The sequence below is a fragment of the Sarcophilus harrisii genome, chromosome X, assembly GCF_902635505.1.
Source record: "Sarcophilus harrisii chromosome X, mSarHar1.11, whole genome shotgun sequence".
NCBI lineage: Eukaryota > Metazoa > Chordata > Mammalia > Dasyuromorphia > Dasyuridae > Sarcophilus > Sarcophilus harrisii.
The window spans coordinates 38,854,684-38,926,772 of record NC_045432.1 but is presented as its reverse complement, the minus strand read 5'-3'; the positions used below and the strand labels follow the sequence as shown (position 1 = coordinate 38,926,772).

At 38.7% G+C, this 72,089-nt stretch overlaps 2 protein-coding genes across 8 annotated transcripts in view; one reads left to right on the top strand and one right to left on the bottom strand.

Moving 5' to 3' along the window:
* The window catches only part of LOC100928328 (protein FAM122A), a 37,051-nt gene extending 13,892 nt beyond the window's left edge, over window positions 1-23,159 (bottom strand). Inside the window, exons 1-10 of one of the 4 annotated variants that reach the window (XM_012553264.2) lie at window positions 23,016-23,159; window positions 18,159-18,237; window positions 14,671-14,727; window positions 10,119-10,162; window positions 9,926-9,980; window positions 7,839-7,931; window positions 7,496-7,584; window positions 6,376-6,440; window positions 3,615-3,708; window positions 2,782-3,122 (exon numbers count right to left, since the gene is read on the bottom strand). In XM_012553264.2, the coding sequence (XP_012408718.1) occupies window positions 2,972-3,122; window positions 3,615-3,708; window positions 6,376-6,440; window positions 7,496-7,584; window positions 7,839-7,931; window positions 9,926-9,980; window positions 10,119-10,162; window positions 14,671-14,727; window positions 18,159-18,237; window positions 23,016-23,026 (738 nt within the window). In that variant the 5' untranslated portion in view covers window positions 23,027-23,159 and the 3' untranslated portion in view covers window positions 2,782-2,971. Of the gene's footprint in view, window positions 1-2,781; window positions 3,123-3,614; window positions 3,709-6,375; window positions 6,441-7,495; window positions 7,585-7,838; window positions 7,932-9,925; window positions 9,981-10,118; window positions 10,163-14,670; window positions 14,728-18,158; window positions 18,238-18,557; window positions 18,666-21,566; window positions 22,369-23,015 lie in introns of those variants that run through there. The other 3 variants (XM_031944319.1, XM_031944321.1, XM_031944322.1) reach the window with 3 other exon arrangements.
* Window positions 23,160-25,674: 2,515 nt separating this feature from the next.
* Window positions 25,675-68,496, top strand: FAM122B (family with sequence similarity 122B). 4 transcript variants are annotated; one of them, XM_012553268.3, is made up of 11 exons: window positions 25,675-25,762; window positions 26,147-26,334; window positions 27,844-27,922; window positions 49,788-49,844; window positions 50,284-50,327; window positions 50,407-50,461; window positions 50,795-50,896; window positions 51,181-51,269; window positions 52,686-52,750; window positions 54,382-54,478; window positions 65,735-68,496. In XM_012553268.3, the coding sequence occupies exons 2-11, from the start codon at window positions 26,225-26,227 to the stop codon at window positions 65,883-65,885; spliced, it is 849 nt and encodes a 282-aa protein (XP_012408722.1). In that variant the 5' UTR covers window positions 25,675-25,762; window positions 26,147-26,224; the 3' UTR covers window positions 65,886-68,496. The 4 variants fall into 4 exon arrangements, with proteins under 4 accessions (XP_012408722.1, XP_023362719.1, XP_003774855.1 ...); XM_023506951.2 differs by having other exon boundaries at window positions 25,746-25,762; window positions 26,094-26,334; XM_003774807.4 differs by lacking the exon at window positions 25,675-25,762 and having other exon boundaries at window positions 25,771-26,334.
* Window positions 68,497-72,089: the final 3,593 nt, after the last annotated feature.

Genomic DNA, 72,089 nt, shown 5'->3' with positions numbered 1-72,089 from the left:
TATGTATGTATATATATTTTATTTTTTTGAGTGACGGAATTCCGGTGTCATTTTTGAGGATGGCATATTTGGGAGAAACAGCTCACAGCCTCAGACTCAGGATACCAGGGTTCAAGTCTCCCCTCTGATATTGGTGATACTACTTAACCTCTCAATGTCCCAATCAACTCTTTAGATTACAAGTGGCACTCAAACAGTAGCTGATCTGCATTAAGAGAAGGCATTTCCTCATCAGGAGTTCCTTATACCAGCGAAATTACAGGTCCAAACAAAATAAAAACACATTTTTGGATGATATGGCAATTTAAGGGTCATAGAGCTGTTTTCCTCTTTTCCGAATTTCACATATGAAACCTTTCATGAAATGGGGCAAATTTATGTGAAAATTCAGATAAGAAGAGTTTGGAGATCTTGATTCTTTGGTAGATTACATGGGTGAGTATAAATTTAATCCAAACATTTTAGCAACCAACCATTTCTCTGCTTTGATATGAAAGAAAGACATAAAACAAACAGCTCAGTTACAATAATGGCAAAAGTGAATTTCTCAAGCTGGCTTATAAGATTTCTCCGAGAGAAGTCGGGTAGCAAAGATGAACAGATTTTTTTTTAAGCCAAGAAGTATCACACCAAGAAAGAACTTTTGGGAGGCACGTTTCTCTTTCATTTTAATCTTTATTAGCATTTTGAAAACTAGCATAAATACAACAGAAAGAGGACACAGCGACACATACACAGCACAACTAGCTCTTGTTCTTGCATCTTTTAAGACGAGTTCTAGATTAGACAATAAGAGACTCATTCAGGAAAAAATGAGACAAGCAAAGTCAAACCCCCCAGAATCAGTCTTCCCTACAGAAGAATGATGTGACAGGTCTTTGGCATGTTTAAGATAAACTACAGCCTTACCACACGCAAAAGGAACCAACCACAAAAACAGCATGGAAAAGTTAAGCAATTCTTTGGGGTTGAATACCAAGAGAGGGAAAGAAAGTCTTTTATAGAGAGAAAAACAAGCTCCTTCCATTACACAAGCTCAAAAGGCAACAGTTGCAATGATTAATCAAGAATGAAAAGCCAATAACAGTATTCACAAATGCCACACCAAGCATACTGTAGTGAGTTACGTTATTCTAGTACATGATATAGAAGTCTAAACTAACTTGAAGAGAGTGAACAGTTGTCTGAGTTAAGCAGGGCTATGATTACCAAAGCAAACCCTTTCCTAGAGGGGTCCAATTATCGGTACCCCCTACATATATAAGTACGTACTAATGTATTACTTAGCTATGAATTTATACAAGATTTCTGATAGCAGTGTTTTCCCCCTGAAAGTTCACTTCATTCTATCTTCAGTGGTTTTTCTTTTGGAACATTCTATCCTCACCCAAAGTCTGTGCAAATGCATCATTGCTGTAGAACCTTTTCTGTCTTTGTTGATGGACAACTTTTGGGGGGAGGGAGCTGAGGGTAAGGTACGGAATTGCTACCACATCCAGTTGCGGTAAAATCCTTCTAACCTCTTTCTCTTTCTCTAATAAGCCTAAGATCTAGGGAACAAGGAAGCTAAAGCATAACTACGATTATACCACCAGTCCCATTAACTCATAGCTGTTCATCAGGAGAATTCTATTCCCTTCTCAGAAGTCGATCACGATGAATGGTGCATACTTGGGAGTATGTGGTGATATTTATCCATAGACCAAGACAATCTCTTATGGAGAAGGCCTTCAAGGCTTTTGCAACGCAGTCCTCTGTACCTGTGTCTTTTCCCATTTGAGAATACAGCTAAATCACTGCTCTAGTATCTCCTTTGAAAAGGAAATGTGTTTTATAAGGACTGTCCTTAACTGATTAACTAAGTCCATTTCAATCTACTCTCTACTTAAAATTGGAAAATTCCCTTTCTAAATTTACACAGTATGCTAACTATCCCCTATTGTTTAAAGCACTTATTTCAGGTTTTAAAATTTAACACTCTGCTAGGGCTATTCTATTTCTAAATTTTTTTTAATCCCTTAAAAGATTTTTAGATAGCAAAACAGTTGGAGTTAAAAAAAAATATATATTTACAGTCATTTAGGGAGTAAAAGGAAGTAGGTAAGTCTGACAGAAAATCTATTACATATAGGAACCATATTTAATCAAATCAGCAGTCATAATTAGAAATAAAAAGGAATTTACAAAAATGCATAAGGCTACAACTAAGCAACACTGACTTTTCCTTCACATCTAAATATAAAATTGATCAAGATAAAACACAAGTTGAATACTGGCCCAAAGCCCCAATTAAGCATTTTGCTTTTGCTATTCATTTAGGATTTTTTCCTCCTTCTACTATCCCTTTCTCTTCCCAAAACAAAGCAAATATCTCTAGATTCCTGTGTAAAACAGACAATCGTAAGATTAGTATGTTATAATAAGCATACTTCAAAAAATAGCTGTTGATAGCTTGGTTATTTTTCTTTTTTAAGTGAAGGCTAGCAATTACTGAAACTATTAAGAACTAGTGTGGGCGCAAAGTGTCATTTTCAAACATCAGTTTGTGATACTCTTTTAACAATTATACTTTATCAGAACTTACTATTCCCATAAATAAACAGCACTTTCAATTACTGACAAAAATTAATCAAGGGGCAACATAGATATATATTGATTAGTTTGTATAGTTAATTGATGTTATTTTTCAGGCATGTGTACATGAAAGATATATTAGCAGCTTAAAAGATGTATGTTTATAGCTTCAACATACTACTCTTTTAGGAGATATTTTTTGAAAGATTACTATGTTGAATTTAAGCTTATCCTCAGGAACTGGATGTGGAAGTTCTCTAGAATAACAATACTTCTGGATACTCCTAAGGGGAAAAATATAAGAGAGGAAATAGCCCAAATCACGTGATACAATTCTACATTATTGCTCCAACTGGATTTTTCTCTCCATCAGAAAAACAAATCTTGGAGTGGTGAATCACTTAGATGAAAGCTCAGCTACAGAGATAAATGGAGAGCCCGAGTCAGAGGGTGACACAGGAGAGTCGGTGGTAGTGCTGACTTTAGCTGGTGAGTTACAAGAAGATCCAGCACTGCTGTGGTTTCCATCAAGAGCATCTGAAGACAGACTAGGAGAAGAAAAGGCCACCCATCGTAAACAGAAATCAAGAGATTTGAATGTGCATTTCGCAGGGGGAAAAGTGCAAATGATCACAGACCAATTACAGCAAAAAAGTGATGATAGTTACAGTTTCAGGACACCAGTTGGATAATAAAGTCAAGAGTAAGAAAGAACAGTTCTCTTTTTCCCACTGAAGTAGGTTTACTGGGGTTCAAATGGGAGAGAAGTATGTTTTTTTTTTCCTCAGGTGTGCATAATCATATGTCTTCCATGTACCATATAGTAATCTATTCCTATGGTCACATTTTCAAAAAACACACCCATTACATAAACAGTGTGACATGTACACATGCCTGAGAACTAACATCAATTAACTATACAAACTAATCAATAAATCTATTTGAGAATAGCTTGCTGACATCTAAAAAGAAATGTGCCAAATAAAACCATGCAATACACACCTTAATGAATATTGGAAACTCAAAGTTAAATTGCTTACCATGTATCAGGAGCCGATGGCACATCAGGTGAAAGCAGATTACTACTGGTACCTTGAAAAAATCGCTTTGGTTGATCTTCATTTTCTATTTCACCTATGAAAAAAACACAGTGGCAAAGCCAGCTTTAAAGAGCTTAAGGCTGAGGGGATGGAGGTGGGGAGTATGTGTGTATTTTCACCCCAAAGAGTGTATTAAAACAACTTTATGGTCACTTTTGAATAAATGTTAAGCTATCTAATGCTTACAGAATTCCATTGCTGGAAGAACCCTTTGTGCAAAGGCAGGATTATACAATCCTCCAGAACCAAAGGCCACATCTTTTTTGTTTCTTTAAGCATTCACATGGATAGATTCTCTTAACTCTTCCTTGGAAAGATTACTATGTATCTTGGAGGGCTTGAAGGTTATTTAACGCATCTCTCCACCCATGCCTCCAGACATGACTTTTGCCATTTAAGGAAAGCCAGTCTTCTATGCATTAAACACCTTGGAAAAAAATCTAAGTTCAGAAAAGGTCTCACAGTTTTCTTTTTTCTTTTTTTAATCTAATTTTTGTCTCAATTACATGTAAACAAAAATTATAATTAAAAAAAAAATTTGAGTTCCAAATTCTCTCCCTTCCTCTTTCAAACAATTTGATATAATTATACATGTACAGTCATGCAAAACATTTTCACATTAGCCATGTTGAAAAAAAATATCGACCAAAAAAACTTAACCAAGAAGAATAAAGCAAAAATAAAAAAAGTATGTTTCATTTTGAATTCATGTCATGAGTTCTTTTTCTGGAAGTGGATAACATTTTCGTCCTAAGTCTTTCAGAATTATTTTAGATCACTGTATTGCTGAGAATAACTAAGTAATTCACAGTTGATCATCATACAATGTTGCTGTTACTGTGTACAATGTTCTCCTGGCTTTTCTCATTTCACTCTGCATCAGTTCATATAAGTCTTCCCAGGTTTTTCTTAAAGTATCCTGGCTCATCATTTTGTATAACACAAAAAAGTGTTCCATCCAATTCTTTGCCATCACAAAAAGTTGCCGTAAATATTTTGTGGCTATAAGTACATTCCTTTTTGTTTTTTCTTTCTTTGGGATACCAATACTGGTATTGCTAAGTCAAAGTCTGACATTTGATAGCCCTTTGGGCATAGTTCCAAATTGTTCTCCAGAATGGTTGAATCAGTTCACAACTCCACCAACAGTGCATTAATGTTCCTCTTTTTCCACGTCCTCTCCAAATTTATCATTTATGATAGGTGGGAGGTGGTAACCATTTTTTTTTTTTTGGTAACATAGTCATTTCCCCCAAAAGTATTTTATTTTTCCAAATACATGTAAAGATAGTTTATAGCATTCATTTTTGTAAAACTCCCTCCCTTCCTTACCTCTCCCCTCCCCAAGACAGCAAGCCATCTGATATCACAGTTTTCTTTAGCAAGACAACCTTTCTAAACCAACCAGCCAAACTGCTCGTTATTGTCTCTTTAAGTCCAGACTCTTTTGCCTCATTCTGAGAGAAAATGGCCCATTGCCATTTATCTGTAAACTTTGTTATGCTTTGGATCGTCTTCCTAAGAGTTACTCTTCACCCTGTAAGGTTCTCTTGTCTAGCTTAAGAGCACTAACTTCTTTAGCCTTGCCTGCCATCACCCAGTTTGTTCTTGGTAGCCTCTTTTTCTACTTTTTTGGGGGTGTTGCAGGGTCCATGCTCTTAAGTGATTGAGTTAAAAGAGAACGGTCACTTCTATAACAGGTAAAAGCAGCTTTTATGTTTTGCCAATTATGCTAAAATATAAGCTAATTATGTTTTGTCCAAAGTGACAAAACCTCAATCTCCTAAAAGGGCAAAAGATTCCAGTTAAGCTAGTGCACAAAATTTTGAACTTGAGCATATCTTTAATATATTAAAAAGATTCCAAGTGCTCTACTACCCCCTGGACTTACTGCTTTTGCATGACACTGGCTCAAATATCTTAAGTTATGGGCAGTCTTATTTTAAAATTTTTTTTTAAAAGACCTTGCTCCACAGCTCAGTCTTCAATAATTGAAGAGCAATTACAAAGAAATACATATGTTTTGGTTTAATTAAATATGCTATGCTGGAAGCCTGTCATAATAATTAGTCCAAAATGTATTATGTTTGTGAGAAGAAAGCATGCTGTGGTTCTGTTCTCTCCTTCTTGACCCCTTCTATTCTTCCATTTTCACCATCCTACTCCAAGCAAATTAAATTTCTTTCGAAATATGCAATTTATTTTAATTACTAATCAAGTAGAAAAGAAGAACAAAGTTAAATGGAGATGGGATGAGTTGTGGCAAGACTGGCTCAAAAATCACCCACTTGCTTAAGTCATCATCCCAAAACCTACCATGCTCCTTCCTTTCATCCCACCTTTTTTAAAACTAAGAATAAAAACAAACACTACAACCTCAACTATTTAAAAATTTTTGCTACATTTTAATATTATCCATATCAATCACTGGAAGAAAAATCAATAAAATACTCATTGAACTAAGTTGTCTAAATTGAAAAGCATTTTTATCATGATACTTCCAGTAACTGTCAAATGTTACATGGTCAGTGAAAAACCAATCTTAACAAAACCACTACTTGATAATGATTTAGTGAGAATATATGTGAAATTACTTGTAATGGGAAAGTATTATATAAGTCCAAGTTACTACTTAGAGTACATATTAAGAAAGTACAATTTTATAAGTTCTCTTTCCCAAACTCCCAGGGAACCACAGTACCTTTTCTCTTTATGGGTCCAAGCACACTCGGTCTGATACAGTTGATAGGACTCTGACTCCTCCTGCTGATGTGATATGAATCATATTTGTCATTACCATGCCTCTATGTATACATCAACAGTTGTAATCATAAGTCTACAACATTAGCAGAGCAAAGCCATTACTACTCCCAGAAAAGGATTTGAACAACTAGGTCCAGCTGGCACAACTTATTAAACCAGAAAATGTGGACATTCTGAAATGTAGATTTCAGAAGTCAGACCCAACTTTTCTCCAGTCCCAAGTGTACAGCAGAAGAAGCTTCTAATTGTTCTGTCCTAATTCTGAGTGAGAATAGGAACAACGCAGTAGCAAACATATTTCTAATTCTGCTCGCCAGCCAGGAAAATCTTCCTAAATTTGGACAAATTAATGGAAAGCTATGCAGTCTTAGTTATGACTCTGCCTTAATTCACAGGGCTATTACAGACCAAGAGTTACATAGAGGCAGTATGTATAATGGCGGCAGAGGGCTGGACTTGGAATCATGAAGACTTAGGGGCTCAAATCTCATCTTTGACAGTTATAAGCTATAAGACCCTGGGCAATCACTTATAAAGTGACTTTATGAAATTTGCAAATACTTATCTACAAAATAAAATGCCAGCAGTCTGGATGGGGGGGAAGTACTGGCCCATTCAGTTTTGTATCAAACACTGACTTCTTCACATATCTGTTAGCAGCTACAGGAGAAGCTCATATAGTTTTCAAAGCCTTAGGACTTTAATTTTCAGTTTTGGTTTGTAGAAGGAGGTCCTATATCAGAAGTTAGATGTTCATGAAATCATAGATTCTTTGCATATTTGCATGTTTACAGGTAGATGAATGGGTACATTTGTATCTGGAAAATTATATTTGTGAATCAATATGTACCAAAGGGGAGATTTCATGTGTACAAATATGGCTAAATTCAGCTGGCTATTTCATTGTATGTGAAATGTTGACTTAAAAAGAGTTTTAACTCAGTTATGAAAAGACACAACCTATGTTTACTAGGTCCAGAAAAAAAAAAAACTCAGAAAGAAAAATATAACTATTTCAGTTAGAATCAACTTGGTATTCTCATATAATGTGAACTTACGTGGTAAAACGTCTAGTCGGACTGGGAATAGGACTAGGAGGCATCCCATTGCTGGCAACAAAAGTTTGTAATGAAGGCGAATAGCATTGCTAAAAAAAACAAAAACAAAACAAAATGCAACAGAGTTAAAAAGAAGAAGAAATGCCATTTTCCAAATCACATATACCACAGTAAGAGAAACTGTTCAGAATTGGGAGCATAAGTTTTCCTAAGTGTCACCTTAGCCTTTGTTTTCCCCCAGTAACTCACACAGTGTGTTGGATAGAGCAGATGCTTAAAAGGCACATTTTATTGGCTCATTGGATGACTATTAGGTGCACATGGTCGAGCTTCATTCTCTTACCTTTCCAATTCCCCTAGTAGGTGAAGGGGCAGGAGAAACTGGAATAAAATCAACACGCCTTGGGGATGATGACTTCTCTCCATCGTTATCATTCTAGGTAAATGGAACAGTAGGTAATTATATCACTAATAGTTGAACCTAGGTGACAGCAATGAGGAAATATTGGATTGTAGATGCTGCTGCTAGGAAGAAGCAACTATCACTTTCACTGTTTGGGAAGAGCTCAGAATTTCTACCAAGTCTACACCATGGCAAGGAACCCCAAAAGCAGTTCCATTGACAGGTGATATACCTTATGTTTTGGGAGAACCAGTTACGTGGAGTTAAATGGATTCCCCAAAATTTCCAGTAGCTATATTGTAGCTCCAAATGAGCTGGTACTACAAAATGTCAAGGTACTGGAGAAAAGGGGAATATTACCTTTCCCTAAATGTGAGTGGAGATGATACTGAAAATAATACTGCTTAAAAAATGATCATAGAAGAAATAGTTGAAACTGGGTACTAGTGGGAAAACAGGAACAATGGCATCTCCTTACATTAAAAATAAATACCAAAATGACAAGTATCAGCTCTAAAAGATGTTCTCAGAAAGACTTACATGAACTGATATGAAGTGATATGAGCAGAACCAGGAGAGCATTGTATACAGTAATAATAACACTGCATGATGATCTACTGTGAATGACTTAGCTATTCTCAGCAATACAATGATCTAAGAATTCTGAAGGCCTTATGATGAAAAGTGCTCTCCATCTCCAGAGAAAAAACTGATGGAGTCTGAATGTAATTCGAAGCATATCTTTTCTTTGTTTTATTTTTTTGTTGTTGGTGTTTTCTTTTATAACATGAAAAACATGGAAATAGGTTTTACATGACTGGACATGTGTAACCTATTTTCAGTTTTCAAACCCATGTTGCTTGCCTTCTCAATGAGGCAGAGGAAAAAATGTGAAACTCAAAAAAAAATTTTAAAAAACAAATGTTAATCACCTTTTGATCTGATTTTTCTTGTGCAGCATGATGAATATGGAAATACATTTAGAAGAATTGCACATGGTTAACCTATATTGGATTACTTGTTGTCTAATGGGAGGGAGGGAGGGAGAAAAATTTAGAACACAGGGTTTTACAAAGGTGAATGTTGAAAACTATCTTTGCATGTATTTGGAAAAATAAAAAGCTATTAAAAATGTTAAAAATTCTTTTATATGTAATTGGGGGAAAATAGATTTTAAAATTAAAAATAAAATATGAGCTCTAAGTTCCAATAGCACCAAATCAAGCTGGCAAAGGGTCCCCAAAGCCCATCTGTATTTTCCTGCTGGAATCAATAGAGATAACCTGTCAACTGTGGTATTCCAGTACATTTAGGAAAAGAAATTACCTTCACTAGTAAAACTTTTCTAGTTACTAGGTTTATTTAAGGCTCTGAAAGAGATATCAAACAAGAATCTGAGAATTCAGCTCAATCTTTACTTCATCAATCAAGCTCACTAAGAATGAAAATGGGTGATCATTCAACTACCACAATTAAGCTACCATAATCTGTACACAGGAGTCATAACATTTTTTAGTAAGTTTCTAAGTTCTCTAAATCTTTTTCAATTGAAGAGTATAGGCTAAAATAATGGTGGGGATATATGTATTATGGATATAACATAAAATAAAATTTTCACGAAATCCACCATCTGTGGCTTTAAAATTCAATAGTTAGTAAATTAGGGAGAGAAAATAAGAATTTATATTGTTTTATCACCTAAGAATTCCGACTAGACTTTTTTGAAGCCTATCATCGAGACCAAGGAGTGAGTGTTCCATAACTAAAGTGATGGCTTGTTTTAGACAGTTATTTATTGAGAACCCAACTCTTAAAAAGTAGAGAATAACCTCATAAGCTAAGCCATACAACATTTCTTCTTGAAAGCCTTTTAAGTTACAGTAAATGGGAAGCACATCTCATCCTAATTTTTCATCAAAGGGGATTTAAGGTTTTGAAATAAGGAAGCAGAAAATAGGGAAGAATAACATCTTGGTAAGTACAAAGTTTTAAAAAATTTATGCAAAAATGAAATATAAATACTTTACCAAAGTTAGACTTTCTTCCCATGTCTGGCTTATCTGCATTGCAGTTTGAACTTCTCTAAAAAAAAAAAGAAGGAAAAGACAAAAAAAATCACCCCTGGCCATTTTTAAAAATAAAATAAAGATGGGATACAAATGTACCTGGAAATAAGATACTAAATCCTAAGACACTTTAAATTAAATGTAATATACTCACCGTTCATGCACAGTTTCTCTGTTTAGCATGTCCATCCCTTCTTCCTGAAGGACAAGAAAAATGACCACACTAAATGCATTGAATCTTTACCTGATTTTATTTAATATTTGATAAAATCTCATCTTTTTTTTTTCCCACTCTGCTACAGAGAAAGAGACCTTGAACAAGTACGATTGTTATTGCTTAACATTCAGACTTGTACCAAAATACCCACTTAAAAAGTATCACGGAAAGCTTTGTGAAAGGGTAAAACAGGGAGAACATGATCAAAAGTTGAGAGATAGGAATAAACTTTATCTGTTCAAGAACAGAAGAGACTGTTCTGCTAGGACTTTAAGGTCTATACTATCATGTAGTGATAGTGATAGTGATAGTGATAGTAAATAGACAAGGCGGAGTCAGATTATGAAGGACTCCGAATGTCAGAAGAGGAGTTTGGATCTTACTCAGTAGGTAATAACAGGCAGCCACTGGTATTTTTTGAGCAGGATAGTTATGTTTGCAGAATGGCTAGAGTGCCAGGCTTGGACTCATCTTTGTGAGTTCAAATCTGGTCTCAGACATTTATTAGCTGTGTGACTCTAGGCAAGTCACTTCCTTCAGGTTCTCACCAGTAAAATGAGCTGGAGAAGGAAATGACAAACCATTCCAGTCTCTTCACCAAGAAAACCTCAAAGTGGGGTCACAAAGAATCTGACATAACAGAAAATAAGTGAACAGCAATAATAAGTTACATTAGCAATGAGGCTATTTTAGAAAGATTTCTCTAGTGCTAGAATGCAGGAGGACCTGGATTCAAATCTGGCCTTAGACACTTAACACTTCCTAGCTGTGTGACCCTAGGCAAGTCACTTAACCCCAATTGCCCCAGCTCTCCCCACCCAAAAAAAAAATCCTTAAAATGTTCCTATCAAAAAGTGTGAAATTTTCAGTCATTCACAATGAGCATTTAAAATACTTGATGGTATGATACTTATACAATCTTACCTTATAAAGCACTTTACAAATTTCCTAGTTATATATTCCAACCAATTCTCCTAAGAGCCCTGAGCTAAACAGGTCAGATGTTATCTCTATTACACAGATAAGAAAAGTGAGGTTCAGAAAAGGTTAAGTGACTTGCTAAAGTATAGATTAGAAGCCAGTTCTTTTGACTGTCAGTTCAGAGCTTTTACCACCATGTTACAATTTTCTGTGCAATTTAAAATACACCCCAAAGGTAAAATCCAAATAAAGGAGTAAAAGATGCAACTTCAGGGCTAATATAGAAAGAAAGAAACACTCACAAAACACATCTTAGCCAAGGCTTAAGAACGGCTCCTTACAATATAATTTCTGGATGTCTGTCTGCAATTAGCACAATTTATCTCAGACAGATTCAGTTCACAAAGTCACTTTGTCACTGACTCAAAAGCATGAAAATTTCAAGAGTCTGAAGGGACGCTAGAGGCAATCGAATCCAAATGGTACCTTACTAAGCATCTCCATGATCAAGAACATGCTTAAGAAGACCTCTAGAAAGAATGAACCCAAGACCTCTGGCAGCTCCTCTTACTTCGGGGCAATTCTAACTGTGATGTAAGTTTTTTCTTTACAGAAAAAATCTAAATTTGTCTCTTGATAGCATCTACCTATTACCTCTTGGCCTCAGTGGAATAAGTCTAAACCTAAAGAATGACAACCTCAAGACTATGATCATGTTTGTGACTGATTCAATCCTTAAAGAGTCAAATCACTGTATTATGTAGGTAAGGTGGGAAGGTCAGTAAACTGTTGGGACAGCAGAGTTCTCTCTCTCTGACTCCATTCTCTCATACCATCATCACTAATGGATTTGAATGAAGAAATTGATGGCATGGCTTATCAAATTTTCAGATGACAGAATGACAGAGCTGAGATCTGAACACATCTGAACTGATCTTAGTGGGATGGAACAAAAGGCCAATTACAATAAAATAAAATCTAGCTGGCACAAATGTAAAGTCTAGCACTTAAAATGTTGAAAAAACAACCGTATAAGTACAAGACTCAGGAAAATATGGGGAAGAAAAAAGATCTGGAGGATTTAACTGATTATAAACTCAATAGAGAGTAATGTCCTTTTAGTCTATATTAGTAGAAGCACAATGTCCAGAATAAAGGATACCCTTGTGGTATTCCATCCTAGCCAGATGGCATATGAATTACTGCCTATAGTACAGAGCATTATATTTTAAGAAGGGATATAGCTGCAAAGCATAGCCCAAAATGGGTAACTGAGAACAAAGGGATTTGCAATCATGTTATATATGACTGAAGGAGCAGGGAATCTTTAGTCTGGAAAGAGATGACTTAGGGGAGAATAGGAATAACTATCTTCAAATATTTGAAGGGTTCTACTGCATTAGAGGGCTTAGGTTTATTCTGCTTTTCTTCAGAGTTTAGAGCTAGAGTACAAGTTAGAGGCAGATTTAAGCTGCTTCTTTAAAAAACATTTTTTTTAGTTCCCCATTTTTATTTTTCAGTTAAAAAAGTATTCTTCTATTAATCTATCCCTCCCATTCCCTCCACATCTCCTCATAGCAAATTAAAAGGAAAAACCAAAAACGAATAAAGCCCTCATAAGCTGGCCAAACAAATTCCCACATTAGCCATGTCCCAAAAGGAAGGTCTCTTTCTGTATTTTAAGTTCATCACCTCTCTGTCAGGAGTTGAGTACTCATGTTTCATCTTTACTCTTTTGGTCTCATGACTTATTATTTTCAGCTAAATTTAAAGAAAGCCTTTCTGGTAATTACTGCTGCCTCAAGAGGTAGTGAATCACTCATGAGCTGAGATGTTCAAATAGAGTCTAAATGACCACCTATGGAGAATGTCGAAATAGATAAATAACTTCAGGGGTCTCTTCTAACTTTAAGATTTCATTTTTTTTAAAAAAGGGAAATAATTTGTAATATCAATTTTAATTTCAGAAGGCATAAATAACAGGGATACAGGAGACATAGAGGGGATATTATGTGGTATATAATATGGAGGGAAACGACTGTGTTCCATTTCCACTTGAGATGGCCTACCTATGGAATAGAGATGTACTTTACCCCTGTAATATTGCTACTAGCACCGAGAGGAAAGAAGAGGTAGTAGAAGATCCAGCTTCCCATACACATGAGCTTAAATGTAGATATAGGCAAAAATGTCCTTTTGGAGGAATATTTTACAAAAGAAATTATTTTCACTCTTCTAAAAATGAATATGTTGAGTGATGTTTCTCTACTTAAGACGCTTAGGAAGCCCATGTAACAAGACACAAACAACCTAATGCCAGTTAAGTTTCATTTTCAGAATACAAAGGGGCAATATTATTAAACAACATATGTGACACTATCTTGAATTTAAAATGTTAACTTCTATGGCCAAAGAGAAATCACAATAAAAGACCAGATATAAAGAAATAAGAAATGGGCAACTGGGGAAAAAAATAGAGCAGAAAATTAAATTGCTGAAAATAAATCTAAATTTTTCCATTAAATCCATAGCCAGACTGGAGGCTAACCCATTTCTGCTTTTCTCCGTCAACTTATCTCTTTTTCTGTATATTGAATATAGATAATAAGCTGCTGTACTATCTCTATTACTAGCTACAGTTAAAATATTCTTTACTTAGAACTTTGATAACTAACAACATGTAACCAAGGCTCAAATACCTAGAATAATTGAGGGGACAGCCCATACAAGTTTCAGAGATAAAAGCTTACTTGGACAATGGCTGGAAGCTGTTTTTATCACTTTAAAAATGTGAAGGCTTCAATACACACATCTATCCACACAGAGGCCTCAATGTGAGTATCATGTTATCATCATGCTCTTTTGGGAGAGGAGAGAGGAAGAGAAAACGCTCATGGGGGAAAAGGGTGGCTATCAGGACTATGCCAGAGTGGAAACTGAGGAAAGTGTATTGAGGCAGTCTGGTAACCAGCCTGAAAACCTAAATTACTTCTCACAATGAAGTCATGAGTAGATTCTTTGCAAATGATATACTGCAAAATAAAGACTCATACCATTTACATTTTTTGCTTATTTTGACCAAAACGCCCCCCAAAAAAACACAACAACAAAAAAACCCCCTCATACCATGTCTCTGAAATTAGGGTGATAACAAAAGAAATAAAACACAAAAGCAGCCCTATGAACAGTCAAGTAACAATTTGTGAAATTTTTTTTAAAGCAACAATGGAATTAAAATGGCATAATCATGGTGAATATGACTATATCTATTTTGTAAGTGAAAATGTTTTCCTAAGTAACAATTCTCTGATTTCCCTGAGAGAAAAGGGCATTATGTAACATATAGTTATATTATTTTCAAAAACTATTACTATCTAAAAAGTAATAAAAACTTCATTTAAAATGTAAAAAAAAAAAAAAAAAAGTATTTTCCAAACTAATACCACCCCTAAACTGAAAATCTAAATTATCAACAATATTTTATAGCACTACCACACACACACCATGGTATCTATAAAGCTATCTTTGCTTTTGCTTTTCAAAGTTTTTTCTCCCCAAATTTTCTTACCTGTTTGAGCTGATGAATCCGGCTACTAGGTATTCGAAGAGGGGAAGATGGTAGCAGCTGCAAAACAATACAGAAAAATTTGAAAAATTTTGTTTTACTGTTGCTACTTAATTCACACTAAAACTTGCAAAAATTAAATTGAAATGTTAATGAAAGGTTTAGAGTTTCTGATATAGATCAAGAGAACTGCTCGCCTGGGTAACAGGGGACAGAAAAGAATACTATATTAATAAAAAAGTATGATGAAGTGAAAAGAATGGGGGCTCTGAAGCCAAAGAACCTGAGTTTAAATTCAGACTTTGATGGATTTGTGATCTCAATGTGGACACTCTTTTCAAAGTGCAAAACACAGCTTAGTACTTCTCATCCAAAATGACTCTCATAAGAAATATGATTCAATAGTTTTAGAGAAGCTAATGAATATAAAGAAAAATCTAAGACGAGATAATTTGTGCTTTATAACAGGGTATCTTGGGTATCTCTGGTCCTTTCAGGGTTAACTTAGAAAGATCGCCAAATATGTCCCATAGTTATATTTATAGCAACTTGTTAAAATCAGGCTCAACTATTTCAGATTTTGTAACAATCAAGGGGAAGTGGTGATAAACTTAAGCTTATCTTTGCTAAGCAAATTCTTTCTGATAGTGAAAGTGACATTGAACCAAGATTTTAAGAAATATATTTAAACCTTTTTCTTAAGAGGCAAAACTGTTTAAGTGTCCTTAAGCATTGTATGAAGAATATAATTTACATACAAATGATGGATTATAAATCATTCACGTCTTTCATTCAGTAACCAAAAGATTTTCTACTAGGCCAACATTTAGTCAAGTTAGATTTCATATATTTGAAAGCATCAAAACTATATTTCTTTAAAAACAAATAGTAACTCGGTTTTTTTTTTTAATTGAATTCAAATTAGCTGAAGCACACCAACATAACAAAGAATGACTGGATACCAAACAGATAATAAATCTTATACTGACATTAGTGTGTTACTTTATGCTAAAAAAAATAAACATGCACCATTATTATTTCAACATAGTGAGAGGACTCGTACTTGTCCAGGCCCTTGTCCAAAAGCTGGATTAGAGGCAGGGGTATAAAGCAAGAAACAGTCTCTAGACTATTATTCTAATTAGTGAATACTAATTAATAACTGAAAATGGATCACAGAACTGAATTCAAATCCAAAATGTGTTTGTGTACAGAATGCAAAGCAATATACTAGATGCTGAAGGATGCATCTTCTCTAAGTCAGTAAGACTTAGGTTGTACCCTCAAGAAATAGATCTGCTGGGAGCCATTATTCAAATATAAGTTCTCTAAACTCCAAATTCAGAACTCTCTTCCCACTGCATCACACTGCTTTCTAGCTAGCAACAGGAGAATTCCATTAATAAATATTCCCATTGTGGTGTCCAGTACTGTTAGGCATCGATATAATTAAGTTTAGAAAAGATACAGTCCTCCTTATCAGTGCAGAGCTCAGGATTTAGTAGAAGGATAGGCTAGATACCCAAAGAACTAAAATACAAAGTAATATAAGATAAGGAAAGCATAAGGCAAGGCATTATGAGAGATCAGAGGGGGAAATAGGTAATACATTCACAGATTTCATGGATGTGTTATTTAATTAATCTGGGTTTTAAGGAATTTGATCCAGCTCAACAAACATTTATTCAGAACCTACTAGGTACAGAGAAGGCACTATGCTAGGTGCTGAGGATATGAAGCAGACCTTGCTCTCTAGAAGCCTACAATTTAATAGGACGAATAACAAATAACTAAGATACTTGAGAGAATGGGATATGCAAAGAGATTCCAGAAAAGTATTAGGAATTTACCAGGGTGGAGAGAGAGGGAAAGGAGAGACGACTGGACTGGGGGGCTGGAATACCAGGCACAAAATGGTGGTTTGGTAGGAAGACGGACGGATAGAGTTAGAGATGACATGTAGTACAGTTTGGCTGGAGAGAATGATGGCAATAAAAGCACTTTGTAAAATATAAAGTGCTATAATAGTATTCTACAGGCTGACTCAAAAGTCTTCAATGCAAGACTGTGGGCCATTGAATGACTTAGAAAACCACTAATCAACATTATCTATGTTGTACTCTCTTTGTATTTACTTTGTTAACATTTCCTAAATACAATTTAAGCTGGTTCACAGGGAGTTTTACAAATTTGATACCTCTGCTGTAAAGGATTTATAATTTGTAATTTCTATACAAGGAGTAGCCAAACTGAAAAAATCAAGATCCTTGAAGTGTTACATTAACCTAAGCCTTGAAATTGTTATTATCAACATATTAAAAATCTCAAGCCTGCTACACCAATGAAACATTGTATGAGATGGCTATGTTACATTAAATCGGATCACTGAGAAACAAGTTGGTATCAACAGAGCACGAATGCCAGGAAAATCTGGCTTCAAATTGTCCCAGACATTTAATAGCTGTGCAACTCTGGGAAAAACACTTAATCTCCCTGTGCCTCATTTTTCTTATCTGTAAAATGAGGAGAGTTGGGCTCAATGATCTCTTCTCTTTCAGTTCTAAATTCTACAACCTACATACAAACTGAGAGCCTAGAATCCCTAAGGCATGCAATATACAAGAATTATTTCTGACATTCCCATCAGTAATGCCATTAATGCAACATATATATATATATATTTAAATTTAAATTCCAAGAGGATCATTTCCATGATTCCATTAGGCTTAGGCTCAGTAAAGAAATATTCAAAAATTATTTCCAAGTTACATATTCAACAAAATTTGTACCAGAGATGATATTAATAAAATGTGTTCAGTTAGAATACATGCTTTTATTCATTTTTGCTTACTGATTTAAAACAATAAATGCCACATTGAAAGATGATTGTTGTAAAAAGGCTATTTTTGGTTAGATATTATGTGATATTAATACACTCAAAAGCTCAAAATCACAATGAAATCCTATATTTTCTAAATCATTCAGCTTCTCAAATATAAACATATCACAAGGCTCTCTTGTTGGGGTAGCTCTCCATCTCCTACCTGTCTATTTAGATAAAATACTTTCATAGGATTATGGACTTTTAGAGCTGAAAGTGACCTTAGAGTAGGGACTCCACCTGGGGTCTGTAGGGAGTGGTCCATAAACCTGGGGCCCATGGGGTTTGTGGAGAGTCCATAAACCTGAACCTTATTTTCACTAACCTCCTTTGAAACTTCATGTTTAAGACCAAAGGAAAATGAACACTAGATTCCTCTAAGTAAACTGTGAAAATTCCCTTTTCAAGCAAAAAAAAAAAAAAATTGAAATTTAATGGTCTCCTATATTGAAAAAAAAAAAAATCATTGTTAAAGCCATAAGGGCTTTAGAAAGAAATTCTACCACAAATGCAGAAAATTATTAATAGTATATGCATTGATCTTTCCCTAAATATTGTTAAAATGGTACAAGTGTAGGTAATAATGAATAAGCTATCAACATTTTCTTACCAGGTTGTGCCGGTTTAAAAATGTAGTACTGTTTCTTCTGGTTCTTAACATATCAGCCTGGAATATCTGTGAATTATCACTGAAACCAAAATACAAACATTTGTCAAATATAAGCCATCATGGGTGATTAAAAAAAAAAAAAAAAGAACCATGTCCCTAAAGTAAACAGCTAGAAAGTACAGTTAGCATCACAATTAATCAATCAAATTTAGATGTGAATCCAAGAATTTGGGTATCCTATCCTTAATGACATTCCTAATACGAATAGCTTAATGTTGTTGGAAAATTAGCATTAAATTTGCTTTCAGATGAAGTTCAGAGTATGACTTTATACCTGTCATTCAAAGTTAGGAGGGGGCCTCCAAAAATGTAAACCTCAGATCACCTTTAAGCAATTACCTTTTAACTTGAATGAAGAGGAAATCCAACATGGTAGACTCCAGAAATATCCCTCATTTTCTACTTCCCAGCCTAATCAATCCATTCCCATAAAGGGTAATAGGAAGGAATCGTTGTCTAACTCCTCAGAATTAGTAGTTCCTTAGTAGTTCGCTAATGGAAACAGGTGACAAGGACAAAAGTGAATCGCTTAGAGCATAAACTCATCTCCTAAGTTTCTAAGCCATCTAAAACTGAATTTTCTCCTCACTCAAGTCTGAGGTCAGTCTTCAGCCTACCAAAGAAAAAAATTCAAATACAGGAATGGACAACTCAAAGATTCAGAGAAATATTTAGTTTAATGACAGGCCTAAGAAAATAGTTAACTATGTTAATTTCTATATTCTTTTCTAATAGCTGAGGGGTAGGGGAGAAGAGAGGGAAATTTCTACCAATAATTTTATTTTGTTGCTCATTCCAGTAATAAAACTAGTCAAATGGAAAAAAACAAAAAAGGATTATAAAGAACTAAGAACCTGAAAAAAAAAATCGGTCCCTGACTTTTAGGCTTATAATCACATATACAAAAGCCTGGAAACTCTATAACCAGATTAATACTTGCCCTAAAGAACTTGTTAAGAAGCACAAACTATCAAATGCTGGTGCAAAGACGACAGTGGGATTTCTTAAAGAGGCATCATTAAATGAGTCCAGGAAGTTATTTGAAAGAAGTGAAAGGATGTTTAACAAGTACTGAATAAAAAGCTGTCTTGGCCTGGAATGGTATTGAGGAAGGAATGGCAATGAAAAGGAAAAAAAGTGATCGGCATACATAGTAGAGCTGAAAGGAGCCTAGGTAAAAATCCAAATTTCCCAGTTGGAAGTCAAAGCTTACAATACCTTCCGGAACTTTGTGGATTAACCTCTGACCAAATCCTGTGTCTCCTAAAATAGCATTGTTAGTGTTACTTCATGGACCCTGGACAGGACCTCTAATAGAGGTCCAGCCCTCCTTGTATTCAGGCAGATAATAGTACATTATAATAAGCTTCCATTTGCATAATGCTTTGTGAGCAAAGTCCTCTAAATCACCCAGGGAGGTAGCTGAAGCTCTAATTTTTTTTTTTTTTTTTTTTTTGGCAACTTGGTCCCTTCAGTTTCCAACCCTCAGCTTCTCCTGAATGGAATGTTTTACCCTCATTTAAAGTTGGACCCTGCAAATATCTTGAAGCTGAAAATCTGACAGATGCAACATTCAGTCACTTTACTTCAATATCTACTTTGTGTCCTAGTTTTCTGCTAGTCTTTCCTATTTTTCTATGCCATCTTTGAGCCTGTGACCATCATTGAAAGTTCTTGTCAAGCAAATGGCTTTCTTCATTCCCTTGGGATCTGTTACTTTTTTCCTTCATGAAACCTTCCATCACTGACCAACCCTGGCATTAGTCCTCAGTGCTTTCTTACATTCACCACTGGCCCTAAATAAAAGCTCAAAATCACAATGAAATCCTATATTTTCTAAATCACTCAGCTTCTTAAATATAAACATATCACAAGGTTCCCTTCTTGGGGTAGCTCTCCATCTCCTACTTGCCTATTTAGATAAAATACTTTCATAGGATTATGGATTTTTAAAACTGAAAGTGACTTTAGAGTAGGGGCTCAACCTGGGGTCCATGGGGGGGTCCATGGGGCCTTATGGGGGTTCAATAAACCTGGGGCCATGGGGTCTGTGGGGGATCCATAAACCTGAACCTTATTTTCACTAACCTCCTTATGAAACTTCGTGTTTCTTGCAATGATCAAAAACCATTTCAAGAGATTTGTAGCTTTTTACCTGGTTACCTGATTACCAAAGAGGTCCATGACCCACAAAGTTCAGAAAGCCTAACTCAGAAACCGACTGGTCCAACTTCTTCACACTACAGATGAGGAAAATGAGGTGCAGAGATTAAGTGATTTGTTCAAGAACACAGGAAGTGACAGAGCTGAGATTCTAACCCAGGCCTACGAGAAATTCAGCATCTTTTTGCTTGTACTTCCCTGTCCATACACATTATTTTGTAATAACTTTGTAAAACTCAAATTTCTTTTCACTTTCAGCAGTATGGAAATTGATGCCTTCTTACCTCAAAAAGTTTGGGAGGTCATAATGCTGAAATCAGGAATCAACGAACCTGAATTCAAATCTAAGATATCATTATCTGTCTGACCTTGGGATACATCTGTCTCTTAGCTTCTCTGCATTTCACTTTTCTCATCTGAAAAATGAGGGGAAGTCGGTCTCGAGGGCCTCGAAGGTCCTTTTCAGCTCTAAATCTATCATCTTACTTATAACATTAGCAGGATGTCAGAATAAAGTTAAAATACTATATATTAACCAGCATTCAATTCTTGGGCAAAAAAAAGTACAAATTTTAGTTGCCATTGTCAGAAATGTTTACTGTCATCTGATACATGCGGGTGTAACATTTCTGCAACACCTTTTCGGCTCAGGGAAAGTGTCTTTCCACTCTGCCCTGGGAGTCGGGAGGATATCTGTAAGGGAATGGTGGTTGGGGGGAGGGGGGGGGGGGAGAAAGACATTGTTCACTCATGACAAAAATTAACCAGAGCACAAAGATTGGGGAATGGGGTGGGGTAGGGAGAAGAGACAAGGGAGAGTTACCTAGAAATGATGAAGAAAGTTAGCCCAAACCAGGAAAGGCACCTGCTCCACTCTACGGCAATTAGCTGCGGCACTTGGTACCGGGCTCCCAGCCAGGACAGTATCTATGTCAACCTCGGGGCAAGCTAGCTCTCCTGGGTCAGCCTCGGGCCGGGCCGGGTCGGGTCGGTACCGTTCGGACTCAAGGTGAGGAGAAGATAATGAAAGGGGGTTGGGGGGAGGGTCAGTTTGGAAAAGATGAAGAAATGATGGAGGAGGGGAGATGGTTGAAGAAACACCTGCTGAAGCGGATGTGGGGCGCATGCGCACAGGAGCCCCCCCCCCCCCCAGCATCCTCGGCCGCCCAGCTGGCCCTCACTCACCTGAGCCCATGGATGAGCGGAGCGCTGTTGGACCTCCGCAAGCCGCCCCCGTCAGTACCCGGTGGCAGCTCCAGGTCCAGCTCCATCTTCTCCTGAGCCATGGCGGGGGGCAGGTGCCGGGACTCAGCTCTGGGCTCCCATTCACCTCAGGACGCCGGGGGGGAGTGGGGGGGCGGGGGCGGGGACCAGGAGTGGGGAGTGATGGGGATGGAGGAGGCGGAGGCAACTCTAGACGACGGGGCGGCTCATGCTGCTGCCAACCCAGGGCGGCCGTGGGCGGGGGCCCGGTTCAAGGCTTCGAGGCCCGCCCAGCGGCAGAGAACACAGTGAGGGGCAGGGCCCGGCCCGGCGACTCCGGCCCCCATGCTCTGGCCCTGGCCTCGCGCCTGTTCACAGCGGCTTCCCAAGCACCGTCCACCCCCAGCCCTTCCTTTCGGTCTCCGGGACAAACTAGGGCGCAGACGCTCAGGGACCGCGGCTGCAGCCGATCCTCCTTCTGGGCTCCCGGGACCCAGAGCCGGAGGGTTCGAGGGCAAAACAAAAACTGTAACCTGCCGCCTCCCGAGAGCAGGGCAGGGTCCGCCCCGCACGCTTACGCCCCCACGTCCGCCCCGACAGCTAGGCCTAACCGCGCAAGCGCCGGCGCCGGGCGTTCTACTTCCCCCTTCTCCTTCCCCAACCCAGTTTCCGGGGGACGCTGAGAAAACTCGCTCCCTTCCCTTTCTTACTCCCCACTTTAAGGGTCCTCGGGACGATTGTCTTTGCCCATCGCCTTCGTAGTGGGTGCGGGAAGAGAAGGCGGGCGAGCGGAGAGAGGAGCCCCTGCCTGTCCAACTCGGTTTTTACAAGTTGGCGCGATTAGGCTATTGGCCGCTTCGGCAAACTCAAGCCGCACGGGGAAAAAGGCAGCCCAGTAAGCCGGCGGCACGCAGAGGCTAGGAGCCGCGGTGTCAGAGAACACAAAGTCCGGGCTAATCAACGGCACAGAAGAAACGCTAGACCGCCTCCCCGTCTCCCTCCTCCTCCCCACCCTACCAAAAGGATCTGAATTTGCTTCATTTTTCTAAGTCAATAACGGATTAGGTTTGGGAGGCACCAAGCTGTAGAGGACAGAGCTCAGGATTCAGAAAGAGACCCGAATTCAAATCTCGAGGCTGCCACTTCCGGGGTTCGCTAGATAAATAGACCGCTTTACTTTTCTGGGTCTCGGTTTCGTTTTTAAAATAGGAAAGATCGAACCAAACTACCCTAGATCCCTTCCAGTTGTAAAACTACATTTCTGAGTCAGGAGTCCTGACTCGACATATTACCATATAACCTCAATTCTTGTTCTATAAGGTTTCAGGCAGTTTCCCCCTCCCCACTGTGGAATTTGCTCCAAATGGAGAAAGCAGAGGCTCCCACCTCTCCACAAGTACCAAAAACTGATAATAAAATCTCGACAAATACCTTTTAAACATCAAGTCATTCCAGGGATTATCCTCTTTGCTTGCCACTTTCAATGCATGACAGCAAGTAAGTAGCGAAGGCACACGCACCCACTATATCAATTCCTTGTCTCTATCAGTCAGCCCTCTTATGCTAGTACTCTGTGATGTCAACTTTCTGTTACCTAGGAACGGTACTCCCCAAAGGACATCACAATCTGGCTTTACCCTATTATGAGGATTAAGCCCCTCTTACTTTCCGGCTATTATAACTAACGATCTGCAAATTAAGACCAAAGCTCCAATCTCCCATATCAGATAAATCCCCAAAGAAACAGGGTAGCAACTTGAACAAATATTGGACATCCTTATGCACAAAAAACCACTTAGTTTCCTCTATTGGTTTCATATTCTTTTGGTGATTTCCTCTATTAGTGATCCTAATCTGTTTCAAACTCTTCACCCATAGGGACCAAATCCACTAGTTATTCAATAAATATATATTTTTACTACCCAATTTTTCCAGGGACCGGGTCACTTGCGTGAGGAAAGGAGTGGAAGGAATAGAAAAGAAACAAATATATACAGAAAGCATATTTGTATACTTTCTGTTCTGTGGGAACTATCAGGAATTGAAACATAGAAACAGAAAGAATATGATAACAATTTCAACCATGTAGTTTGCACAAAAGTGCAAAATGATGCCCCCATCATTTTGCCTCCCCAGTGGGGGAGGAGAGTGTTCTCGACTCATAATTTCATCAGGTTAGGGCATCCTCCCACAGAGACCGATCAGAGACTCATCTACAATTTGGGCTTAAGAGAAATCTGAGATATGGAAGCTAGATGGTTTGCTTGCCCATGGTCGGTCACACAGGTAGTATGTGTTAAAAAAACAAAGACATGAAACGAAGTGTTTCAGACCAAGGCTGGCGGGCCCCCTACCTGAAATGCCACATTATCTTTCAGGCAAAAAATACAAAGCGTTAGGTGAGAGATGCAGAAGACCCTTACCCAAAATGACTACTCAGAGATCATCAAAATAGAAAGCAGAAAGGTTGTTTATTAATAAATTCTCATGAGAATGAGCCCTTCTACCGCGAGTTTTCTCTTTCCCTCCTCGCGGTGGAATTGCTCATTCTCATGAGAATTTATTAATAAACAACCTTTCTGCTTTCTATTTTGATGATCTCTGAGTAGTCATTTTGGGTAAGGGTCTTCTGCATCCCTCAGTTGGGGGCTCTCCGGGATGGGGTCTTTGGGGGAGACGGCTGTGTGCACCCCGGACAGGGACAGGCACCAACGGAGTAGTGTTTCTTCATGGTCTCTGGCTCTGGGTGAGCAGCCTCCCTCCCCTCTTAGACAACGACCCGAGGCAGGGATACTTAGTGGAAAGCAGAATTGAAGAAACCTTTCTGCTTTCTATTTTGGGTGATCTCTGAATACATCCCTCAAAGTTACAAAGTGAAAACAAAGCTTTAAGAAGTAAAAGAGCGATTAAAGTGGGGTGAGAATAATCAAAGACAAACAGTTTGGTGGAAATAAGCAGGGCAAAGATGTTTGCAGGTTGATAGGGTGAACTTAAAAGAGTATTTTTGAAAAGAGTACAGTCGGTTTTCAAGTACCAACAGGATTTTCCCCCTGAGCTATAACCATACTGGAGGCTCAAAAGATTCCAGTTCTCACAAAACTTTACCTGATTTAGAGCTGAAAGGTCAGCAGCAGAGCCAGGAATTTAAACCCATCTCCTCTGGCTGAAGTCATGCCTCTGAATCATGATTTGTCACGATCAGCTGTCTTAGTTCCTGCACATGTTGGAACTGAATTCCTGCTCTTTTTCTTTTAAAGATTTTCTAAGTTGCATTTCTATAGCTCTTGGTCACTTGCGATTCAACTCTTTCCTCATAATACGGTAATTGTCCCCATTTTACAGATGCAGAAACTGAGGCTCTGAGAGATGAAATGATCTGTCCCTTATCACACTGCGAGTAATTTGTCAGAGGGGAGACCTAAGTCCTTCTGATTTTAATTCTATCTACTAGTTGGTTCTCTCTATTGGTTGGTGCTGCTCTTACTTAAACGTACTGGTAAAGGAAATAAGGACGAGTTTTTCCATCTTCTTAGCTTTAAAGAGTAAAAAGACTAAATGACATTTTCCGAAAAGGGGGAAGGATTTATAAAAATTGCGTGGAGATAGAACCATACAGTTCTTACAAGATTTTTCTTCTTTCTTTATCTCCCTTTGACCTAGTGCTTCCCATTTGAGCATCTTAAATAGCTGCACAGATGTTCACTACAATTCAATAAGAAATCGGTCTTCCCTTCCCCCACTCCCAAAGAAAGCCCACCAGAACTGGCGGATTTAGGTAATTTCCCTGATTGGCCATGGAGTCACCCGGGGGTAGGAGTGGGAAGGAATAGAGGGGCTTTGGGGTCCTTAAGCTTCCTCCTTCAGCCATTGGCCCGAGCCCCATCCTGGAAGGAGCTGCTCGTATTCCACCAGCCTATTGGTCCCTTTCAAATTCTAGCGCCAGGACCCATCTGCCAATAGTTACTACCTGAACGCCCCGCCTCCGGCAAAGGCTCCTCCTTTTCGCGGAGTTGTTTTCTTGCGCATGCTTCCTGGGAGCTGACGCGCCGGGGTGTTTGCAGAGCGCCTGCGCAGGAGTGGCGGAAAGAGGGCGGGCCCTGCTGTTGCTGAGGCTTCGGAAGCTGTGGCGACGGCGACGGCGACGGCGACGGCGGCGGCGGAAGCTGTACAGGCAGCAGGTTGTAGTTTTTGTTTTGGCTTCAATCCGCCAGCTGGTTCTCCGGGGCTGTTCCTGCCGGCCTGAGGAAGAGGAGGAGGAGGAGGAGGAGGAGGATTGGCTACATCTGCCCCTATCTGGTCGGGTGGAGGGGAGTGGGGAATCTAGAATTAGCGGGGCGAAGTCCCGGGACGGAGCATGGGGGGCTGGGCCCAGGCCCAAACCCAGACCCAGGCCCAGGCCCTACCAGTGCTGGGCTTTTGCCCCGCGTCGTGTGATCGGCTATCAGGGTGGCCGCGATGTTTCTAGACCCCGGGGAAGGCGGCAGTATGAGCCTCCCCTTCTCCTTCTAGAACCACCACCTTCGCCTGCTGCTTCCTTCTCTTCCCCCCTCCCTGTCCTGCAGTGAGTGGGAGCCGAGAGAACCTCGAGTTGAGAATCGACCCCCAGGCCATCCCCACATCCCGATACCCAGCCTCCCGGCATGGCTCAGGAGAAAATGGAGTTGGACCTGGAGGTGCCGACTGCCACCGCCCCCCCTGATGGAGGCAGCCTGAGGAGATCCAACAGTGCTCCCTTGATCCATGGGCTCAGGTGGGTAGGAGGTGGGTGGGGAATACAGAGCTTAAGCTCTGAGCCCCTGGTAAGCCACCTACCCTCTCCAGTGCAACTGGGAGGCTCTGGACCCAGGGGCTTTTGAGGGCAATCGGAGTGTAGCTGATGGAGGGGGGGTCGGGCAGGAGGGAGGGCTCGCAGGAAGGGGGGGGGGCGGCAGGCTTGCTTACAAAAGGGTTAAGCAGGTCCGGTATGAGGGTGGGATGACAGTTTGGAGGAAGAGGACTTGAAGAGAGGGAATCTGAGTACTTGTCCTGATGTAAAGTGACCTGCAGGGTTGGCTGCATGCTTTGACAGGTTGTGTGGCCTCCCTGATTCTGAGCAACCAATGTCAATCTGAAACTTCCGGAGTTGGCTGGCTTCAACTTAACACCTGTTTCGAGAGGCATTGAGGGATTTGCCTTCCTTGTAATATTACAAAGAAAGAACCTACACTAAAGCATATTTTAACTGACGGCTTAGTGATGAAGCCATTTCTCTTGAGGTGATTGAAAGTGATTCGCAGTAGGAAATAATATATCATTTACAGACCCTAAGTTTGGTTACCAGAAATACTTTGATGCACTGAAGAATCTGTGATTGCACTCATGTGAGCCAACGTGGGCACTTCATCTGAAGATGTAGACCATAACTTTTTCATTTGATGCCAGCCAAAAAAAAAAAAATCCAACACCAAATTAACCCAACCCTTTGAAATGTAGTTTAGATCGAGGAAATAGTGAGATTAGAAGATTTAGGAAATTGTATAATCTTAAACTTGAATGTTGACTTATTAACTGGATGTATTTTTCTGATCGACTAAAACATTAATGAGATTTTTCTATATATGTATTTTCCATATTTCCATTTTTGTATATGTGTATTTTCCGGGTCTTTTCTATCAATATTTTATAAGCAGCATTTTTGAAAATTATATTTGACTAGATAGATTTGCCTCCATATGGTCTTGGAGTTGTGGAATTCATCAAGAATATCTGATTTAAGCACCAAATGGAAATGTGAAACAACCTGTTGAACATTTATTTGTGTCAACTTAGGTGTAGATCAGCTATTTTGATCAGTCTTTTTTTTTTTTTTTTTTTGCTATTTTTTTTTTAACTTGAGGGGAAGGATAGCTTGATTATTTGAGGTTGCTTTCACATGGTAAGATCAGAAATTCAAAAAAGCTCTTTGGTGGCCTAAGACTTTTCAGATTTGAGGAGCAAATAGTAAATAATACCAATTCTTGACCAAAATTTATACTTTTCTAAAAACACATTATTGCTCATGAGATATATAGTTCTTTTGTGTGATGAAGTATTCATTTAAGAGGGAGTACGTGCTAATGCAAAAAATAATGCATTAGGAATCTGGAGACCTCAGTGAGTCACTTAACCTGATGAAAAGGTTGAAATCTTGAGTCTTTGATAGTTGCTGGCAGTTTGACAAGAAAACAAGTGAAAATGTTTTTGATAAGCAGATATGGTAACAATTCTACTTATTTTCCAGTGATAATTCGCAGATTTTTCAGCCTTATGTAATCCGAACCCGGAGGAATAGTACAACAGTGATGAACCGTCACAACTTGGTAAGTTTATCAGTAAATATCTGAACCACAGAGAATGTGCTGACCAGCACTGGTGGGAATTTCTCATACACATAAAACCACAGGTCTAATCTCTATTCCTTTCTGAACTTTTTAAGACAGGAAAAAATTTTTTACCCTTCAGATATAGCTTTTCCTTAAAATTAAGTGCTAGATATGTTGTAGTAGCAAGAAATTTAGTATTCAGACATTGCTGAAAAATCTAATTAACTAGTGAGGTTTTTGTTTGATGTTTACTCTGTAAATAGCAATTTTATGTTTCGGAGGCTTTGTGAAATTTATCTACTACCATGGGAATTTGTTTTTTAAAAGTGATTATCATTTGTTGGTACATAATTCTGAAAGAAGTCAGTATTAATTTAAAATTATACCTCACAATGTTTTGTAATTATTCCAGGATGAAAAAAAAATCAAAGGTTATATTGTTTGATTAGTATATGTGGGATCATGCTACTTAAAAAATATATAGGCCTTTCTAAAAAGTTTGCCTGCTCTGTTTTGATGTTCTCTGAAGATTTACCATCAATTTTTTTTTTTTTTTTTTTTTTTTTACTACTAAGATTCTTGAAGAATATATTATCTTGTTACTGGCTGTTAGAATTAGAAGAAATTAGAATATGGTTCTATTAATCTATTTTCAATAATTTCACCAATCAGTGGGAAGAAAGGTGCTTATTTCTTAGGGAGTTCCATTTCTCAATGAAATCACAAGTCCAATTCCTATTTTTCTCCCTATCTCCAGCCATTAAACATCTACATATCAAATACCATTTGAGATACAAATATTAATGGCATACCCTTATGCTCATGGAGTTTATGAAGTAGTAAGATGGAACAAAATTAAATCAAAATGAAACATACCCACTTCAGTATACTATGCAGAGTTATCTTTAGAAGTCTAAGGAGGGAAAGGTTATTCAAAGTCAGTGATGGGGAAAGTACAGATGGTTGAGAAGATAGCATTGGGACTTGCTGAACCTTAAAAGAAGAGTTCAGTGGATAGCGTCACCAGCAGCAAAAAATGGTAATATTGTTGAGAGCAAAAGAAGAAACTAGTAGTATGAAAAGCAGAAAAACCAAAAGTATAGCAATTTGAAGCCATTTAGTCTAGGGGTAAATGACCTATGGTGACAACTGAGGACATCACAATAGGAATCGTGATTAACAAATCAACAAGCCTTGTAATGAGACTTCTTCATACTTTCTAGAGTTCTCCATTTAATTGGTTTCCCTAATCTTGACTAGAGGAGTTAACATTGTATGAGTGGGAGCAGTAACAGTAACAATATTAAAAAGAAACATTGAAACATTAAAATAGAGAAGTAATAGCATTAACAAGGGAAGGTGTGTTCCTAAGTGGCCAAGATGCAGTCTATAAAAGTTTAAAGTTACATTTAGAAACTTGAGAATTGGGAGAATTAGGCTACTTAGATACACTAAATAGATTCCTCCCTCCCCAAGTGTTAAGCTGTTACACATCTAGTTGTTGCAGAGACTCAATGGACCCATGTGAAGAACTGGGGAGAGTCTTTGCTCTTAGAACAAGAAGCAAAAAATCCAGCGCTGTACTGGAAGTTGGATAGAAAAAACTAAACTTTGTATCCTCAGAATTCCTCTAAACTCTGTCATCTCTATAGTGATCTTAAACAATTCAGATGAGTTTGGATATTCTGGGAGATGGGGTACAAAGGGAGTCATCATCCACAGCTGGGGGATGGCATAATCCATCTTTCTAGAGGAACAGAGTACTGGAAAAATACTGAGTCCTAGTGCAGTGTGGTGAAGGGAAAGGGTAATTGCCTCCTGGAGCCTAGACTGTAGATTAAATTTCTCATTTACTCAGAGACTAGAGGAGGAGGGCTACTAATGGGACTATGACTTTACTTATAGAAGTTGTATAAATTTTAAAACCTTGAAAGTACTTAACATCTCTTCTGATATTTAACAACCCAACTGAACAACATGTCTTAAGTCAAAGATATATAGAGAAGCTGACTTTAGAATGTGTCTTAGCTGTACTACATTGAGGATTAAATACTGGTTGACACAGTTTTAGTGATGTGCTTATATATTATTTGAGTGGGTTTGTTTTTAGGTTTCTACCTAAGTATGTTGATTTAGCTATTAATTAAATAAGCACCTATAATTTAAAAAAAAAACAAAAAACAAAAACCTGGTTTTCTAGTTCATCTCAGAATTAAGAGTATTAGAGACAGGTATGTAAACAGCCTCAGGAAATGACTAAATCATAAAGAGCAGAATGTTTAAAAAGAATAGCATTTCCAGGCTGCTGAGGGTAGGGTCAAAGGATGCCTAGCATGGAAGTAGCCTCCTGAGACATTATTGTAATTTTGGGCCAGTATAATAATGGGGTTTGTAATACTGACCCTGAGCCATGAAGAAAGATTAAATTATGTTCGACATAGTCATATTGATAACGAAAATAATCCTCTAGAGCATTGTTGTCAAACGCAAATAGAAACAGGAGCACCCGAAACTATACATAAGAATCGCGCAGGGCTACATATTGACCTAGTAGTAAAATGTTATATTATCTTGTGTTTTATTGAATTTGTATTTATTTTGTCATATATTTCTCAATTCCGTTTTAATCTGGTGTGAGCTCTACTCAGGTGTGTAGGGACCACATGTAGAGTCCCTGGGTCACATATTCAACATCTCTGCTATACACCATAGCTTCTTCTTCTTCTTTTTTTTTTTTTTTTCATTGTTTAAAATTTTTTATTGCTTCTAATTTGTAAAGTAAAATAATTCATGATAGAGAAATGCATAAAGAAATTCACTGCAACAGTACAAACTAGAGTGAAAACAAAGAAAATAGAGATGGTTTAAGTAGATGCCTTTAGCATGGTGAAGTGAATTTATAATATTAAGCAGAGTCAGAAAGGCCTGGATTCTAATCCTATCTTAGATATTTCATAGCAGTAACCACATAGCAAACCACATAGCAGTCACCACATCAGTATCTTCATCTGTGAAACTAAAGAGATAGACCTGGTGATCTCTAAGATACCTTTTATCTCCAAATCTATGATCCTTTGATCAAAATCAGAAAATACAATCCACTGTATTTATCAATGGAATTCATAAATACTATTATTGATATAAATATAATGATATTTGCTTTGAACAAGTACTTTAGCGGTACATAGCATGTAATCTAACAAATGAAAACATCTTGAAAGGGTATATACTATGCATTCTAACATGATTTCTCACTTCTGCCTACATTGATTATTCAAATAATTTCTAATAAATTTTCCTGTCTCTAGTCTTTCTGCCTTCTAATTATATTTCATTGCTGCCAGATTCATCTTATAGATACAGTTCTATTTCTCTGCTCAAAAATGTTCATTGACTCCCTACAGCAAATTATTTTGCTTGATATTCAAAGTAAGCCATAATCTGGTGTCACATTATCTTATCAGTTTAATTTCATGCTTTCTTCTCCCCATTCTCCATGCTCTTGCCAAAAGGGACTATCAACCATTCCTCTAAATGTTTCTTTTCTTTCTTTCTTTTTTTTTTTTTTTTTTAATAATTATAACTTTTTATTGACAGAACCCATGCTTGGGTAATTTTTTACAACATTATCCCTTGCACTCACTTCTGTTCTGACTTTTCCCCTCCCTCAGATGGCAAGCATAGACCATAGCTTCTTAAACTGTGATTTGGAACCCCATATGGGAGCCTAGTAACTGAATCTGGGGAATGTGAAATTATGATTTGTTTTCAGTAAATGTTTCATTTGTGTACCTAATTTATTTACCTATATACCTGGGATCGTGTAAAAATTTCTCAGGTAAAGAGGGGTCTTGAATGGAAAAAGTTTAAGAAGCCCTGGGCTGAAGCCTTCAATCAGTTGGAATTCTGTTACTGAAGAGGTCTACTGCCAGTGCATTTGATAGATCCTGGGGCCTAGGTGAAATGTATAAGACTAGACAGTAACTCGTGTTTCCCTAGCACATTCTACAGGCAAATAATGTGAAGAGGTAATGAAAGTAAAATGAAGAAACTAAATCTAAGAGGTTGTGACTTGTCAACTGCTAAGTGTTGGACCTAGGATTCTAAGCCTTGGTTCTCTTGGCTACAAGTCCAATGCTTGTTCCATTTGTTCACTCTCCTGCTGAAAGTTCAGAATCACCTTTGCTACATCTGTTTCAGGAGTTGTGCTCCTTGATGGTTCTGTTTAAGTAGTAGTCAGTTTGTGAGGCCCTGTAGGAATGTATTTCATCAAGACTATTGAAGCGCAAGATGGAACAACTAGAAAGAGCAGCCGCAGCCCACTGAAAATATATTTGGTACACGAGCTACTTTGATTATTTGGGTCATGAGATGAAAGGCATAGAGGAGGGGCTTTGGTCTGCACAATTGGGGGAAATACACCAATGAGACCATGGATTTATCAAATCATCGTAACACCAAGTATGAAACAACCTGGTTTCCCAACCCCCAGTGGCCAAAGCATCAAATTCAATGAGGTTGAGGGTGATTAGGGTAAGAAACAAGCACGCTGATTGTGGTAAGAAGTGATAGATCATAGTCTGACAGCAAAGGACATAAACTTAATGAAAAGCAGATGGAACTCAAAATGCCGAGCAATTTGGTGCCATGCAGCTTAGGAAAAAACAGTCTGTGGCGTCCCAGTAGCCCCTGAAGACATACTACTGTACAATACAACAATAATATTTGCCAATGACTTTGGTCTACTGAGAAAAGGATCAGGATCAACTGTTTAAGACAGGGAAATGTGTATGTAATATATTTTTAAAAGATTTTCATTCCAAGTAGTTAAAACTTTAAGCAGATAGATTTTATTAACTAGAAGTCACATCTGGAACATTTCACTGCCAAGGGTGCAGTGTAAATAAGGTATTACTTGGATTTCTCTTTCCTAGCCAAAAGGCATCCTCTCTGCTAGTATTTGTGTCCTGTGGGCAAGGTACTTTACATATGGAATTCGAGAAATTTGAGAATTGGAAGGGGGCCACAAGATGGGGAGTCTAGTCCATACCTGCTCCATTATACCTGATAAGTGCTTATCCCACTTTGACTTGAACAGAACTCAACAAGTGCCTGGCTAGCCCATTCCAGTCTTGGATAACTGATGGTTAGGAAGCTGTAACTCACATCCAGTCAAGTTTGCCTTTTTTGTAATTCCAACCCATTGTTTCTAGTTTTGCCTTCTGGAGTCAAAGAGAGCAAGTCTAGTACTCCTTTCCATATAATAGCCCTTGAAGTACTTGAAGAAGCCTTTCGTGTAGCCACTGAATCTTCTCTTTGTCATACTAAGCACTCCCAAGTTCCTTTACCTGATCCTCATATGGTGGGCTTAAGATCCTTCATCATTCTGGTTGTCCTCAACATTCTAAACACTGTCTAGCTTATCATTAGTATCCTTCCTAAAATCTGGTACCCAGAACAGCACTCAGTGTCCCAAAATTTGTGTGACCAGGTCACAAGATAGTGAAATCACCTTATTCCTGGAAGCTAAGTTCTTCAACGTGGCCCAATATTACATTTGGTTTTTAGCTGCCAGATCACGTTAGTGACCACTACTGAGCTTTATTCTCTTATGAACCTCTAGATCTTTTTATAGACAAACTATTACCTAACCATATCACTAAGTCTTGAACTTGTAAAATTGACTGCTCACACCCAAGTGTAAGACTTCATTTACACCTATTCCTACTGAACAGTATTTTTATTCGATTCAGCCCAATTTTCAGATCCATCGAGATCTTTTTGGATGCTGAATCCATCACCCAGTGTATAAGCTAATTCCTCCCAGCTTTGTGTCATCTGCAAATTTAATAAGGATGCTTTTATCTGAGTTATTGATAAAAATGTGAAACAGCACAGATCCCTGGAGTACTCCATGGGAGGCTTCCTTTCAAACTAATGTGAAGTCATTAATGGCTATTTCTTGAGTCAGGTCAGCTCAGAATCCATTTATTTGCACTGTCTAACTTTAAACCCACATCTCTCCATCTTTTTCATATTATCAACTGATTTGCTAAGATCCAGATAAGCTATATCTGTAGCATTCCCCTCACAGACTGTTTTAGTAAGAGTAAGTAATTATATTGGTACAGGAAAACTTCCCAATGAGGAAACTCCTACCAATACAGGTAGGTGAACATATTCTCTGCAACTTAATACTGGTGTTACCCAGTAATTAGCATTTATATAGTGCTTTCTCTGTGCCCGGTGCTTTACAGATATCTCATTTGATCCTCATAAGAGCCTTGGGAGCTAAGTGCAATTCCTATCTCTATTTTCCAGTTGAGGAAACTGAGGCAAATAGAAGTGAAGTGACCTAATCACACAGCTCATAAGTGTCTAAGACTGGATTGGTATTCCAGGCCCAGCATTCTATCCATTTTGTCACTTAGCTGCTTCTAAAGTCCTAGACAACTGTTCACAGCGCTAAGAAGTTAAAGGGACTTGCCCAGGGTGACACGACCTGTATATATGTATCAGAAGCAGGACTTTGTAACTAGGATTCTCCTGGCTCATGTGGGCTTATTAAAACTCCATAAATTAGAGGGAGATGCTAGGTGGACCTTGGTGTTGCTAATTGTTGTAGAGTGTGGCTGATGAAATCTCTAGAGAAAAAAGGAGTAGTAAGCAAAGAGCCTTGGCCAGAGAAAAGATCTCATTCCAGCCCATCTCCCAAGTGGGAAATAGGAAAGCTCTGGGAAGGATTCGGCTGCCCTCAGCCAGGAGGAAAGAGGTAGCAGAAAGCACCAAGTGTTTACCTTCCACAGGGGTAGCCATTGGTGTTCCACCTAGGCTTTAGGAATACTTGGTGAGGAACTGATGCAGAACTATAACCTTAGAATCAGAGGACTCAAAGCTAGAAGCAACCTTGAAAATTGTTATCACCATTATCAAAGTTATTTTTTTTTTTTTTTGGATGAATTGAGAGTGGAACCAGAAGATGAGGTGGGCATAGCAATAAGTGAGGAGGTAATATCTTTAAGCCTGCATTTCTAAAACTCTTCCATAGAGGATTTAATATCATTTAGTATGTCTTGATCCAACAAGATCCAGCTGCACAATTGAAGGAGAGGTACAGTTGTTGGTAGTATTAGTAATAACAGCATGAAAGGCAGCTTGGTATGGCAGACAGAGGGCTGGCCTCATGCAAAATGACTGTATGATCCTGAGCGGGTCACTTCACTTGCCAGTGCTCCAGGAAACCCTAATATTCTACACTGCAGAACAGCTGCCAGACTGTGTCAGTGATGAGACTCCCAACTTCACTGAGATCATAGGTCTGGACCAGATCCCCAGACCGACAACATAAGTAACAAAGATCAGAAGTCCAAGGCAAGAGTGGTTTGCAGACTAGGCCACAGTTTTACTTTTCATCAAAACACTGGCATATTTGTAAACACTGCTTATTAGGCAAGCAAGCTAGCCTAGAAAGCAGGAGATAAATATTATAATTTTAGCTCTGCCACAAACTGAATCATTGACTGTGGGCCAGATCGTGCTTTTCTGATGCTCGTTTTCATCCTCTAAAATGATGGGGTAAGACTAGCTGATCCTGAAGGTCCTGTCCCACTTTACAATTATCTGCTTCCCCAAGGCGGGGGAGAGGGAGGCGGGGAGCCACTAACTTGAGAGCTTTAAAAGACAATGTCATCTGTGGATTTGGGCCATCTCCTTTCAGCTGCTGGTGCCTTCAACATGATAGCCTTGCCAGGAAAAGGTTGGGTGCTCCAGAACTAGGTACAAAACACTATGTTGCCCATGATAGAAGCTCCAGAGAACAGGAGAGAGATGATTCTTGCTCTGAAAAGCTGACAGAAGTAGTAGTCATGTGGGTGCACGCCTATGAAAATGCTTGTTCTGTGCCCAGCACTGTGAGACCCCCCCCAGGAAGTAAAACAATATAAGACACTGTCATAGGGGCAGAGGCTATCCAATCCAGGGGGTTTTTAACCTTAGCTTTGTGTATTTAAAAAAAAATTGATATAAGGAGATTTTTTAAAGTTTCTCTTAATATCACATTTTTATCTTAATGTAATTTGTTTCCTTGGTATTGTATTATTTTGTACATTTAGAAACATTGTAATGAGTCCATATTCTTCAGTGGCCAAAGGGATACACACTATAAAGAGATTTAGAATTACGATCTAGTCAGACTTCCTTATTTAATGATTAGAACTCTTGAGTTGTAGGAAGATAGCTCTGTTCTAGGTCTACCTAGTAAGGAAAACTAGGATTTTAACCACATGCAGAAGCTTATCTTCTTGGGGCAACAAGATTTTAGCCATGTTTTAGTCCAGAGCATCCTGGTAAGAACTTTTAAAAGAATGACACCTAGTGGTCTTTTTAGGAATAATCTGTAAATGACAAACTTTTCCCCCCTCCTTTTTTAGTAACTTGGTCCATTTTTCTAAGATGTCACAACATTTTTGATCAGTGAAATGATTATCTATGGAATGTCTTAGAAGAACGTTAAGTTTCTGACATCTTTCTCAAGACTTACAAGTCATAACAAGGGTCTCGGCTATTTAGATTGCTTGCATTCTTTCTGGCCTACATGCATGTCCTTTGAGGGGACAAAAATCTTATAACAAATTGTCATCCTCAGCATTTGTAGCTAAAATTTTTTTAGACTTTTCCCCCCCCCGAACTCTTTTTAATAGTTCTTGTTTTGTTTTGTTTAACTCTTCTTTTGTTTAAACGGGGTATCCCAGAAGTCTTAGTGCAATCTGTAAGCTTTACTAACTTAGAACTACACTTCTGAGTAGTTCTGAGATCTTCTGTTCTCTTACTCCTTTTTTTTGCCCTACAATGTCATTAATAGATGGGACATAGTATTTTTATCCTTTCACTCTTTATCCCATCATTGCATGCTTGCTTTCCCGTTATCTACTCCTAAAGCACTGTTCTATGTTTATCAACCTTTGCCAAATCACCCATTTAGAGTTTAGCTGTAGACTCCCTTTTTGAAAAGCAAGAAAACAGGAATAGAAAGAAGCACTGTTATCAGCTGGTTAGCTGGATCTGTGATGGTGATTTGGATGTCCCCCCAACTGTGTAGGTGGCATTTTGTTCAGGTCTGTTCCCTTGGCTCATCAGTGTTCTCTTCTGAAGTGACCACTGAGGGTCTGCTCGATTTTTCACTTTCTCCTGATGTGCCAGATTTACCAGGGAAGCCCTTGGACTTCCGGCCTGTTCTTTATCCATACGTGCAGAATTCCTCAATTGTCCTTCCTCATACACTTTACTTCAGTCACATACAGGGAGGGTCAAACCATTTACTTTCCACTTCCTTCATTAAAATGTGTGACATTCCTCTGGCTGCCTGTACTTCTCTGTAATTCCATCTCTCCCGATGCCTCAGCCCTCCTGACACTAGTTGTCAGACTCATCCTGACTTCCAGTCCCTTCACCCCTCAGTCCTTTCTCAAGTTACTACCCTGCTTTTGACTTTCCTTCTTTCTCAACCTCATCCCTGTAGTTAATCCATTCCGCTCCCTATTATCTCCTTTGGAATCCTTTGTTCCCTTGGCTGTCCTGTTACTATTACTCGCTCTCCTCCAGAGCTCTCATCCTCCATTATCTCTGCAGTCTCTCTTATCTGCTCTTCTTTGTGAGATGCTGAGCAAAGCTGGAGGAAGTCAGACAAACAATGATGCCAGTTTGGTATGGTATAAATGTGCTATCCAACTTCAAGTGGGCCATCTCTGCAGGAAGGTAATCCTTTTATTCTCCTAACAGATTTTGTATCGTACTCCCTCACAGATGTTGTTCTAACCCTCTTTTCTCTTCATGCCTTCTAAACCTCTTTCTCCTGCCCCCTGGTATCAGCTGAAGACCCTTGCTTGACTGAATGGCTATGTACCATGAGCTCCATTTCCTCTTACCCTTCCTTCACCTAAAAGCCCTAACAGGATCTTCCATTCTTTCCTCCTTTCACCCATTCTTTGGTAATGAAGTTGCCCTCATCCCTGCCAAGTCCATCCACTCTACTTGTGAACTCAGTCCCATTCCATCCCATCTCTGTTAGCAGATTATATATACCATGGTGCTTTCCTTTTTAACCTCTGTCTAGTGTTCCTTTTCTCTCAATCCTTAAGGGAATTTTGCTTGGTTCTATTGTCCCCCAAATATCATTTTATATTTCTCCTCCTTTTTTCAACCAAACTCTTAGGATATGGCTGCATTCACCGTCTCTACTTTCTCACCTTTCACTCACTTCTCAGTGCTCTGCAATCTGATTTCCAACTTCATCAGTCAACTAAAACTACCCCTGTCTGAAGTTACTGGTGATCTCTTAATTGTCAGATTTGATAGTTGGGGGATTTTTTGTCAGTCCTCCTCCTTCCTGATCTTCACCCTCTCGGATACGTCACCTTTTTTAGGTTTTAGTAACAATAATCTGGCCTGATTCTCCTCTTCCCTGCTCGATGTGTTCTTCCTCAGTCTCCTGTGCTAGACCTCATATTTATGAGCACTTGGAAGATCCATCCAAGGCCCTATTCTCTTTGAATGCTTTTTGTCATCAGTTCCTGTGTCTACACCACTTTTTCACAGATCTCTATCTAGCCCCAGTCTCTCTTGTTCCCTTTCAGTTCCCCCATTACCATTTACCTATTGAATGTTCCAAATGGATGGCCTGGAGAGCCCAGTTCATCATGTCCAAGATGGAACTCCCCTATTTTCCTTTGCAACTTCACTCTCTTCCAGGCTTTTCTCCCTTGACTTGAAGGTACTCCCCATACTTGATGCTCATCTTAGATTCCTCACTTTCTCCTTCAGTTTCTGCAGCGACATCTCTTGGCATCCAGGCCCCTTTCTTTATCTGCATAGTTACTGTCTTCATTTTGACTCTCTGTACTTTTCACAAAGACCCAGGTTTCTTAACTTTTTCTGTGGGGGGGGGGGGGGGAACCCCTTCTCAAAGTGATGTTTTCAGTACACAAAGGAAACCAATTGTATTGTCATGTACTTATGAAAATATTAAAAGTGGTTCACAAACTAGGTTAAATTTTTCTTTTAAAAATGAAAAATTTAAACATTAGCTATCTTTCTGGCCTAGATGACCACAATAGTCCCTTAACTGGTCTTTCTGGCTTTAGTCTCTCCCCCTAGGGAAGGGGAAAGGAAGAAGCATTTTCTCTAGCACCTATGTACCAGGTACTACATGCTAAATGATTTACAAATATTCTTACAACTACTCCAGGAGATAGGTACTATTATTATCCCTGCCTTCTAGATGATGAAACTGAGGCAGACAGAGGTTAAATGACTTACTCAGGGTCACCAGTAAGTGTCTGAAGTTAGATTTGAACTCAGAACTTTCTGACTCAGGCCTAGTTCTCTGTCCACTGTGCTACGTAGGTGCCTAAGTGATTTCCCTTAAGTGCGGATCTGACCATGATCCTCCTCTAATCTATAAACTCCACTGGTGCTCTTTAGGATAAAACATAACTGTTTTATTTACCCTTTCTCTCTTTTACAAATTAATTTTTATATGTATTTGTTCAGTAAACACACATTTATTTTTTTTCTCCATCTACCTTCCTGCAACAACTCTGGCTTTTTCCACACTTGACCACGCCCTGTCATTCCAGCATCATTGTCCAGAGCAGGATTTCACAGAACTACTCTTCTTTCTGTTCCTCATGCACGGAAATCCATCTCTTTTGCCCATGGCAGCAATACATTCCCTTTTCACCTTTGCCTCAGAAAATCCCTTTCTTCTATTAAGAGAGGGCTCAAGCACTGCCTTGTACATTGAGTCTTTCCTGTGACTTCTCCCTGAGGCCTTCAATTTATTAGGATTTCATCTCTGCTTTGCCATCGCCTATAAATGTTCTGCCTCCGTGATCCAGAATTTGGGAATTTCTCCCATCTGACCATAATCTGGTATTCCATCCTTCCCTGTGCTTCTGTCCTCCTCTTGCCTCCCTCTCGCCCCCGCTACTGCATTATTGCTCTGACCTCCCTTCTTAATTCTACAATTAGTTAACAAGACTGATGGACATGTATGCCATTGGGCCAGTCAATCTGCAAAGCAGGCTCTTTTTAAAAGGGGAAGCACTTGGCCAGGTACAGGAACACCTGCTCACCAATGGGTCTTTGTAATACCTCAGTACTCTTCTGAGCCTGGGGAGTTCTGCATTTTAGTGGTCTAAAGTGTCTGCACTGAGTCCAGCTTAGCATGAGGCCTTTGGAACAGCAAGGTTCCAGACTGCCCAGAATGGAAATGGAGCAGGTCAAAGCTCCCCTGTAGATCAATGGTCAAATTGGGCCCATAAGAAGCCCTTGGCCTTGCAGCCTGGGAAAGATCCCAGGACTAGGAAGGATTTTCTTTATTTTAAAAAAAAAAAAAAAGAAGAAGCAGCGACACCTTGTGGCCATTTAGGAGTAATGCTTAAACATCTGATTTCTCAGATTTTCTATTTAATGAATCCTCTGCTACTTAAACATGCTTCATATTTTGGTAAGTTCTGTACTTCCCCCCCCCCCCCCCCCCCCAAGATTTCCTTTAATTTGTGAATTATTTGATCACGTTTCATGTCTTAGAATTGACTAACACTGATTTCCTCAATTTTCTCTTGTATACCCTTGTCTTCTTTGAGAAGTTCTTCATTATAGATTGCCATTGTTCAGTTTTTGTACCTAAGTTCTTTTCAGACTTTCTCCCCAATGACTTTTTGATAATCTTTGTTTAACCTTGTTTATGACTTCCTGATTTTTTTTCAGTATTGACTGCTTCTAATGGTTGATACTAGAGCATCTGGGTGGTGCAGTAGATAGTGCTGGGCCTGGAGTCAGGAAGGCAAGTTCAGATTTCACTTTGGATACTTAATATTTGTATGATCCTGGGCAAGTCACTTAACTTCTGCTTGCCTCAATTTCCTCATCTGTAAAATGGAATCATAACAGCATTTAACCTCTCAGGGTTCTTATAAGGATCAAATGAGATAATATAGCTATCAATTATATAATGCATATGAATTATTCTTATATAAATACTTTGCAAACCTTAAGAGGTGCTTTATAAATGATTGCTATTATTTTGACACATTTGGTGATGTTTTGGTATGACGGATTACATTTGTATCTTAAGTTATATTTTGCTGGAGTGTTTTGGAGCAATTTTCTATATGACTCTCAATTGTTGACAATTTTTCTTTGAACTACTCGTTCCTGCCCTTTGACCTCTTCTCCGCTGGGCAATGGCACAGACATCTTAATTGCCTTTGTGAACTTATGCAAGTCACTTTCCTGCTCTGTGCCTTGATTTTTCTCTTCTCTAAAATAAGGAAGATGGATTAAATGATCCTCCAAGTCTTTTTTAGCTCTAACTCTGAACCCATGTTCTAAGTTACCTTATCTAGCTCTGTACTCGCCCAGGTCATTCTCCCACTTTTCAGAACTTTGTCATTTGTCTCATAGTCTTCTTATCCACTCAAACCCCTGCTTTTATATTTGTGGATTTAAATATACATGATGATGTTCTTTCACCCACTCTGCTCACTTGGCCCCAGCTTCTGTAGTCTATAGCTTTACTACTGTAGGCACATAATAAATCCCCGATTTAGAAATATTCTGCCGCTGTGATCAAGAAGTCTAAAATTTGGGCGGCTAGGTAACGCAGGGGATAGAGCACCAGCCCTGAAGTCAGGAGGACCTGGGTTCAAATCTGGCCTCAGACACCTAACACTTCCTAGCTGTGTGATCCTGGGAAAGTCACTTAACCTCAACTGCCTCTTGTAAAAAAAAAAACAAAACAAAACAAAATTCACTCTTTCACGTCCAGTGTCACGGCCCTTACTCTAGCCTCATTAGCTTCCTTCCCTTCCTGGTCATGATCCTATTATTGACGAGGCTAATAGTATTAAGCCAGCTAGCCTATAAAGCATTCTGGAAAGGTACCTGGCAGGGTTTTTTAGGACTGATCCTTATATGAAACGATTAGTTTCACATTTTTCTACTTAATAAGATAAGCTTCAAACAGGCTTCATATCCTTTTAGTAACTTTTATACATTTTGCTAACATTTCACTAAGTTAGTCAGTTATTTGATTATATATTTGCTATCTTAGGATATGTTTCTTCCCTCATACTGTTCTGTTGATATCACCTGCCTTTCTGTCCTTCATACTTGTCCTTGTACAAAATTGATATGATGGTCATTCGTCTTTTATAATTAAATTTTTCTTAGCCTGTTTCCCACGTACTTCCTGAGAAACTTTGTTTTCATTTTGTTGATTCTTAATTTGCTAGTATTTGTAGCCTTATCTGTTCTGTTATTCTTTTTCTTCTACCCTGTAACGAACTTTCTCCATAGGATCACAGAAGCTTTGTTCTTTTGTTCCTTATCTCATCATTGCTTACTTTCTTTCCCATTATCTTATGGTCTTGTAGCAATGGTCCCACATTTGTTAGCCTGACATTTTTGTCAGATGCCTTAGAGGACTCCGTCAGAGTTTGGCCCCTGAAGTTTTTCCTTTTTTGAAGAATGAAAATAGAAAACAGACATAAAAGGATTTATAATGAAGTAAAAACTCCCTTTCAGCAAATCCCTTTTTGGAAGTATCTTAATTAGAAGTGACAGTAGAGTCTATTTTAACTATTGGAAGAATTTGAGATGCATATGAATTAGGACTTAATAACAGATACTTGTCACTGAGTACATAGCTAACTCGGCAGCTCCTTTTGGAGCACAATGGTTTCGGTGCCTTGGAAGTAGTTGTAGATTTGGAGTCAGAGGACCTGGCTTCAAATCCTGGAACTGCCACTTGGTTTCCCATTTGGGGCAATTCATTTCACCCTCTGGGCCTCAGTTTTCTACTAGTGTTAAATGAGAGAGCTTCACTAGATGACTTCAGAGATTATTTCCAGCTCTCAATCTGTCAGTCCATGTTCAGGCTATGGAACCATAGATCTTGGGTAGTTATCTACGTGCCCCTGTGTTTTTCTCCTTTTCTTAACAGGTTGGACACTTCTCCCTCAGTTGTCTTATCTGCTTTCTGCTTTTATTTGGAGATTTGAGCATTCATATTGCTAGTCCCTTCAAATAACTCCTTCGCTAAGCTCATTAACCTTTTCAATTACTGTGAACTGTAGCTTCACCAATAGGCATAAAAATGGCCCCATCCTCCCTCTTATTCTCACTTGTGTTTTGCCTCTGTAATCCAGATCTTTTAATTCCTCTATCTGATCACAATCTATCCTTCCATCCCTCATATTTGCTAAAAATTTTGTCCATATTTAACATGTCACTAAGTTAATCTCTCTCTCTTTTTAAAAATTCTATATATGATATCCTGAATGAATTTCCAATGACTTCTTCCCCCAGGCTTGTATATTAATCACACAGGTTTAGGATGCATTCACATCATGGACGCTAGGTGGCATTTCAGTTCAGGACAAATCACCTGGAGTCAGGAAAACTCATCCAGCCTGTGTGATTCTGGGCAAATCACTTAAACCCTATTTGCCTCAGCTCCTCATTTGCAAAATGAACTGGCTGCCTTTGCTGTTACTATATTTTGTAATTGTGTATCTCTTAGCTTTCTGACTAGATTGTGAGCTCCCGAGAGGCCGGGACCATAGATTTTGTTTTTGACTGTGTCCCTCCAAATTTGTCCTTTGAACGTGTTAAGCAGCTCAGGCAAGGGAACCAATGTGGGGAGCTGGTACTGAGTGATAACCTCCACATAGCTTCCCATAGGAACAGTCCTACCCTTGAGCTTGCCATCACCTATAGGCATACCAATTCCACATTCAATAAATGTCAGAATCCTTTTGTTTTTCTCCCAAACTCTCCTTATGCCTTATTCTTCCTAAATCTAGTCTTTGTCCTCAACTTCAATTGCTTCATGCCTCAGAATTTTTCCGGGCTTCTCCTGCTCTGGCTGCAATCTCCCTTCCCAGTCTCAACCCCTTGGTAGACAAACTTCCCTGCTCTCAAGCCCTTTGCCCCTTGCCCTATCACCAGTCTTGGTTTACTCTCACCATTTACCTCCTCCACTTTTTCTCACATGCTGCAGAGTGGACTCAAAGGAAATCATGAAACTATGCCGAATTCACTTTAGATTTATGCTCACTAATTTCAAGTGACCTGTCACTCTAGCAAAACAGTCCTTGTCCTCCATAACTGAATCCTCATCCCACTCTCCACAGTGGCTATACCAAACCCCTTTTACTAAACTGTGGGCCTTCCATACTGCTACTCTTCTGCTAACCCCCTAAGCTTTCTCTCCTCTAAGCTGAGAACTTGCCTTTATAGTTCACTGGAAAAATGAAGTCATTGCCTGAAAACTCCCACTTTTCCCCTTCTCCTCGTTGCATTCTGGTTATCATCTCCTTTACTTCAGTCTCTGATAAGGAGCTTTTTCATGGCCATAGGTACCTTTTCTACAAGTACGTTGATGTACCTGGGTCCTATCCCCACCCATATTCTCCAGCAAATTGTTCCCACTATCATCTCTATGACCTCCATTCCTTCTACTACTCAGTTCTTTCAAGGCCATTGCCCCTGACTTAGCTATGTTCTTTTTCTTATCTCGAGCCCTGGGTGAGCCAACTCATTGTTACATTTTACTCTCTTATCCCTTACTTCCTTATCCGGTTGCCAGCTAAGCCTTGCCAGACTCCCAACCCAGGTTATTCCTACCACTTGCCTCTTTTGCTTCTTCATATGCTGTTGAACAGAGCTGGAAGACAACACAAAATCGTGCTTACCGCATCTGCTACAAATTTGTTATTTAATCAACTGGATCCTCACCACAGCAAGGTAAACATTCTATTCCATCTCAACAGATTCAGTATCCCATTGTCCACGGTTGTTATTGCAAAGTCTCCTCTTTCCCTAAGTCTTCCACTGCATCCCCTTCTTCTCAGCTGATGACTTTGTCTTATACTTCATAGAAAAAAATTGAGAACATTCACTAATTTCTCCTTCGCTCTGGTTTTAGATAAAGAGGTGGTCCTTCTCCTTGCCGAGACCAATTCTTCTGGCTGCATCCTTGATCCCATCCCCTTCCAGCTTCCTCATTGTCTCTCTTACCTTCAATCCCTCCCTGTCTATAGGCTCCTTCCCTGCAGCCTGTAAACATAGATCCATATTTCCCTTCCACCTAAAAAAGTCTCACTAAAACCAACCATGCCAACCAGGTATAATCTTCTCTTTTCTCCTCTTCTCAGATAAACTTTAAAGTGCCATCTGTGTTCAGTGCGTCTTCTTGCTTCTCTCACTCTTGTAAATGATATGACTTCATTATTTAACTAAAACTTCTCTTTCCAAAGTTACCAATGATCTCTTTAATTGCCCAATCAAATGGCCTTTTTTCAGTGCTTATTTTTCATGTCCTCTGTACAGCATTTAACAATCGTGATCACCTCTTCCCTGATACTTATTTCTCTCTGGGTTTTGTTACATTGCTCTCTCTTCTTTTTCTACCTATCTTCTCCTTTTCTGGATCCATTGCTAGGTCTTCATCCTTGTCTTGCCCACTCCCTGTGGGCATCCTCTAAGGTCCTGTTCTGGTTCTTTTTTTTTTTTTTTCTCTTTAATGACTTGATCAGCTCCCATGGGTTCAATTATCATTTTTATGATTCTCAGCTCTCTCTTTCTCTCTCTTCTGCAGTCTCACATCACAAACTCTCTCAACATGTGCAGAACAGAACTCATTATCTTTTACCTCCCAAGCCATCCCCCTTTGAACTTTCCTATCCCTGATCAGGGCACTCTAATCTGTTTCATCACTGAGGTTATGAACCTCAGTGGCATCTTTAAATTCTCACTTATTCTATGTGGTTAATCGGTTGCTAAATCCTGCCTTTTCTACCTCTAAGATATTTCATGTATCTTCTTTCCAGTTAATTAACAACCCTCATCATCTCTGACTTGGACTATTTCGATGGCTTCTTAGTAAGTCTTCCTCCCTCAAGTTTGCCCATTCCAGTCCCTCTCCCACTCAACTGTCAGTGTGATTTTCAATGTGATTTTTCACAAAATCCCTCCTTTCTCCTCAACCCCCTGCCACTTAAAAAAGTCCAGTGACTTCCCAGTACTTCCAAGATCAAATACAAACTCCTCTGGCATTTTAAAGCTCCCTACATCCTAGTCCTTTCTGATGTTACCAGTCTTCTTATATTTTATTCCTCTCCACTCCTGCCATGATCGAGCTGCCTTTGCTTATTTGTTACTGCTTCCCCCTGAAACTCTGTTAGCAGCTGGATTCATCCAACCCCAGACCCTCACTAGCTGTGGAAACTGAGCGAACCATTAAACTGTCTGTCTCAGTTTCCTCATCCTCATCTAAAAATATAGGATAATAATAACACCTGCTACCCGGAGTTATGAGGATGAAACGAAATAATATTTGTAAAGCACTTTGTAAATCTTAAAGTATGATGTCAATGCTGGCAGTTATTTTCTCCCATTTCCATACCTTTATACTGGCTGTCCCCTCTGGAATGCTTTCCCTTCTCCCTTCTGATTTAACTTAGTTTCTCTGGCTTCCTTCAAGATTCCCACTTTGTGCAGAAGGCCTCTTTCCTGGTCCCTTCTGTTATTAATGCTTTCTATTTCAAGACTGCTTTCCACCTCCTCTGTAAATACCTTCTCTATACCTTTTTACGTATAGGTTTTCTCCTCCATTAGAATATAAGCTTCTTGAAGGGGCAGGGATGCAGTTTTTTCATACAGCCACCAGATAGTTTTCTTTCTTTTTTCTTTTAAATTACTGTTTTAATTTTATGATAAATAAATAATGTTCAAAATTAATTAAAAATGAAACATTGAAGCCAAATTTACTAGAAATTTTGTTCACAATATTTAAGACAATCATTCGATTGTATTTTATCTTTGGGGGAAAAATAACAAAAACAATAGGCTGTACAAAGAACTACATTGTCAAGTTTAGCCCCCTAAATTTTGCAAATAGATATAAAAATGTACTAGCATGTCTATCTTCTCAGCTTCTACTTCTTTCCAAGAAAGGTACAACTTTTAAAATAAATTAAACTAGTATGACCTCATATTTCAAAAATTCTGGCAAATAAACAATGCCAGTTCTGTTTTTGAAAGCATGTTCAGAGGCTTTAAACATCTATAGTAAGAAGTACTACAACACATACATTTATAATAAATCACATCCTTAACTTTTTTCACCAAAAAAAATCTCATGAATAAGGAAATAAAGTAATGCACAATAAAACTCCTTAACATAAGACATGTTAAAGCATCACCAAAAGTACTTCTTTTTAACCTTAAGATTTTCTCTTTTATCATTTCATTTGTTAACAAGACCTAACAAGGGTTTATTAACCATATGTAGAATCTGTATAACTGGTTAGTCATTTTTCATAAGCCCAGGACCATCTCATCCCCAAACTCAGTAAATTCCAATGACTTTGACATTTCAAGTCCTTCCCAAACTGGCTCCAGATTGATTATACAGTACTCTCCTGGGGGTAGCTAGGTAGCACAGTGGGTAGAACACTGGCCCTGAAGTCAGGAGGACTTGAGTTCAAATCCAGCCTTAGACACTTAATACTTCCTGACTGTGTGACCCTGGGCAAGTCACTTAACCCCGATTACCTCAGCAAAAACAAACCAAAAAAAACCATTACCCTCATGTATACATTCTTTGGGTCTAAGGAGATTTACCTTCTTACTGTTCTTTTTTAAAGGCCTTCTTAACAATTATCTGCTTCTTCTGTGCCTTTTCTGGCTGTCTTTCATGTCTGGAATATAGTTCCTCCTTGCTTTTCCCTCAAAGAATCCCTAATTTCATTCAAAGCTCACTAACTATGCAAATGCCTCCCCTCACCCCCACCTTTCTTCGATTTCTGTCTTCTAGGTCAGGGGTCCTCAAACTACAGCCATGGGCCAAATGCAGCAGCTGAGGACATTTATCCCCCTCATCCAGGGCTATGAAGTTTCTTTATTTAAAGGCCCACAAAACAAAAGTTTTTATTTTTACTATAGTCCGGCCCTTCAACAGTCTGAGGGACAGTGAGCTGGCCCCCTATTTAAAAAGTTTGAGGACCCCTGGGCTAGGTGGTCATATTGTTCTATTCCTTAAGGACAAGAATGGTTTGATCCTCTTCGCCCCTCCTGGGGATCTCTAGCAACAAAAATTGCTTAATAAATACATGTTGAATGACTGAATAGCTCATTGGTGTCTGCCTCAAGCTTCCCCTCTTCGTTCCTCATAGCTGACAAAATAATTCTGCTAAAGCATAAGCTTATTCTTGTCTTCTGTTCAAGGGCCTTCACTTGGAGACGATCTAGATTCCTTACATTGGCCTATGAAGCCTCTCACCCTCAGGCTCTAGACCATCTCTCCAGCTTTACTGCAGAATAACCCCATTTTGTATGCTCTGTCTCCCAATTTCGTATTCCTATCATTTTGCTACCTTGCACATAGGAGTCATTGAATAAATACTTGTCCAATTCGATTGGCTACTTAGAAATGTCACCCAGTTTGGATCACAAGGGACATGGGGTCTGGTGTGCAAGGTGAAGGGTTCTTTTGTCATCTCATCCACTCCCATTTTAAAAGAAGAAAGAAAAATGACTTGTTCCAAATCCTACAGAGAGTAACTGACGAAAGCTGGTATTTAAATCCAGGTCGTTCAACTCCAAAATTCGTGCTCTTTCCATTGCACTTTATAATTTAAAAAAAAAAAAAAAATCTGTGCATATGTTTTGAAAATAAAAGGCTTTTTAAAAAATAAAATTCACTTGATGCTTTACAAAAAAAAATAATTTTTGCAAAGTGAAATGTGTTATAGAAAAGAGAGCAACATTGTTTGGTAAAGAGGTGCCCTCATCTGGTATTGGATTCAGACTTCAGACGAGGTACCCTGTAGTGTTCATCTTGATATAGTCCCTGTACTGTCTTGTAGGATATGCTGCATAGACTAGGAACATGATAAATGTCTGAGTGTAGCATTTTGATTTTTCTTTCTCTCTCTCTCTTTCCTGAGGCAATTGGGAGTTAAGTGACAGGGTCACACAGCTAAGAAGTGTTAAGTGTCTGAGACCAGATTTGAACTCGGGTCCTCCTGACTTCAAGGCTGGTGCTCTATCCACTGTACCACCCAGCTGCCCCTGCATTTTGATTTTTCTTACTAGTTTCAATTTTCTTATGATTCATACTGTTGTTTCATTATGGTAAGCCACTCCCAAAGAGGGAACTCCCTTGATCAATGAGGATCTGTAACTGATCGGTAGCCGATCGTTACAGATTTGGGACCATATTGAGGGTCCCATTTTAGGTTTGCTCAACTGTATAAACAGAATCTTTTTGATGCAGCATCTAAGTATTTATTTAGAGACTGTTAGGATTGCGTGGATTTTTTACATTCAGAAACCACCAGACTAGACTAACTTATTGGTCTGTTCCCCTAGCTTTAATGTATATTGGAACTAAAATGAATAAGAGCAGTCTTTTCTATTTATCCTGTTTAAAAAGTTAGTTATTCTGGACCAGTTAGGAAGTGGCTATTTCCAAGGCTGGAATTTTTTTTTTTTTTTTTTTTTTTTAACATCATTTACACTGGTCTGAATACATTTAGGAAAAGTGGTAAAGTCACTACTTGTCTATTAACAGATGGTGCTTTGAGGTTCAGCACCTGGTGTACTTTCCAGAGACCGAATGTATTGCCTCTATGTCCATTAATGTTCAGTGATTTAGAGAGCTGAATTTCTGAGATGTCTGGGTTTTTTAAAATATATGTACACATGAATATAAGAATGCATTGTACATTAATATTGAAAGCAGACTGTTACAGTTCAGAAAACAGTGAATGTTTTCTTTTGTTTGTTTTCTCAGTTGCTGTCATCTTCTCCTATTCGTGTTCCCAGCAGCAGACTTCATCAAATCAAAAGGGTAAATTTTACTTCCATATTCTAAACTTTATAAATGATGTTTTGATTTTATTTTTAAAATTTTCAACATTCAAAGGTCACCTTACTCTTTTTAACAATTTATTTATATCCTCTCTGTGTAGAATAAGGATGCTTATCCTCTTTTGTACTTGGAGCCAGAATTCCATCAGAATCTATGAAATTCTTTTGAATAATTATTTAGGTTAGATAGTTATATAACCCCAAGAGGGAGTCGGGGGTATGTAGCCAGATCAGACTCAAATGTCTCTCAATATTTGTAGATAAGATGAGGAAGTGGAGATTTGAGAATACTTGGCTTTGCTATATGTACTTTTAATTTTTAAGGTCACTTGCTTCAAAATCAAGATAAGGGGGAAAAAAGGCCTTATGGAAAATGTTATTTATGGTCTTCAAGCCCTGAGTATACATTCTATTTTTAGGAAGAAGGAGTAGACCTGATGAACAGAGAAGCTGCCCATGAGAGGTGAGTGGTTTCTGAGAATGGGGACTCATCCTTATATGTACCATCCATAGGGACTGATCAGGTTTTTTTTGTGTTTCAGGGAAGTGCAGACAGCAATGCAGATAAGCCATTCCTGGGAAGAAAGCTTAAGTTTGGTAAAAAAATAAATAAATAAATAAATATTTTTTTTTTTTTTTTGCAAGTCTAATTTGAAAGGTAGCTTTTTAAAAAACCACTTCAGTTATTCATTGACTCTCTTCATTTGTCCATACAACTTTTATATGTCTTTCATTTCTAAAATTATAGCAGTTCTTATCTAAAGAAACAGGTTTAAATAAATACAGGAGGCCTTTTGTGGATTTGCACGTTTATGTGTTCGAAAAATCTAGGTATGATAGTTCTAAAAGCAAACATAATACTTTGTGATTTATTTCTAGAGTAGGGATGTGCTGTGTTATTATAAGTGGATGACATGTTTTTGTTTACAGAGTGATAATGACTTTGACAAATCGGAGAAATCATCTTCTCCTAAGAGAATTGACTTCGTCCCAGTTTCTCCAGCACCATCACCCACTAGAGGAATAGGAAAGGTAGGAACAATGAAGAGACTTAAAATAGCTACAAATGCCTGTCTCACACATCCCAAACTATTGTTTAAAAGAGGAAAGATTGGGGGGGGGGGGGGGGGGGGGGGGGGGGGAACCCTCTGCTTTCAGCTGATGATGAGAGAGTAAATTAATATTCATTTAAAATATACTCAGAAACTTATGTTAACACCTATGTGGTCCTAAGCACTTCACTGTAGATGCTTTAAAACAGAATGCTTTTTAAAATGGGGCTCTAGAACTTAATTAATACTAACTTTTTTCTCTAGCAATGTTTTTCACCATCCTTACAAATGTTTGTGAGTAGCAATGGGCTACCTCCAAGTCCTATTCCCAGTCCAACAAGACGATTTTCAAAGTAAGTGAACTTGCTTTATGAATGTTATTTAATTCATTTAACTTAATTTCACAAGCAACTTTAAATCTGATACTATTAGGTAAGACTGATATTTGTATAGATGAAGATAGGATTTTTTTTAATTTTAGGAATTTTAATAGTTTATCACAAGGATTTTTTTAGTAGGTTATTAAAAAAAAAAAGTCAGTTGTCCCTTTTCTTGTTTAAATTTTCCTATTCCTTGAAAACCTTTGCTGTTCCACAGAATGTGTCCTGCTATGAATGGGACAAATCATATTTCTCGTGTACATTAAAATCCCTTGGAAAGCCAGCACATAGGAATTAGTGTTTCCCCCTATCCTGGGCTGCCTTCACCTTTTTTGGGTCTTGGATCCCTGGGGCAGTCAGTTTGATGAAGCCTATGGATTCCTCAGAATCATATTTTTTAAATGCATAAAATAAATTCTAAATATAACCAATTACAGTGAAATCAAGTTCCTTCTCTCTCTCTCTCTGTCTCTCTTCTTTCTCCATATTTCTATATATACACACATATACATATTTTAAGTTTTGGTACCCCAGGTTAGGAACCCCTACCCAACATCAGTACCATCACAGGATTCTGCTACTGGTTTTGAAAATAAGTAAAATTTATTTCACTCCAGTAGACGGAATCCTGGTGTAGTGGAAAAAACAACGAGCCAGAGCTCAGAAGGCCTATTTTGGAGTCCCTGTGCTATTAGGAAATTAGCTGTGTGACCTGAATTTTTCTGTTCCTCTGTTTCCTCGTCTATTATAATAAGAGAGTTGGACTAGTTTATTTCAAAGGTCCCTTCCAGCTCAAAAGTTCTATTGATTGATTTTGTTGGTTTGGTAAAAGAGTAATCTGATCTCTTTTAAAATGATTCTTCTATCCTGTGCAGTATTTACTTTTATGTGATTAATTGAATGGTTTCCATGATCTTTGGATCTGAAACCCTGTAAAGTGGCATACTCTTTATAAGAGTAATCCGAGACAGTTTCAAAGCCTCATTGTGGAAATAGCCATTTGTACCACCATTCTGGAACCTGGAGGAAAAGTTGAGAGACTGTGGTAGCCACCCTAAGAAAATGAAGTGAAATAATTTAAGCAAGATAGAGCTGAGTAATGACTTCTCTTTTAGATTGTCTTGTCTTGCTGCCAGCCTTTAGATCAGACTTCAGAACTGGCTTTTTTCCCTTTTTTCCCCCATTATGTACTGCCTTTTCAGGAAAAATGGCCTGCCAATGGTGCAGGTGGTATTTGCATTGCACAGGACTGTTATTCTAGGATACCAAAATTGGGGTTGCACGGAGCTTCAGAATCGGAATCTTTTTGTGGGCTTTTAAACTATTTATCTTGTACCTTGGAAGTACTTCAAGTCTTTCTGATGCCAATGTTTTAACTTTATATTTTAGCAGAAGGAGTCAAAGTCCAATCAACTGCATTAGACCCAGTGTTCTTGGTCCTATTAAAAGGAAAGGTATGCGGTGATGTTTGTGATATTGTAAAACTTAGTTTATTTTGAGCTAGAAATGAGATTTCCTGTCTCTCAAAGTATTTCAAGATGGAATCTCCTCCTCAAAGAAATGTTTATTTTTCTTGCAAGCATGATTATAAAATCTGAATTCTGTCGATTATCTTTGGGATATTTTCTCATAGACCTGTATCCATACTTGGTTACTTATCTATTTATCTACATTTAATCATTACATGCTAAAGAGATTGTAGTTTGTAAATTACAGAGCCATGTTCTAGAAAGTAAAATACAGAAAAGTAGCCCTGATTGGGTTTTGTTTGCCAAGTTATTCAGAGACCTTTATTTATGGGCATTCGATGTCTTCCAGGGACCTTGTGAGAATCCTGAAGCATTATTTTTGGAATATGTTAAGGAGAGGTTCCATTTGAGTATTAAAATTATGCTTTGCAGGATGGAATATGTTTAATCCGGGTCCCATTTTCATGTTCCATTTCAGAACTACTCCAAATTAAGACAGCAGGGGGAGCTCTTCATACAAGTTACGCCTTCCATTGAAGGGAACATTTTCAAAATGAAGAGGAGTAGATTTTAAAATGAAATATTATCAGTTAAAGACAAGAAAAACATGGACTTTAATGAGTTCCCATGACTTGGAATAGCTACAGAAAAAATAGAACATGAATTGACATTTATTAGAAAAAGTGAACTTTTTTGTTTGTTGGTTTGTTTTTACTCTGGGAATGTTTAAAAATTTCAAGCTTTGAGTTATACATTTCTTGCTGAAGTACAGATCGATCCATGACTGATACTGATTCACAATGAAGAAATTTTTTTTTTAAGTCTCGGGCTTTTCGTGTGTGAATTTATTTTGAAAAAGACAATATATTACTGAATTATTTTCAGTTTTTGTGTTTTAGTGGTAAAGTGTTAAATATTATTAGTATGAAGTAAAGGGTTTTTGTGATCATTTTTGATAAAATTTAGAACAGCTGAATGACAGTATTTATATTTGTGTATGGGGGGGGTGTATGTATTTATAGATATATTTATTTTACCCTTCCTTTAAAAATAGCCATTATCTGTACCAAAGAGTTTGACTACTTTTGAAATTATATTTTTGGTTATTTTCAGCATTATAGTAAGCAATTAAAATATATATATATATATATATATATATATATTGAACAAACTAATGCCATTTTTGACCTGTATACTGTATACTATACATATAGTATTCGGGTGTTCAGGTGGTGACATGGAGACAGTGAGCATTCTTTGCCAGTTACTTACTACTTACTGTGGGCTTCAAAATCTGCAAATATTTCTTGATGCTGTGGTTAGTCTTGATCCAGTCTTCATGATGGAACCAGTGAGCTGTTCTTTTAAGGCCCCCCGAACATATCTGTAACAAATTACATAAAATCAATGGAAAATTTTCAGGGCTGTCAGCTCTGACATTAATTGACATTAGGATTTTCTTTGCTGAGTACATGCTGAAACCACCTCTAAAATTACTATGCATGGAAAAAATATTGCTAGCTTTAGTTTAAACAAAACAATAACACCTCAATTAAGCAACAACTACATATATTTTACCGTTCTTTTTTTTTTTTTTTTTTTTTTTCTGGTTTTAGGTGAAATGGAAACTGAAAGTCAGCCAAAGAGACTCTTTCAAGGCATTACTACTATGCTTTCTCCTGATATTACGAATCTGACAGATCTCAGTTCATGGTAAAAAAAAAAAAAAAAAATGTGGGGGAGTGACAATAAGGGAGGGGATAAGAAAAATATGAATTACTATTTATATTATAATTATTGACAATTAATTAGGCTATAGTCCACTTAAAATAGATCATGTTGAAAATAATGTTAAATCGCCTTAAAGCCACTGAAAAGATATTCAGTTATTAATGCTGATGGAGGGGAATTTTCCATGCAGGCATGGGTGACATAAAAGATAATTCAAAAGTCTTGTGTACTTCCCTTTGGTATGCATGTTTCTAATTTTATTACACTCACTTTCATGCCCAATTCTGACCTCCTATTAGCTCAATGCCCCTCCACCCCCTCCAAATTTGGCTGTGTGGGAGGGAGTTGACCCTACATACCAATCAGACAGAGAAACTCTGGGGGTGGGAGGGAAAGATACTGAGTTGTCCTGGCTTTACTGTGCCTGATGATCTTATTCTATGTGTTTCATTTTGTAAAACTTTATTTTGCCAGTAATTTTATACAATAGGGAAAACCCAAATACTGTCCCCCAAATTTTTATATAAAATCTTTAGGTTATTCTAATAGTATTTAAAAAAAAAATTTTTTTTTAAGGAAACCTTTCTAGCCCCTTAGGGGATATTATCATAATAAATATTTTAAAACTTTTTTTTTCTTTTTTTGGCTGTGAGGGAAAAAAAAAAAAAACAACTTTCTCCTCCTGGCCAGGAATTGCCAATCAATTAATGACAAGATGTTACTTTTAATTTCTGAAGGGCAGAAGTTGCTACTGCCAGTAACACTTTCCTTCCTGCTAGCAAATGGGGGTGTTTGGGGAAGGGAGAGTAGTGGGGATGGGGCAGTATTGACTGATTTGTAGAACGTCCAGGTAATGTTTTGAGATCTGTTCTGGCTTTTCCTATCCTACACAGAATTGTGTTTTGCCTCTTCAGAACTATAAGAGTAAAATCCAGCATTTTACAACAACAGGTCTTTTCAAAAAGCCTCTAAAGGCACTTTATTTTGGAAATATATTTTCAAAACCTGTTAAATGGCATTTCCAGCCCATTTCTAATTTGTGAGTCATTTATGCACTTTTCACTTAAGTTTATGGTGGGGAACTTGTGACTTGTTTGCCATAGTTTGTTAACTTAACTCCAGTCATTAATCCTGTTCTCATTTAGGCACATGTCTGTCCTGGACTGTTGTGGCCAATTTTGTCTCTCTTCTCTTTTCCTTCCCATTAATCTTGTCTGTCCTTGATAATTGTGCACTAATTTTGGTACTAAATGACTTTCCAGGCATTAGGCAGAGATGCTGCTAAAGATCATGGAGAAAGCAGGTTGCTGAAACTATCAATTCTGTTTATGTTGTTCATTTTTAAAAGAGGAGGAGGAGGAGGATGTTTCCTGCAGTTACATGGCTGAAGATAAATCATCTTGCGTAGACTCTAATTAATGAGGTGCTAGTTAGGAAATAATTCTGCAAAGTGAAAGACACTTTACAAACGCTATGTGAAAACATTTTTAAAAAAAATAGTCGGCCAGGACCGAGCCCCAAGGAATATTTGCTGCAATATTCCAGCAGGCTCAAACAAATAGGTGTGGTGGCTCTTTATGGAAACTGGAAGGTTTCCATAAATCACACCATGACTTCCGCCACTGAGGTGCAGGCTCTTTTTGAGGGCACTAGCAAAACACTGCAATGATCTTGGGGGAGGACATGGGCAGTGAGGTTGTCCCTGCTCCCATGTGCTCCTATGTCTACCGGTTTTGTTTTGGGGCTTTGAAATGGCCGGTAATAGCAAATGCCATATCTGTATATGACATCAGTGAGAATTAAGGTATCTCTTGGTCTTGGCCTTTTAGGAGGCTTACTCTCAGAAGAGTAAGGTGAAGTGGAACTTAATTACAATCAAGTAAAAATCAGATCTTGCTGCATAAGACCTGAAAATCAGATTTTGTTTATCTTTAATCCGTCTTTAAGTACTTAGCATTTTTCCTTTTGTAGAAGGGGCTAGGCAAACATCTATAGCTTAAGGATTGCCATGTCTTGAGGTTCCTACAAGGCCTAGTTGATTCCAAATTCGTACTGTTGCTTAGACATTTACAGCTGGAACCCAGTGATTGTAAATCTTGGAATCGTCTTTCTGTGGGTTCTCCCTCCTGCTCTGCAGGGGACTTTTTCAATCTTTGTGATGAGATTGCATTGATCAGATATTTATATTTTTGGAAATAGAAACAGAAACAAGGACCAGGTGGTTTTTGGGGCCTCATGGCAAGGAAATCCGTACTACTTGACAAAATTAAGGCAAGGGCTTATTTGGTATTAACTTTGCTGTGATGGGGCGAGGGGAGGCGGGGTAAAATAACTGTAAGAATTAACAGTTCCTCCCTCATCATCTCAGTATTTCTGTTTTTCACAAATCAAATGAAGATGAAGAAAGAAGTTTTTTTTTTTTTAACTGTTAAATGGAAAACCAACAATATTATTTCATTTTCTTTCCATGCCTTACAGCCTGAATACTTAGATGTATATTTGTTCAACCACTGTAACCTTACTGTTTCACGTAAGATTAAGGTTTATACCATATGTCTGTAGCTCCTAATATCTTTGTGATGAATATGAAAATGTCAGGTTTTGGTGTGCACACATTTGTCTTATTGTTGCACATGTTTTAAGGAACCATAGTGTATTAAGTGCTATTGGGACCACATAATGAACATGCCCTCTGCTTTGTGGTTTCTAACCAATTGTCTCTCAGCTTCTTTCTACTTGATGAAAATTCTTAAATCTGTGTCTCTAAGGACAAGGCACAAATGGTACCTACCCTCTATGTATGTTCCTTTCTTAATTTGAATATTATTAACATTGTATTTGCTCTTGACCTGATCCTCTATTGCATTTCAGCTCTTTTTGTTTGTTAAAAAGTCTTTCCCTACTTCATTTTCCAGGAACACATATACGTTTATGGTGCCGTCTGTACCAGTGTGGAGTAAGGGTTTTCAGGACTAACAAAATGATGATAAAGATTCTTCTATGTTAAAAGAATATCCCCTAGATTTTCCTACCCATCATATCGGAAATAATATAGTGTGTGTGTGTGTGTGTGTGTGTGTTAGATTTTTTTTCTTTGCATTTACAAAATGAGTTTGTACTGAATGTATATGCAATGTGTGCCTAAAATGTTTATAGAATAATTTAGGCACAATCTGTGTCTTATTTAACAAATTCAGAGCACGAAATAATTGATTTATTTCTAAGAGCTTTACAAGCTTCGTTGAGACATCTCTGCTGATGTCTTTTGCTTGGGGCAAAAATATCTCCCTCCCCAGCAAATGTGTCTGAAGATGGTCAGTTGTAAATGTGAACATCTTAAACATTCTAAGGAACGACAATGCTGAGGCTTCTAAGGGCCAGACAGTGGCAGGATCTGGGGCATGTGCCAACCTGAGAGGGGGGCCAGTGTGGCAACATTGAGAAGAGACATCAGGTGGCTTCCATAGCGAAGATGCCAAAGGTAGAACTGGGAAGAACCAATAGAGGATTTTGGTGAAATTGGGGATTTAGAAAAGAGGAAAAAATGAACTGATTGAGAGGGGGAGGGGGGGGGGCGGGGAAGAGACAGGATGTTGGCTGGCTTTAAGAGCAAAGTCAGGGAAGAGAAAGGGGAAACGAGACCCTGGATGAGCAGGCTAAGGTGTTGAGCAAGAATTAGGTAAGGATTCCTAGGGACAGAGCTGGAGGACCCTGAATGTGTCATGCCTCACCCCACCCCCACCCTACCCGCCTCCAATGGCTATTACCAATAGCAGAGATGAGGGTGTGCACTTCAATTGGAGTGTGAGTGTTATGGAGTGAACAAATGCCTTTTGGGAAGACTAGAAAGTGAGGAAAAGCACAGGAGAAGATCCTTTCCCCATCCCTCCTTTTAAAGCATAATGACATTATTAAAGATAATGAGAGCAGAAATGTAAGGCAAAAGTTACCGGGATACTCCTATGTAAGTACTTTATTTGAAATGCTGTTTGAGGGTGGAGTGTGGGTTATGTATGTGTATGTTCAGGCCCGCCATTTTGTTACAAGGTTGGTAGTAACGTCAATAGCACTGACTAAATGTTTTTAAAAGCCCATTTGGAGTGAATGTCTGTCTTCCTAGAAAGATCTCCCAAGAGTTATATACAAGAATGTACAATTGTTAGCCCTGAATAATCCAGAGTAAGCACCATTGATGGTGCTGAAGCTAAGTCCTTCCTTTTTCTTCAGGTAGGATGTATTGTTGCAAATCCTATAGGAAGTGCCCCTGAAGTTCCATTTGGAGACTTCAACTGGTACAGATCATAACAGTTGGGCTGCCTCCAGGTGTAAATTGCAAGCACATACAATGTCTTCTAAGCCCCTTCTGAGTGCAATTGAAAGTGGTAGCAGTGAAACCCTGGATGGCCTGGATTTTGATTATTTTTGAAGATCTTAACTTGCATATGCATTCTGATAGTTCACAACAACTGCCACATACTAGCTACTAATTTTAGGTAGTTGGAGTCAGGATGTTTTTGTGTGTTGGGATCTGGATCTGTAAAACTGGGAGCCTGCTTATATGGTAGAAAGAGCTTTGAATCTGGAATCAGAGGACCCAGATTCAAATCCCTCTTTCATTCACTTGCTCTGTCTACTTGGGGTGCTCACTTCCTCACTTTTCTGGAAGTCCTTTCCAGGTGGAAGCCCCGATCTCAGGAACTGAACGAGAGCTTTACTTAGAGAATTGTCCTAAGCATGTCTATGGGGGAACTACCCTCAGAGCAAAGTCCTTTGGGGACTTCAGGACTTAAGTCCCATAGATGAAACCCCAAATGGATTTACCACAGATTCAGTCTTAGAAACAGCACAGTTCCAGTGTACACACCTGCTGTAGCACAGCTTTCAAGAATATGGTGCAAGAAAGGACTCAGCCATCTAGAGTGGCAATGTGAGTTATCTCGAAAGCCTTCATTTTGTTGCTATCTGGCCCAGGTATTTTAATTTCATTTACTTTTCTCCCTTGGGGGCTTTTTTAGGCATAAGGCATAATTGAAGGGGGGAAAAAGCCTCCTTACTATTTTTGAGCTTGTCTGATTGCCTGCTTATATGTATTCAGCATTTGGCGGCTGGAATAAATTAATCACCTTTTACATGAAGTCTACTGATTAGCCAGTTTGTGAATTACCTAAGCCCTTTACCTTTCCTTTCCTCTCTCTGGGGCTTGGCCAAGGTATTCATGGGGCTGTTGCTCATTAGTACCTTCATCAGAGAGGGATCAGGACAGGAAGAGAAGGGGAAACTCAAATCATATAATTGAGTTGTTTGTAGCCCTGGTCAAAGATAAGCATTACGATTATTAGATAAATGACTTTTTTAAAAAATCATAATCTATAGATTTCATTGATGATACCCATTTTTCCTTTTTTATAATTCAAATAACTACACTTGCCTTTTCTCTCTCTTTGTCAGTTGGGGGACATGTTAAACAGAACTAGGGATTGAAAATCATCTTGCTAGGGCTGCCTTTATACAATTACCAAAATGTAGTGTGATGTGCAGAAAGCACCATGCTGGGTGTTGTTGTCTGTAGCTGTCTGGGGGGCCCAGGATGCAAGGTGAGGGGATGTGCAGCGAGCAGATTGCTGGATTTATTCAAAGGCCTGGCTTCCAAGGCCACTTCTGCTGCTCCCTGTGTGCTTAGCTTTGTGGCCTCTGACAAATTACTGAGCCTTGATGGGTCCCAATTTCCTTCTCTATGAAATTAGGGAAGGGCACTAGTAGGAATGGTAGGGTTAGGGTAGATGCTGGATCTAGGATCACAGAAGCTGGCTTGGAGGCCCCATTCTGGTTGACCTTGGTCTGAGGTGGGAAGTATGGAAGACGGGTGGAGAAGCATGGAGGCAAGTCCTTTCCTCTTTCTTGGTCTCAATTTTTTCTTCTGAAATTCTGAGAAAAATGAATGAAATGGCTTCTGGGCTTCCATCTAGTTGGAAATCTATGATTTTGCAACAGAAAAAGTTTTGGTACAATACAGATTTTGGCTTAGTGAAAACATCCGATGAAGGATTTCTCAAAGTCACAATTTGCAAATTGCTGTAAATGAAACAAGTGGCAAGTGGTATGCCGTCTGCAGCAGTTCTTCCACAAATGGAGATCTGGCTTCTTTGATTGAATATTAAGGAAGAAATTGCCGAAACTCCATAAGATTATATTCCCCCAGCTTTCTGGAAAACTTCTCTATTAGTGAGCTTCTTTTGAGTAAGTAATAAACAATGCTAGTGGAGAGATTTCTCAGCAGGAGTGATATTAGATGTTTTGAATGAGTTCTGGCTTTATTTGAGCCAATGAGAGTGTCACAAAGGCTATCTTTTAACCTGGTACAAATCTACAGTTAACTTCTATTTCTATTCAGATTATCCAGATAGTAGCCAATTTTTAATGTGAGCCTACTCTCTCTCTGCCACGTAGCCGGGACCAACTGCTCTCTCATGCTGCTCAGCTAGTATGTGCCCTAGGAATGCAAGCTGATTTTTAGCTGAGGCAAAAAATGCCCTATCCTAGTCAAATAAAAGCAATTTTTGGATTTCCATAGGGAGGAAGGGGTGGTTTCTATTTGTACATCTGCTTTTCTCGGGTAATGTAAATAACTGTGTTGACTATATTCTTATTCCAGTCAATTCAGTTCACCACTTATCTTACACGGTGAAAAAAAGTCTTTGAACCAGTTCAATTTTCCCCTATTTCCTCCACTTAAAGCACTTTTAGGAATGATGGATTTGAAGGCAGTGGGCTTTAAAAACCTGAATATATACAGTGGCAGTACTGTGTGAGTACTGGATTAGAGAAGTGTTTTTTGGCTTTTTTTGGTTTTTTTTTTTTTTTTTTTTTTTTTAAAGTCTGTTAACTCCCTTAGTTTCTTTTGGCTTTTTCCCTAAGGAAAGTTTAATTTTTTTCCAGGTTCAGAGCCTCTTGGCTCTGCTTTTTATACATTTATATAGAAATACAGTAAGATCCTATTTGCATAGTCTTTTATAACTTGAATAAAGTTAGCTTGCATTGTTATGATTTTGAACATCTTGATATTCCTTTTATGCCCCATTTCGATCTCCTGTGATTAAGTTTTGTTCTTAGTTGTGGGCAAAAACCACTTTCTTTTGAATCTATACATTTTATACAGCAATTTGTAAAAAGGTGGCTAGGTATTTTTGGCTTAGTTTTAGTTTTAAATGATAAAATTAGCATTTAAATCTAGGTGCTCACCCCCTCTCCTCCTCAAACCGCCCCCCCCCCCCCAATTTTCCTGTTACTGTTGAGAGCACCACCATCTTGCTGTGTCTTCCTCAGTGCCTCCTTTTCTTACCCACTGTATTCAAGCAGTTGTCAGGGCTTGTCTATTCTACCTTTGTAACATCTCTTGCCTGTTCCTCCCTCTCTTCTCTTACACTGCTGCCATTCTGGTGCACTTGTTATTGCCTCACCTGGACTATTGCTACAGGCTGCTAGTTGCCTTCTCTTTCTCAAGTCTCTTCCTTACTTCAGTCTTTCCCCTACTAAGCTGCGAATTGGTTTTTCTAAAATGAAGGTCTCATCATGTCAACACTTCTCTTAGTTATAAAACTGCAGTGGCTCCCTATCACCTCCACAGACAAATCGGGATCAGATCTTCCATTTTGCCTTTTAAAATCCTTCATTACCTGACTCCCTCTCCTGCCCCTTCCAGGGCAACCTTTCCAGTGTTCTTAGACCTTTCTCCTCCACATACTCTACAATGCAGTGACCCTGACTTCCTTTGCTCTTCTTCATCTCCTGAATTCAGCCATTCTCACAAACTGCCCCCATATCTAGGAGGCTCTCTATTCTCATCTCTACCTCCTGACTTCCATGGCTTCCTTCTCAGCTAAACTCCCACTTTCTGCAAGAAGCCTTTCGTGATCATCTTTTGGGCCTTCCCTTTACTGATTATCTTGAATTTCTCCTTTATATATCTATTTTGTACATAGCTGTTTGCATGTTGACTCCCCCTTTAGATTGGGAACTCCTTGAGAACAAGGACTGTCTTTTGCACAACACCCAGCACACAGTAGGGGCTTAATAAATGCTAGGTGACTGACTGACCTACGATTTTATTGGTATAGCTAACTCCTGGATGAAGACACTCCCTGTATCAACACAGCTTGGTACCTTCTCAACAACTTAGCATCAGAGTACTGAGGTTAAGTGACTTTTGCTAGGGATTTGTGTCAGCCAGTATTGGTCTGGGGTGACACTTGAATTTTGGTTTTTCTGGCTCAGTAGTCACCTCTCTCTCTCCATGACACCATGCTGCCTCTTCAAGACTGAAAATCATGTTTCAAAATAGAAGCTAGTTTGTGTGAAAGATTTGGGGAATTGGGGAACGTTATTAGCAGGATCAATTAACCCACTTGTGTCCATAGGAGTGTAAAATTAGGGGACCCAAAATGAAAGAGAAAAGAAAAAAAAAAAGATAGGAAGGAAAAGAAATATTTCAAGGGATGATTTTTTTTTTAATTGCAGAAACTCCTGTAAGTGCTAGAAAATATACTGGGTTTTAACATTTTCTAGAATTTAAAAAATTCCCAAGAATGAATAGAAGGTGAAAGCAGGGAGGAGAAATCTCCGTGGCATTTGGAGAGAGCCTCATTTAGCTCGAGCTTCCCGGGCAGAACGGCAGGTTAGTTGTTGTACTCTTTAACAGCCTGATGTGGCTGATGTGAGACATAAAGGAAGTAGCAGAGAAATGCAAGCATCATTTTAAAAACGCATTCAGTAAAAGCTAGGTTTAATTAGAGAAGGGAAAGGGGGATTGGACCAGCATTCTAGTGATCTGGATTCTAGTCTCAGATTTACTATGTCATTCACATCTAGTTTAACATGAATAAGGCCTTAGTTGTCAATTTGATCTGCAAACTGATGGGGAAGGTTCATTTGAAATAGACTGATGCTTTTTTTAAGATGACATTTTATTACCTAGGATAGGTAATAGGGTAATACCTCTGGGTAGGTAGTGGGACAGAGTGGAAGAAGCCATAGGCTCACTTGCTAATGTTGCTAAGGCAACATTAAAATAGCTGCATGGTCCAGGATAAGTTACTTAAAAGTTTCTAAGCCTCATTTCTTCATTTTTAAAATTGAGGGCAATATTACTTGGTTTGTCCCTTACTAGGGCTTTGTAAGTATCAGGAGACATTTGTGAAATACTTTGTTAGCCTTAAAGCATCAGAGAAATAAACATATCCTGCTATTCAGTCCATGAGAATGACGGCAAGTCCTGGGAGTCTCTGTTTATATATTTGGTAGGCTACCATGTGCTTTGAAAATATGTGAAAATAGTTTGTTCTCAAGTAAGAAAGACCTGACAAGTTTAGGAAGTCTTTTTTTATACTTAGGATACAAGGCTCCCCCCAATGCTGTCTGAGTGATCCCACCTTCCAAGCTAGGGCATTTATCTAGATTTTGCAGCTTGCTGATGGACATAGGCCATGCCCAAATGACTATGACAAAGCTACTGTGGGTGACAAGTGGTACGAAGTGTGTCACTGGTAAGTAAGAGAGGCTGGAGTGAGGGGCAAAGCCTTGCTGGAGGAGAGGCCCTTGAGAAACGGAACTCGGTGAAGCAGGGGGCACGACACAAGCATTTATTGAGGTAGGATCACAAATGTGGTCAGTTGGCACTCAGGAGTCAGTTTGACAACAGAATAGGCTTTGTATAGGGGATCATATCGGATAAAGCTCAAGAAGAGCACTGAAGGTAGATCGTAGAGGGGTTTTATACCAAGATGAAGAAAGACAGATGGAGACCATCCTGAGTAGATTGGATAGTTTGTTCCATAGTGCTCTTAGAGAGAGCTACAATACTAGGATGAGGGATTTAAGCTTTATTCTCTAGGCGCCTAAGTTTTAGGGCTGCCTAAAACTGGCAGTTTTAAAGCAGGGTATGACACAATGAAAATGGGACATTAAGTAACGTTTTGATTTATAGAAGATTCTGGAATGATACAGGATGGATCTGCAGGATAGAGGCCAGTTAGAGGCAAGTGCAGAAACCCAGGCCTGAGATGATGAAGGAGTAGACTAAAGAGGTTACAGTGGGAACTCTGTGGAAGAGGAAACATTAGGTAGGAACCGTCAATGGGACCAGAGCACTACTTTTTTTTTTTTTTTTTTTTTTTTTTTTTTAATAAAGGTAAAATAAAACGAGGAGTCAAAAGGAATGGCGAGGAGTTTGGGAGAAGGGTGCCATTGGGGAAGACTGAGAAGAAAAACCTTCCTTTTTAGGGGAGACAATGTGGCTTTGATTTTGGATATGGCAAGTTTAAGGTGAAGTGGGAGCTCCAGATTGGTGAGTCCTCATACGGTGAAGGTGTGAATATCAAGAGTTGATGAGTCAGGAGGATGAAAAGGAAACTAGGAGCAAAATAAAAAGAGAACTAAAAAGGGTAGAAGGAGAGCTAGGAGATGATGGTAACCCAGAAGCCAAGGGATTATATCTGAGAAAGAAAGGAACTGGTCAGCAGTATCTTGCCTCGGGAGGTTGAGAGGGCAGCTTAGTCAGATGAGCACATTGATGACCTTCACTGGGGCAGGTGGAGCAGACTATAGCTAATTGAAGAGATGGAACATATGGACCAGTTCTAATGTACTATTCTCTCTAGCTAGATCATTCTTTTCTTCTTTTTCCTTTAACTGCCAAACTTCTCAAAAGTGTGTGTGTGTGTGTGTGTGTGTGAGAGAGAGAGACAGACAGACAGACAGACAGACAGAGACAGAAGCTGAAACAAGTAACTATATGGTCACTTAGGAATGGCACCTAGGATACAGGTTCATTTTGGAGACTAAAAGACACCTCTTTCCCTAAAACCGATGGGACACATGGGAGGAGGTGTAGCGACTGAAGTATCTTGAACTAAATATGGGGGGACACTTTCTCCAGTTGGCCTTAGGTCCCAGTGACATTGGGAGTGAAGCCACATACAAGCTGGGTACCATCCACGGCATATGTAGAAATTCTAGGACTCTTTGGAAACTAGAAATGGAATCAAAAACCCAAAGTCTGTCTCTGAGTTTACGGGGCCTCTCGTGGGGTTTTGAAATCTTTTCAAATGTAACCTTTTGCTATTCCTTTCTTAACTCTACACAAATATTCTCCCAATTGGTGATTTCTTGAAACCGTGCAGCTGTTGGGTCTTGTACTTACCCCAGAGGTACACCAGCTCATGACTGTCTCTGTTTTGTCCTCAGTCTGTCTTCAGATATTCTGGATGGCAGTAGTAGCAGCATTGGCTCATCCTCAGACTCACTGGCTAAAGTCAGCAATGCCACAGACTCTCCAGTAACATGTTCCAATTCATGCTCTTCGTTCATCTTGATGGATGACCTTTCACCCAAGTGACTTAACCGTTTCTCATTCAGTGTTCTGACCGTGCTGTTTTCTAGACAAAGACTCTGGCAGGCAGGGAAAAGAACTTCGATCCCTAATGAGGATTAAGATATTAATTAGATAACAAATTAATGTAACATTATCCTTTAACATCTCTATTCTCAAAGGTTGAATTCATAGATATATTAACCTTACTGCTAGTTTCTGCAAATTTCCTTTTGTGTTAAGTGACTGTTCAGATTATTAAACTTAACTTTGGGTTGCTGTAGCTATATTTTACTTTTGATGCCTAAAAGGCTACCTCCTTAAGGTCCTGTAGTTTGCGTACTGATATGTAGTTTGTAGTATGGCTCCTTTCCCCAACGAAAACAAATGACAGTTACAAAACTGATCAGAAAGTCTCGTTGAGAGAGACCTCCGTTCCTTGTTAAATCAATAGTTCTCTACTGCTCTTCATTTTGCAAATGTAAAAGACTTTCATTTGGTTATATTTAAATGATTTTTCTCATCAGATTGAAATATATGATTTCTCCTTTTTCCTCTTTGAGCTGCTTGCTTGTAGCCAGACCAGGAAATACTTAGTGGTCTCTGTAGCTGCCAACGTTGCTCCTTTGTAGTTAAGATTGTATGGAAGGATGAGGATTGGTTTTAATGTTTGAAATGTTAATGGACTTGGTAGTATGCCTGAATTAGTAAGAATGTTCCAGATCTTTATAACCCAGGAGCAGCGGTAGCTAACATTTTTTCCCAAAACTTGTAGCCCTGAGGAATATATAACATATTATTAATATTTCTAGTTATTTGTTGTCAAGGAGAAGAAATTCCAGCCTTGATCAAAAATGTCTGGTGCATTCAGAAGTGACTAGCCAGTGTTACTGACCTAAAAAAAGGACCGTGCAGGAAAGTGCACATGGGGCCATCAATGTCTCCTGTGGCATTGAGGCCATAGGGATTTTTGTGCCTTAGGGGACATTGTTCTACTCTTAAAGAATGTAAACCATAGGGGAAGGGGAAAGCAAAAGGGGGTACCATATGTAATCATTTGATTTGGGAGCTGGTGCGCCTTTTTTTTTTTTTTTTTTTAATGCATTTCAACTTTGAAATTTGCTTTCCCCTGTGGTGATGAGTACCAATGATTCAGTCCCTCTGCATCACAGGTTTTGTGTTGCCACTAGAGAAGATGGATGGTTTAAGTAATTTTAATGTTGCCTTGAATAAAGGCAAGTCTCTAAAGTTTAATTTCTAGAGGGAATTGAATATTATTCAATTGGTAATTGAATATTAGCTCCGTATTCTACTTATAAGAATCACGTTTTAATTGTAAGGAATATACTTGGAGCGTTTCAGTCAGTCTGAGGTAGCAAAGTAAGGAGCTTCATAACAAGAAAAATACTAACTGAGCTAGATAATCCATTGATTATAATCTGCTATCATGCTATTTATTATTTATAAGTGTAAAAAGTCTGTGATGAATTATAGTATTTTTTTATGATTAAAATTTTTTAAACGTTTGGTAGTAGTAACTGCTGGCTTGTCTCTGATACACAGAATTGCCTGCCATAAGCTTTCATTTTTCAATGATGGTTCAAAATGCTTTTGTCTAAAATACAGCATTTGTATTTTTTTTTAAGAAAATAATGCTGAATTTTAAAGAGAAATTATGTGTTTTAAAGGTAAGCAAAGATTGGCAATATTGGGTAGCTTGATCGGAGGGGAGATTTAGACTTTCTTTTCAGCTCTAACAAGGACGTGATGTGTGCCCTACAGGAGTCCAATGACAGTATCTCGTGTTCTTTATTTTAAATTGTAATAATCATGGTAGCCAGTAATGAATTTATTATATTCTTTTTACCCGTGGAGCATCACTAGTTTCCCCCACCTCAAATAGATGTGTATATTGTAAAATATTAATCCATAGTGTGCCATTTAAAAGAGAACATATAATCAGTTCTACAGTATTCAATGTATTCATTTTATTTGTATATGAACCATATTATTTAAGATGTTTTTGCCTGTACAGTAATGACTAGAGTGTTTTATCTTACAGAATATTTATCCACTTTCACTTTGCTGTCTTTTTTGCCTTAAAGGGACACTCTCAGCCATAATTTTCAAACTCTGAATTGATTGCTAAGATTTAACCTTTCAATTCTTTGAGATGGTTAAACCTGATTTTAAATTTTTAATCATTAAATTGGGGCAGGGTGGGGAGCTGGAGAAGAAAACAGCAACATATTCCTGCAGTGTTCACTATTGGGATATGAGAGCTAGGAGATAAGACCCATGAAGTCATCTTTTGTTTTTTACACAGCAGCTTGGGGTTCGTGCTTAGAGGCTGCATCTTGGAGTCAGGAAAGCCTGAGTTCAAGATCCCTGTCTAACATATACTCAGCTGTGTGATCATGGACAACTCACTTAACTCTCAAGTGCCGGCCACTGTGGGGTTCAGTTTTAGATGGTTGCTGATCTGCATTCAGCAAAAATGAGTTCCGTATACCAATGAAATCATGGGTCTGGACCAAAAAAAAAAAAAAAAAATGGGGGGGAGGGGAATGTTTTTAATTGATCACACATAGTGATCTCTTTGAAATCAATACTAAATAAAGGTCAGTTAACTAATGAATTTTGTTGATAGTCTAGCAAATAAACTTTGTTGACAGTGTCCCTTTATTTCCACATAAAATTCACTCTGCCATTTGAAAAATCCTATCTGTTATGATGTGATGTAGAGGTTGTCATTTATCCCCATTCTACTCTCCCACCCTCCCTCTTCTCCGTGTCTCTGTTTGGTAACATGAACAAGGGATGGGAGGACCAGCATCTCTCTCCTGGCCGTCGTGGTTTCGTCTGCCTGACTTGTAGAAGTGATGTATTTCATGATTACTGTTTCGGGAGTGATGAAAAGTTTTCTGTGAATTGTTGGCCTTTGTAAACATTAGAATGAAATCTCATGAAATGTGAACACATGCATAAAACTTTGTATTTTCTTCACACAAAAAAAAAAAAAAAAAAAAAAAAAAACACAAAACAAAACCCCTGGCTGTCTCTTTTCTCACTGACTCTGACTTTGCTGCCATGTTCTCTGTCCTGTGCCTCTGGCAGAGGTGGAATTCATTCCCTTTTGTATTCCTGATAATTCTAATTCCCAAAGTTATTTTTGACCATATTACCTTTTGGATTTACAGAAGAGCATTACCTGAGAAGTTGCATTACCAAGCTCCTCCATTTCAGACACTCCTGAACTCTTAAATTTGTGGACTCCTCGTAATATCCAGTTGTCCATTGCACACTGCCTTCCCTTCCCCATCCCTAAGCTACCCTGGACCACCAAGAGCCACTTACTGGCTGGAGGAAATGGGCTGACTGTCCCTGCTGTTTATCCCTTTTGTTTGTGCATGTAAGGGATGCAGGGCACGCTGCATCCATTCCCCTGACTGCTCACAGCATTATTAATATCCCCTCTAGCAACCACCATGTTGTGTACTGCATACAGTTCTGGGGAGCACGTATTGGATTGATGAGATTGTGCTGCAGGCAGGGACTCTCTGATTTTTAACTTTACCCACCCCCCACCCCCCCCACACACACGTGCCTTTTACATAACAGGTACATTAGTGTTCAGTGAACTTAGCCACAATCTGGCTTCAGCCTAACTTTTTGCCTTTATCCACTTCCTCCCTCAATATGGCACCTGTACTCACCCTTCCATACGGAACAGAGCCAAACAGCTAGGACTTGGAACCAGCATTGAGAAGGAGCTGATATCATTTGCAGTGTTTTAACAGCCTAGAAACTGCTAAATGGGCTGGTACCTAGTGAGCAAAAATAGTTAAAATTAGGAAGCTACCAAAGGTCATGTGCTTCCTTCCCCTTTCCCTACTCCACTACTGAATTGATCTTAAATTGGTTTCCATACCCTCTCCATGCTAGTAAAATTGGATCACTCATCATCATCCCAACATGGCCAGCAGTGTCTTCTCTGGCATTTTTGTTTATCTCGTCCCTTGGATTGCTCTGCATCACCTGCTGACACCTTGATCACCTCAGAAAAACCCTCCTCCATGAAGCTTTCATTTATCCTCCCCCCAACAAGCCAATAGTAATTCCTCCCTAGCAAAGCATCAGGCCTGGAATCACGAACACTGAGTTCAAATCCAACTTCAGACACTTAGTAACTGTGTGACTCTGAGTGAGTCACTTACCCACTGTTTGCCTCAGTTTCCACATCTGTAAAATAGGAATAATAACAATAATAGCACCTACCTTGCAGGGTTGTTGTAAGGATCAAATGAGTAATGATTGTAAGGAACTCATTATCGTGCCTAGCACGTAAGCGCCATATAACCATTAGCTGTTTTGATGTATGTTAGTCTCATTTTGTGCTTTTAATTTGTGTACATATTATCACTCTTGCTAGACTCAAAAGCTCTTTTCAGTATCCTTCAGTTTCAGATCACCATTGAGTATCTTTTATTGTTGAATGGATGGAGCACTTCTCCAATCCCCTTTTCCCTTCTTGACCAATTATCACAGAAAAATCCATCCAGTCCCATTCTGCCTTTCCCCTTTTTTCCTTCCCTTAGTTCTTTTTATATAACTCAAAACAAGCAAGGGTGGTAAGTGTGAAAATTATGCTAGGAACACAAAGGATATAGAAACATCTATATCTGTATGTATAGCTATATATCTCAAGAGAAAAGAAAGCAGTAAGTTTTGAAATGATAGTGGGTAAAAAATTGGTGCTATCAACCCTTAAAGGCCCCAGAATTCCCTTTGGGTATCAAATAGACAATTCTGTCTGCTATCTCTTTACTTCTAATGAAACCCACTCTGTTCCAAGAACATAGCATCCTCCTCATTGGAGGACCATGACTTTATTAAGAAAATTAGGACCTTCCATCTTGAACTCCCTCTTCCTATTTCTATACCTTCAAGTCCATATATATATATATATATATATAATTTTTTTTTCCTATTTTTGCTCCTATCTTGGAGGAAGAGGAGATCCTCCTCTGTATCAAGGCTGGCCCCTCCCCCATCTTTGATCTAGGTAGGGAAGGAAGGATGGGGGAGATAACTGGGACAAGCTTCCAGAGGAGAAAGCAGGAGATAAATTCAGGCAGTAAAGAGTTTGGCCACCTTTAGATGAGAAGCTAGAAAAAAGAATGACTATAAAGTCATTCTGCTTTATAGCAGTATCACGTGCTAAAGCTCAGAATGATCTAGTGGGGAGCACCAAGGACAACATGGTAGGATACAGTACAGTGGACAGAGAGCTGGCCTCTTAGCCAGGAAGATCTAGGTTCAAGTGGGCAGGTCAGTTCAATTCAATAAACATTATCTGCAATTTCTAATCTTAGAGTTGCCCAAGTGACTGAGAGATTAAGTGTCTAGCACCCACTACTATGCCTGGCATGTAACAAATGTTTATTGAATTGAATTGACCTGCATTGATAAAGGGACTGGAGCACTGATTTCATTGATGTAGGTAACTCCCAGATGAGGAAATTCCCTTTATCTATGCAGGTATCTTCTATTGGGAAAAAGAGAAGGATCAAAAAAAAAAAAAAATTTAAAGGGCCACCCTTGTGTGGTAGATGAGATATCTGAGGTGACCAGCAAGTGATGCAGAGCAATCCAAGGGACAAGAGAGCAGGCAGTACTAGCAAGTCTCATTTGATTCGTTTTCCCTTTCAAAGAAGAAGGCTCTTTGAACTGGAAATAACAAAATGAAAAGGCAGCTAGGAAGTCAGTACTCAAAATAAGTAGACACAATAAGAAAACCCCCAGTTTTGCTTTTGATGAATTCAGGTTTCTTGGTCCAGAAGAACTATAGCTTTGGATGTCAAAAGAACCTGCAAATGTGATGGCCAAACTACTTGGGTGACATCTGAAAGATCATGGCAGATGGGAGAGTTGCACTAAAGTCAGTTAATTTTCAATGAAGGGAATGGAGTGCAAACCTATATGCCTGTGAGCTTGAAGTTGAGTTCTGGGAAAATGAGACATTAAACAGTTGGCTGTTGACTATGTAGAAAAAGAACCAGCTGAGTTAGATGGCACAGTGGATAGAGCACCAACCCTGGGGACCTGAGTTCAAATCCAGCCAAAGCCTTGCTAGCTGTGTGATCCTGGGCAAGCCATTTAATCCCAATTGCCTCACAAAACCAAAACCAAAAAAAAGGGGGAGGAGGAAAGGAGCCAACATGATTTTCG

Coding starts and splice junctions, on each gene's coding strand:
- FAM122B (XM_012553268.3), top strand. CDS start 26,225: ATGGCTCAGGAGAAAATGGAGTTGGACCTGGAGGTGCCGACTGCCACC. Junction 50,462..50,794: donor GGGAAGAAAGCTTAAGTTTG/GTAAAAAAATAA, acceptor TTTTGTTTACAG/AGTGATAATGACTTTGACAA. Junction 50,897..51,180: donor CCACTAGAGGAATAGGAAAG/GTAGGAACAATG, acceptor TTTTTTCTCTAG/CAATGTTTTTCACCATCCTT.